General features: G+C 39.1%; 2 protein-coding genes and 1 long non-coding RNA gene across 4 annotated transcripts; 1 reads left to right on the top strand and 2 right to left on the bottom strand.

Annotated features, from left to right (window-relative positions):
* Positions 1-15,236: 15,236 nt before the first annotated feature.
* LOC120435749 lies at positions 15,237-17,984 on the bottom strand. Its single transcript, XR_005609882.1, has 3 exons — positions 17,971-17,984; positions 16,641-16,672; positions 15,237-15,441 (listed from the first exon to the last, which is right to left on the bottom strand). It is a non-coding gene; the product is annotated as an uncharacterized LOC120435749 (long non-coding RNA).
* A 36,264-nt stretch (positions 17,985-54,248) lies between these two features.
* LOC120433978 (kielin/chordin-like protein) lies at positions 54,249-59,611 on the top strand. Its single transcript, XM_039601268.1, has 10 exons — positions 54,249-54,345; positions 56,669-56,798; positions 57,258-57,495; positions 57,717-57,873; positions 58,001-58,088; positions 58,197-58,259; positions 58,385-58,584; positions 58,705-58,836; positions 58,930-59,117; positions 59,522-59,611. Exons 2-10 carry the CDS (start codon positions 56,674-56,676, stop codon positions 59,609-59,611), a joined length of 1,281 nt encoding a protein of 426 aa, XP_039457202.1. The 5' UTR covers positions 54,249-54,345; positions 56,669-56,673.
* Positions 59,612-60,995: 1,384 nt separating this feature from the next.
* On the bottom strand, positions 60,996-71,828 carry LOC120435712 (pancreatic secretory granule membrane major glycoprotein GP2-like). Of its 2 annotated transcripts, XM_039605681.1 has the most exons (15): positions 71,734-71,828; positions 70,355-70,431; positions 68,819-69,205; positions 67,164-67,423; positions 66,786-66,942; positions 66,571-66,658; positions 66,400-66,462; positions 65,001-65,200; positions 64,738-64,869; positions 64,457-64,644; positions 63,702-63,853; positions 63,355-63,600; positions 63,113-63,272; positions 62,555-62,641; positions 60,996-62,051 (listed from the first exon to the last, which is right to left on the bottom strand). In XM_039605681.1, the coding sequence occupies exons 2-14, from the start codon at positions 70,401-70,403 to the stop codon at positions 62,555-62,557; spliced, it is 2,169 nt and encodes a 722-aa protein (XP_039461615.1). In that variant the 5' UTR covers positions 70,404-70,431; positions 71,734-71,828; the 3' UTR covers positions 60,996-62,051. The 2 variants fall into 2 exon arrangements, with proteins under 2 accessions (XP_039461615.1, XP_039461620.1); XM_039605686.1 differs by lacking the exon at positions 71,734-71,828 and having other exon boundaries at positions 70,355-70,446.
* Between the last annotated feature and the right edge of the window lie 261 nt (positions 71,829-72,089).

Genomic DNA, 72,089 nt, shown 5'->3' with positions numbered 1-72,089 from the left:
GGTTAACCTGACAGTCACTGGTAAGCTGAGTGTGTGGAGTTAGTGTTGATGAAGCTGTGTGTAAATGGATGAAATGCTGTAGTTTGTCTCTGTGTTGAGGTGGATCAGTGATCCTGCAGAGTCCTGTCCTCCCTGTGATGGAGGGAGATGACGTCACTCTGCTCTGTAAAACAAAGACCACTCCCTCCAACCTCCCAGCTGCTTTCTATAAAGATGGCTCCCTCATCAGGAAGCAGCCTACAGGTCACATGACCATCCAGCATGTTTCCAGGTCTGATGAAGGCCTCTACAAGTGTGACATCAGCGGTCATGGAGAGTCTCCATCCAGCTGGATCACTGTCACAGGTGAGGAGCTTCACTCTAATTTCACATTTTATTTCATCCACATATTCACCTGAACAGGTGGGATTCTCTCTGCAGGTAATCCAGTAACCACAGTCCTGCCTACATCTACAGCCCCACCACCCACTTTTACGTCCTTTACCCCTGGATCAGCTCCACACCCTGATGCCCCCTCCCTCCAGCTTGAGTTCAGACTGCCTTTCCACCTGCTTGTGTTCTGTCCGTACTTCATTGCCACTGTCCTCATGGTGTCTTTATGTCGACGCAGAGCCAAAGGTAACACTTTGATTCCCCTCAAATATTTTTAAAGCTCGATGTTGGATTACCTTATTTAACAGGCGCTCCTCGTTTCTTTGGTAACAGCACCACCTACCTGCACTGGACAGAAGTTGCCTGACGACTTGTTTGACTTTGAAGCAGTGACCACTGAGCGTCAAGTGTGAGATGCAGCTTAGAAAAGTCAACATAGACTCTATGTACAAAGATATGTCTGCTTCCTGATCTTCCCCTGTAAGGTCTTAACGTCAGGCTTTTTCCACACTGATCCATAAACCCTTAAACATTAATAACAGTTGTTTTTGTTGCTTTTCACTCGTAAAATTTCTTGAATGCATTCTTAGGATCAATATGTGTGTCACCGAAGAGAGAGAGATTTGTTTTCTTCTTTTTATGTCCATGAGTGTTTAATCGATGAATATTGTGCTCACTTCTGTTGTGCTCAAGGTTCAGTCTTCGGCCCTCTTCTCTTCATAGTTTATATCTTCCCTCTTGCAACCATTTTCTGCAAATTTGATCTTCACTTTCACTGTTTTGCTGATGACACCCAGTTATATCTCTCCTGCAGGCCTGTTTCCTCCCTCCCACCTTCTTCTCTTGCAGAATGCCTATTTAAACTAGAAAAATTTGCATTTCCTGCGAAAATGCAGTGTGGATGCTTTAAAGCTGAAGCTGTCTGCTGAAAATAGTTGAAAATAGCTGAAGAAGCTGAAGAAATCAAAGTCAGTGTTTAAAAAGTTGTTGAAATTTAATAACGTTGCAGAACAACATCAAGTAAACAAAAATGTAATAACTTAGAAGAAATGCAATAACTTAGAAGAAACATCACAATTCAGCAGAAATGTTGTAGTTTACCAGAAGCTACAACTTAGCAGAAATGTAATAATTTAGAATAACATAACATAACATAACATAACAAACAAAAGTAGTGTAACCTAGCAAAAATAATATAATTTAGTAGAAAATTAAAAACTTAGCAGAAATATTACAAGTTATCAGAACTGCTATAATTTTGCAGAAATGTAATAATTAGGCAAAACTGTCAACAGATAACAGCTGAAAAGGCTGAAGTAACCTCAAAGTTACTTTTTAACTGTTAAAATTACCAGAAACACTAGAAAAGGAAGAAAATCAGCCAGCAGATAAACTGATGTGGAACAAAACCAAGGTAAAATTGCAGAGTTTACACAGCTGGTGAAATCTAAAAATGGCAAAAAAAAACCAAAAAACCAAAAAAAGAAAACCCACACAAACAACATTTAGGTAATAAATGCACAAGATGCTGCGGTCAGAGATAAAAACACCCAAAAATAATGTTATTGAAATGCCAAAGAGTGGAAGAAAGTTTAGAAAGTAGAAAACCAGTAGTAGAAAAGTAGAACATTCAAATACTTTTAGAAACATATGATACAAAATATTTATTCAGTTGTTTCCAATGATTACAATAATGGCAAACAGAAATAAAAATCCCATTTGGGATAAACAGAAAAATATTAATAGAAAATGCAAATCAAATGAATCTAACATCTATACAAACAATTGAAGCATCTGTTGGAATTGTGAACATATCCTTGTTTGCCATGTTTATGTTTATGGCCCTAAGATGCGCAGACACATGATAGGCTATTAACTGCAAAAATATACACATATGCGCATATACGCAAGTGAGAGACAAAAATATATCCTCTGATTTGCTGGAGTTTTGTGTAAATACCATTTGGCAAGGATAAACAACATGTTCCAATGCCACATTAAAAATTTTCATAAGCTTCATTTTTTCAATTAGTTTACAGTTTCCTGATTTTATGATAAATGTGGTACCAATCTACAAAATACTGTCGAAATGAAGTCCACATTGTGATATATTTGAGGTGTAGAGAGTCACACAGCTGAACAATCGATGTGCATATTTAAAGAAACAGGGATCAAATAAAGAACATTATTGTGGAATAAATTACAGTGAAAATAATCACTGCTTTGCGTTATAGAGTGACTTATGATGAGGTATTAATTGGGTTAACTTTACCTTTAACAGCTTTTCTCATAGTGCTGTGACCAGGATGAAATCCATCATAAAGTAACTGTAAACAGTAGAACCATTAGCATGAATGTTATGGTTCTACTCTGATCAAAACTCAAGTCAGCTGTGTGACCTGATATAAAATGATAAAGAGGAACACATATAAATGGATGTGACCTTTATGAACTTTTCAAAATGACTTTATATGTCTGACCCATTATCTATATATATTAGAGCAGATGTGGAAAACCACTGTTAGACCTACTCTATACTAATGTAGTTACTGACACCCCATACTGAGGCAGGATTCATACAAACACACATTATTTATTCTCTTAAACATTTTCTTTTTCACATTTTGAGATTGTGTAATTTCTATAAAGAATATGTGTAATGGTTCAATAGATATAGTTATTTAAATGTCCATAATAATCACATGATCATTTTTGTACATCCTACAATTCAAGATTTAGAGCTGTGTGTTTGTATGAATTCAGCTTGCTATACTTATAGACTTAGATATATTTATCCACTATTTACCCAAACAATGTAACTTGTTTGGGTAAATAAATTGGGTTTGTCCTACAAAATAATTATTCAACAATAAAAAAAAAAACACACAAAAACATCTAGACATTAATCCAGAGTTCAGTTTCATATGTCTGATATTGTTTGTTAAATCTGGTGACACAAACACAGTCAAAAATTCATTGCTAGCGTGACATGTGGTCCTTTTTGTCTTTGACCAATGATATGCTGGTTACTTGGACCAGTTTAGTATTTCCTGTCACAGAGGAATGTTAAATCCAAAAGACAAAACTGAAAAAATATGTTAATTGCAAACATGTTTTTGCTTAGTCAAATGATTGAAATCACTTGAAACTGTCACCTTAAAACCTCATTGTAAATATCATCACAAACAGATGTTTTCCACACAGTTAACAAAGCTCCACCACATCTGATAACTGCATATAAATGTAAAAGAAAAATAAAAATAAAAAATAAAACAATTAACACAAGGGAAGACTTTTGATTTAATAACTAAGCTTAAAATAAGTGTTACCTTTGAATATTTGTGGGAAAAATCTGATGCTACCCCAAGAATACAAAGCCACACTGGAAGCGATAACAGGCTTGCAGCCCTCTGTCTTCCTGGAGTGAGGTGCCTGATCAGTAGCAGTGAGTTGACAGAAGTCGGTGTCTGTAAGGGTGGCCAAGCACTGATACTCTGTCCACTTGCGTAGAGTCTAAGAAGCTGGAATGCAGGCACACTGTACGAGCTTGTTCTAAAAAATACAGAAAAAGGAACATTTTATTTGTGTTAACTAGAAATAAGTTATAAAATGAACAATGTTGAAATACCTTATAGGTGCTGCAGGCCACATAACCAGAATCCAGAGCAATCTCACACTCACATGATGGTGAGGAAAGACATGAGCTCTGCAATGAGGTTTGAATGTTTCAGTTGGGACAGTGAAGAACTCAGAAGACAGCAATACCTGCACAGAGAGACAGAGTAGAAAAAGCATAGATTTGTAATCCATAATGTGAATTAAAACTCAAAAAGTGTTAACAAGTATAATCATTTGAGTGTGTAATTCTTTATGCAATAAACAGGATTTAAATTAATTAAATGAATTAAAAGCACTGACATTTTTTAATCAAAGATAAAGAATCATACCTCTCTCTGCTCTGAGGATCACTGAGCATCTCTGACAGGAAATACAGTTTCCTCAGTATGAGTCATCATTGATGGTCTCAGAGGTGTGTAGTGTGGCAGCATGGTGATGGTCTCCAGATCAGGCAGGAGGTCAGGTGATGGGTGTGTCATCTTCTCCACTGAAGACACACTGGTATGGCAGTTCATAACACAGCAGTCTCCTTGTGGCATGTAGTTATCTGTGCAGTCCAGCACTGATGGATCAGGTTTGGCTCAGCAGTTCATGAAGATGGTGTTAAGATGTTGTTGTTTCAGCTGAGGATGGTGAAGTTCGAAGGTTTTCCCACAAAGGAGACAGGACTGTGTGTGCCCTGTCTGAAAAAATACATCTACAAAACATAAAGTGCTTTTAACACCACCAACCCACCCTCCCCACCCACCCATCTCAGCCCCAAGTGTCTATGTAATGCTGGTATGGGGTGTCAGTTACTAAATCTAATTAGTGCGTCAGAAAGCGGGGCTACACCTAAAGCCCCGCTTTCTGATGTCTTTGTTAATTAGCAGCTTTTTCCAGCTGCTCAGAGAATTCTGACTTGGCCTTTATCCACCCAAACCCAAACCCACCCGGATAAAGGCCAAGTCAGAAAAATGGATGCAGAAACTTTCCATGTACTTCTAAATCAGTTTTATACATATTCTGTAAGCTATAAAAATGTTTTCTCTACATAATGAATCATTATAGACATCTCTGGTAGCCTAAAGATAGTTTAAAACTTTTAACATTTTTACCTGTAAAACATGATAAGCAAAACCTCATTCATCCCAAAAACATTTGATTCTACAAAATTTACTATAATCAAGAAAATATAATTGTCTGTTATTATTCATGTGACCCATAATAAATACCTGCATTTATCTGGGATTTATTTACTATTTCCTATTTGAAAGCCCTTTGAGGGAAGCTCTCGTTTGTTGAGCTACATACGTCACAGTAAAAAAGTATCAAAAAGGAGATGACAATTAACATCCATGAAAAAAATGCATTAGTAGATTTAGTCATTTAAAACATGAGAATAAAAATAAATTATGTCCGTTTAATACTTTTTGCAGCATATTTCAGATCTGAGCTGCATGATAACAGAAAGCAGATCTCCGGCTCTGCATGAAGTACAGCCATGATTTGGTGAAATGATTAATAACATTGCAATAAGAAAGGGTCTTCTTACAGACAGAGTAGGGAAGACAATATGAAGAAATATAATTATTCAATGAAAAATCTTTTTCATGCTCTACAAAAATAAACTCTGTAACAAACATGATCTGTAATTGTTTCAAAACTCACCAGACGACTTCATGATTGGCTGGAGGACAGGACACAAAACACAGGGTTGTGGTAACTGTAATATGTTCTCAGGACACCTGAATAGAGACTTTTCTGTGGCTGAGAAACAAAAATGAGGTCAAGCAGGGTGTTCTTGTCTGTAGTGGCAGAAGTGATCAGCTGTGAATACCCTCTCGACTGAAACTGCTCCAGAATCTGTTTCCTTCCACTCTGTAACTGGTTCTCATTAAAATCTCCACACACAATTATTGGGTGACAGTCCATTATTTCAAGTGAATCTAAAAGACTTACCAGGTTTTGCATGAATGGTGTCAAACTGTAGTCAGGAGGTCTGTACACAACCGCAATGGCGCAGGGAATGGAGCCTGAACCTTTAACACTAAGAACTCAAGATCAGTGACATTATGCAGATACTGTTTTACCTGAACCTGAAAATGATTCCTCAAATACACAACAACTCCACCACCACTTCTGCTGGCCATGTGAGGAAAGTTTGTGTAGGACACATGTCTGTTGCGTTTGAACATGGTGTAGCCGTCCAAATGAAGACAGTCTGCAACAAAGGAGCCTTGGAGGTGAGACTCTGTGAGACACAAAACATCTGCTAAACACATTTCATGATGACTCTTGATGTCACTGATGTGAGATGGCAAACCCTCCGTATTGTGATGGATCAGTGTAAGAGTGTCAGGTCTGCTGGCTGTTTCTCTGACCTGAAGAAGAGGCATCATTTCTTCAACATTGGCTTGTCTCATGGTTTGGAGCGCTGCAGTTACCTCGGGATTGGCATAAATCTTGTTCTCATCCAAGTCCTGCAAATAGAGTCCACTGAGAGGCGTCACCCTGCTGAGAGCAACATAAGCCATACCTGGTTCAAAAATGTTCCTCATTGAAACTACAGCTGTCTGTGTTGTAAGACCCTGAGTTTTGTGAATTGTGCAGGCGAATGCTAGCTTTACAGGAAACTGTCTGCGTACCGCTCCTTTAAACTTCAGACTCTCCTCTGCTCTCTCAATGTAAACCAGATCATCAGATGCTGCATTAGCACTGCGGTTGTGTCTCATAGGCTGCCGGTTGTCCATTCTGAGCCCCAGTTTAATTATTTGTCCATCATTTTCAGATCTCACCACCTTTATCAGTATACCAAAAGCACCATTGACTAAACCGTTTAGTGTGTCCAAGTTTCTGGTCAGCATCACTCGGGCTCCTTCAGCAACATTCAGGGTGTCGGGTAAATCATTTTGCCCACCTGTAAATGGTTTGTCTCTTCGTGCCATTCTGCCTGTACGTTTATCCTTCTGGAAATCGTCTGCATTGATGATTATAATGTTTGAATGAAGCTTCTTGAGCGTATCTGTGTTGTGGGATTCAACATTCTTGTTGGTGGCATAAATGTGTAAGACCTCAGTTGGACATTCTTCTGGTGCAGTCACAGCCTGTGACAACAAATCTCTGTCGCACTGAGAAAGCTCATCTGTCTTTTCTTTGATTCTAATCCTGTTCAGCATCTCTGCAAAGGCCACATCATCTTTCTGACGCATGATCTCTGTTAGAGTGATCATCTGAAAATGTTCCTGCCATAGGTCAATCTGTTCTGGATCATAAACACAGAGAGGCTTAGACTGTCGCACTGGTGGCAGCTGGTAAAAATCTCCAACAGCTAAAACTGACATTCCACCAAAAGGTCTCTGAGTGCCTTTGATTTGTTTCAGTCTTGCATCCACATAAGCAAAAGGGTTTTGAAACCATTGAAATCTCATCAATAACAATAATTTCAGCATTCATAAGCTCAGATCTGACTTCATCCAGTTGGTTACCAAGTCCTTGAATGGGTGGTTTCAGACTCCTGGGTAGTTTGAGTAGGGAATGTAATGTAGAGCCATTGATAGAAAAAGCTGCTGTCCCGGTAAAATGACGTCAGTAAAACAGTTGGATTTGATATGTCAGCTTCTTCTGCATTAGCAGGAGTCTGCTCAGGATCTTTGATGCTTCAGAGTGAATACAGTTAATCAGATGTGACTTTCCAGTTCCTGCACCACCGTTGATATAGAAGAAAAATGGATCTGGGTTTAAACCACAAACTCGCTGAATACACCAGTCTCTTATAGCATAGAACACGCAGGCCTGCTTCTGGTTCAGATTCTGATACATTACACGTACCACGGCTGGATCGACTGCAGGTTGTTCTCTGATGGCTTTGATCTCTGTTACAGCATCAGACTGACGACTGTAGTCGGGGACATTCTCCTGTTCGTTCTCATCATCAGAATGTCTCTCAGGAAGATTCTCATCACATTGCAACCTCACAACTTCAGATTCAGGAGCAAGATTACACCATTCATCAATCACAACATCCCTATTCTGTTCAAACTCTTCCAGTGCACTCTCAATATCCTCAGAGTTCTTCTCATACTTGTCTTTATTTCTCTTCACAACCCTTTTCACAGACTCACTGTGGTCTGAACATGGAAGTCGTACAAAACCCGAGTTGTAGAAGGACTGATAGGTTTGGAACCCTCGTGGTTTCAGTTCCTGCTCTGATCTGTGTGGAAGGTAAAGTCTCAACAGTCGTCCATAATATTGCTCAGGATCGTTTTCCTGTGAACAGTGGTAATACCTGATTATAGCTGGTTTATCATTCTTTCGCCTTAGTACAAATCCAAGCTGGTTAAGAAGAGGAAGCACATCTTTTCCTTCATTTGGACCACTCACCAACCGGCACAAGGCAGCAAAATCAGCCAGTGACATTTCCTCATATTCTGGTGTCTCAGGTCTTGATTTGTATTTATCACTCAAACTTGTCATCCAAATATTACAACTGTCATGTGTTGTGGATTCCAGGTAGCTCATCGGGCGACTCATTTTACTGGGTTATCATCTGTTGGTACAAATACAACACTGCGGGAACATTTTTTCATTTTTAGGCCACAGACTCGAGTCACACACTCCTGTGCGCTGATTTCTCTCTTTTTGAGTAAGCCTGCATCACAGCTCTCATTTCATCACATTCATTGACCGTGTTCTTATCAGAGTTGTCAATAACTGTCTTCAGGTATTCAGAGAGGCCAGATTCTTTCTTCGTTATATATTTACAGAGGTATTCTATACATGAATAGGCATTCAATATTAACGAGACATCTAAATTAGAGTTCCAGGCTTCAAGCAGGTGTGGGTTGTAATTGTTGATCCAACAGTCCTTTGGGTCACGTTTCAGAATAAGAGCTGTTTTCTTGTTTATGTCTTGGAGGCATTGCTCATACTCATTCATTGTCAAGTTGCATCGTGACAGAATCTGCTCTATGGTGAGAGAAGCAGCTTCAGGTTCCTTCAGCAGGGTCAACAAAGGTCTGAGTTTGGCTTTTGCAGCTTCAGTGTCTGAATCCTCATCCTGTCTCACAATCATTGTTCTTGTGGCTGGTGGTTTTGGAAACCCAAATCTACAACCAGAGTTTACACTCTTAAAGCATGTTTTTGTGTGGTTTTGCTGTGCTTTTTGTAGTTCAGCGACTTTTTGTGCAGTTCAGGTTGTTTTTCTGGATCAGGGAGTTGAGCTGAGATGTATCTGTCCACAAAGTCACAGACAGTTTGGTCATCATCCACATCTACTACTACCTTTTCTCGAATCCACAGCAACATGTGTATGCGGACTACCTCTGTGCTGGAACTCAACTCTGTAAAAGTAATCAATGATTTCACCAAGGGGCTGTGCAGGAGAAAAAAGCAAATCTCTGAACAAAGCCTCAACACGCTTATCAAACATTCGCATGGTGGTTACTGGATTTGATCTTAGAATTTCACACTTTTCTGACCAGTCCAGGGCTTCAAAATCAACCTCTTCACCTTGTTGTCTCTTTATAGCTTGAATCACTTCAGGCCATCTCATCTCAGCAGCAGAGAAAGTGACAAAGAACTGAGGTGTTCCTATTTGACGGACCATACTGAATAGATCTTTGGTGGTTTTCTGCCAGTAAGCTGGAGTTCCTCTGAGTGGCTGCATAAATCTGATTGCATCTTTATTTCTTACCAGCTTCTCTACTTCTGTCTTACTTTGTAACATTCCTGATGTGATTTTGCGTCCATCTTTGGTCATAGTTTTACCTTTCCTTAGCTGTATTGTCATGCTGGAATTAGCCAGGTGTATTTCAGTGACAAACTGTGAGAAAAACAGGTAATTTGTGTCTTTAGCAAATCTTGCATCAATGTTGAAAAGCCTTGACTTGAAGTAAGCACTTGGTGTGAGTTTAAGACATCTCTTTTCATCCAGTGTATTCTGACCAGTAGGAAACTGCACAGGAAATGCCATGGCTTCCAAATGAGGAGTTCTGAAGAAGCTAACAGGATTGTTTCTTTCTGCAGGCGCCACACAATATGTGTTATCACTGAAACAGAGAATCTCTTCTGAAATGTCTACAGGCTGCAGACAACTTTCTAGAGCAAAACCTCCATTGTTCAAATCACTTTCTGGTTCCTCTGGATTGATTTCCTCTGGTTGTTCATCACAGGATTGCATATTAATATCTTGTTCACTTTCAGACTCACTTTCGCACAAAAGGGCATCTTTTTCATAGTTGTCAATTTCCATTAAATCTGCTTCATTATAATCATCACTTGCCATGCTGGCTTCATCACTGCTGTCATCATCAGGTAACGTTGGATCACAAAGCAATGCATCATCTCTGATAACAATATCTGTGTACTGTGGATGAATCTGTTTCAGTTTACGCAGGGCTTGGATCAGTTTAGACCAGGTGACAGTCTGGAACAGCTGATGGCCTTTGTAGCACAGTCGTCGTCTTTTCAGCTTGATCCTCATTATCTGCGATTGGTTTCTGGGCCTCGGTAAACAGTCAACTGTTTGTTGGACTTCAGATGGTACACACACCACATTACCACGTATGAGTCTTTGTCTGCCCTTTGGAAGTGGAATAATCTTTGCAAATGGGATGCATTTGGCAATCAGATGTCTCTCCAGAATGTTGAGATCACACAATTCAGCTGGAATATCCTGCAGTTCTAAACCATTGACAGCAGCAAGCCTTGGCATGCGTCCACTTTTGAGGAACTGTGACACGTGTGACAGATATACTCCTTTTTTCTCTCAACAGGGAAGCTGCAGTGATCATTACATGCTTCATCACACATATGAACAAATTTACCAGTTAGACACTGCTGAGCTACAGTTTGGTGTTTTGAGTAATTTTCTCTTTTGCAGATTTTCACCTGATTAGGAAAAGAAGCTTTTAGACAAACAGTACAAACATAAGATGGTGCTGACTTAATGTTTGATCTGAAACGAGATATGGCCTCATTCATTAAACTGTTATCTGGATGACACTGTAAACTTTCAGCTGGTCGATGCATCTGACGATATTTTCTTTTTATGTTCACTGCACATCTGATATTATGCATCTGTCTAAAAAGAAAAACCGTTCCAATATTTTACTCTCATTCGTTCTCTCATATTGTCCTTGTGTTTCTGCTGAAATTGTCTCTCTTCTCCATAACGTTTAGTGATGTACGATCGTTTTTCTGTTTAAATTCTTCACTTTCTTTATATAGATTATATACATATGACCTCATGTAAGCTTTATGTTTCTCTCTGAATCCAGCACAAGTTCTGTAATTTCTTCTTATACGTTCCTTCTGCTGTTCTTTGAACATAGGAGATTGTCTATAAGATTCTTTATATGTTTTTCTCATACGTTCCTTCTGCTTTTCTCGGAAAATGGGAGATTCTCTATATGTTCTTGTTATCGTTCCTTCTGCTTTTCTCGGAAAATGGGAGATTCTCTATATGTTCTTGTTATACGCTCCTTCTGCTTTTCTCGGAATAAAGAATCTTCTTTATACATCCTTATAACACGTTCTCTTTTCTCTCTCTAATTTTAGCACTATCTCTATAGATTTTTCTCAAATGTTCTCTCTGTTTCTCTCTATATGTAGCATTGAGTTTATACAGATTATTTTTGTACACTCTTTTTCTTACTGTGATCAGAATCACGAGACTTTCTACTACAATCTTTTTCTTTGCCTTAAAGCTTTCATCAAAAGTGTATGTCTGTCTTTCTTTCTTTTCTCATTTTCCTTTCTCTGTGGTAGTTTTTCTTGGACCAATAATCGTCTCCTAATCTTTCTCCTTTGCTGTTTATTATGCTTTAACAGTTTATGTAAAAGTTCCTCTGTTGTCTCAGTTAAACAGGAGGCAATGTTTAAATCATTCTGAGGAACAGATTCTTTTGTTACCTGAGTGTCTCTTACAGAAGATGCAGAGGTTTCTATTTCTAAATAATCAGAAGGACGATTGTTCATCTCAGCAGCTGGCTCATTTGAATAATCCACTCTGGATGACATCACTTCAGTGGCTAAAGTGTCGGTCACAGTTTTCTGTGTCTGCTCAGTGGATTTTGGGTTTTCAAATTCAGGTTCATTTAAAGCTGGTGCTGGAACAGTTGTAGCTGTTTGTCTGTTTTCATCAGCATCTCTTTGGTCAGCTGCGTTTTCACTGTGGAACTCGACAGGCTGTAGCTCATAAGTGCAGGTTGGCGCGATGCTAAACATTCGGTACAAGCGTTTGATCCTGTCAATCATGTCGTTAAGACGTGTGAATTTTAACATAACTGCAGTTCCACCACTTACAGCTAGCGACAATGGCATTCCTGTAGACTTACGTGGGTGAGGGTCAAAGTATGCGTATTCACCTGAAGTCAGCCTGCAAACTGCAATGACTGTTCCTCCCATGACTAGCAAAGCATAGCGAACCGCTGAAGCCAAACACTGTAGTCCCTGTTCAAGCTCGGAAGGTGAGCTGTACCATCAAATGTGCCATAATGAGCAAACTGAGACATGTCCACTTGATACTCGTGTCTGCGGCTGGTGACCACTGTGGGAAGCTCATCACAGGCTAGAAACACGCTGTTCACAAACCTCTTTCTGGCATCTGAATACACGGCATGGCCTTTGTCCAACACACGGTTAAGATCGGCTCTGGTAATGAATTCATCCTCGTGTAAGAATGAGAGGAAAACCAAACTGTTCGCCATGCATTGCTGATTCCTGTACTTTCCATACTTAGCAGAAGCCTGGCCGGGATGCACAGATGCTACTCACTCGTGGATGAGTTTCACTGTTTGTAATCTGTACATGAGACGGTCCTGGAGTTTCTCCATCACACTGCGTTTGCATAGTTACCTGGGGTTCAGTCTGGATTACCTGCTGTACTTTAGCATTTGGCACAGATGATGAGCAAACACCTCTCTTTACCACATCTGCATAAGACACTGCAGCTGTCTGAGCACTGCTCTGCACTTCTGGACTGGGAATACTTGCAACAGACACCTTTACCTCCTCACCACTCTGAGAAACATTTACCTGTTCCTTCTCCTTTTGCCGTCTAAGCTTCTGGGACAGCGACCTTTGACCTTTCCTTGGCATTTTGTGCAAGTACAAACTGGACCTTATATTTATACACAAATGTAAACAAAATTCAACCCGTATACACTGAAAAACTAATCTATTAAATGGAGAAATGTAAAACTATACAAATGGTAAAGTGTTCTTATAACTATGTAATTGATGTAAAAGGCTGACTTAAATACAAACTCTATATAAAACTTATTGAAAGTTCTTTAAAACAGTTTTATTGTAGCTTTTTCAAAAACTGTATATTGTTACTTCTATTTTTTTTAACCAGACTGGATAACAAATAGGTCTATACTTCTGTAAAGCAATATACAGAATAAATCTCAACAATCAACAGTCTATAATAAAACTCTTAACTTTTAAGTAGACTTTGTGTAAATCTTTAAGATATCTAATATTTTAAGCAAATATGAGTGATGGTGTGGTGATCAGATGACAGGCGATGAAGATTCTTCAGCTGGATGTTCTGCAGCAGTCAGGAAACAGGAAGTCTGGGTTCTCAGGGCAGCCTCTAGATGACAATTGTAACTGAATACTTACAGAGTGACAAAAAGGGTTTGTCCTTAAATAATAATAGTATAAACTTGCAGTCAAATGTTATAGCCAATGAAACAGACTTGAAAAATATATTTGAATCCAATTTATTATCTATGTGAATATAACAGTCTGAATGTATGTATTACAAAATAACCAGATTATCTTATTACAAATAAACCTTGAAAAAGGTGTGTATTTTATATAATTTATCAAAGTAACTGCACACGTAAGCCAAGCTATCAGTGTTTATTCCAAAGTGTAATGTAAAAATTAAAATGACAAATGTAGGACTGTGTAAGTAGTTTCTACTGTGAGTTCTACTGTAGTGTAATTCTACTACTGTAATTTCAAGTTTCTACTTGTGATTTCCAGCAAAATGACTGGATGTGAGAGAGTTTAACGACAGGAAAGATGGAGCAGTGAGAGCAGAGATCTCTCAGAATTCTGAAAACAGATCGACGAAGTTCTGGTAACTTCAATTCCAAAAACTTAGATTCTGGTAAAACTTGATTTCAAGTCACAGGATTGCGTTTCAACTCAGGTTCAAGCTTGTCAACTTAGATAGAGCTCATGGCGGAGAAATGATAGAAGATAGAATGGCTTGTCGAAAAAGATGGAGCAGGAGAGGGAGAGTGATAGGACAGACTGAATTGCTTGTTAATGATAGAGGGAGAGGGTATTCTGCAGCAGGTCACCTGTAAGACAGAAAGAGACTGGAATTAGGCATATTTTCAATAAACATGGCTTCCAAGTATTTTTCTGACTATAAGGCACATTTAAAAGCCTTTAATTTTCTCAAAAATCAACAGTTTACCGTATGTATTAATTCTGGCTGTGCTTGCTGACCTCAAACCAATTTTATGTGTTACACGGCGCTCAAACATCTGTCAAAATGTTTTAGTACGACTTTGAAAGCTACAAAGCTGCAGCGCTTGATGGATTGTTGGAGCATTACAGCTACAGTAGTCAGGTGCCTCGCGGAGTAATTCCTATTGTCCTTAAACATAATATTATGGTGTGTGTATGAGAATCTGGCACCTGTTTAGAGACATGCGTCTGAAGCAGATTTCAAACCGATCAATCCATGAAGAATTTGATAGATTTGTGGAAGAGGACTGAACAGAAAAAGTTAGTGTATTGTTATGTGTTACCACTGAAAAATGTTGAGAGTTACTGTGAATGAGTTGAATAGTTTGAGTTATCTGAATATTTGGTTAGCTGCATCGCCTTATAACCCGAAAAATACAGTACATTACCGTTAACATAAAAGTAAACAATACTGTTTCTACATATTTCAGTCACATTTGGGGTATGTTTAATACACAGCCATAAGCACTCCACTAAATCTAGGACATACTTATAATGACCGATTTAAAGGCCTAATTAAAAATATATATGACCATAATTTCTTTGTAGATCATTTAACCATAAAATACAGAAATGAATGCTGTATCTGTGCTTTTGATTGTTTCCAGTCATCAACAAAATCTTTAATTATAAAAGACTAATTCAAAGAGCAGTTTTCAGACAGTGACTTAATTATTGAAGGAAAGAAGCTTTTGAAATCCACAAGGCCCTATTTGAAGACTTAATTGTACCTAAACTGCTGTTCATGAGCTGCTCTAATGTGAAAAAAAAATATGTGCTGCTACAATAACCTACGGACCTCTGTAGGTCTGGAAATGTTTACACAGACTTTACTAGGATTTGATGACTTTTGATGATCACCAATAGCTGTGCTCACTCACACCACTACACTGAATCTCCTATCATGAGAAACATTTCCCAGCACTGCACCTCAGAAAAACCTTTACTTACCAGACTTGAGACGATCAGATCAGCAGTCTAGAGAAAGGAAACAATTCATCAGATCACTGTTAGATGATTCAGACTGTTGAGCCTCTTCACACACAATCCAATTTACTGTGACACAAATTAACTAGTAAAATCCTAAATTACTTTAAGCTTTTTAAGTTTACTGTAGTCTGAAGAGGAGATAATTGAACTGCAGGGTCTCACATGGCTTTAGCATGTGTAATAAAAGCATTATTACTACAGAAATGCAAAGAACAGGCACCAATATTTGTTGGCACAAGTGCAGGATACACCAAATATTTCCTACACAGAAGCCTTGTGGCTCAAACATTTTCTACAACAGGTCAGTGCTAATAAAGTGTGAAAAATCAAAACTTTTAATGTCCTTTCAGGTTAAAAACATTAAATACAAAGTAATTCTTGTAATCAGAAGCAACAGAAAACCTCATCATGTTTTACATGATGAGGTTTTATGTAAATATTGACATGTTACAATAACAGAGGTGCAGAATGTTTGTGATTAAATTAAATGTCCTAAAATATTACACTAAAAAGTCCTTTCATTGTACCCGTTGCTAGGAATATTTATGTATTTTGCAATGTCCCTTTTGGCAACATTTCTATTTAATTGTAAAATCATTATATTCACTAAATAAGTAATAAACTAATTAGACACACTGGCTGTAATTTACCTAACAATGTCCACTCACACCTCTGGTTCTCTTCGTTTTTATTATTGCTTAACTGTTAAAGCTATTACTTATACCGAGTGAGGCAAAGTACTTCTACAGTGTTCTGACTTTAATATAATACATCAGCAGAATTTGAGAGACAATATGAATCAATACCTGTGCAGCTCTTAAGTGTTTGAGCCACCACTTATACGGACTCTCCTAAAACACTTTCATTGTTTTGTCTGCTACTTAAATCCACAAACATAAGGACAAAATGAACACCTGGATAAAGACATCTGACATTTAACTGTTTGAATTCAATAAGCCATATGAAATTTAAATCATACATAAATGGGCTACTAAACTTCAGGGACATTTTCAGGGACAGTCAGAGGCCCTGTGTGGGGCTTTGCTGCTACAGGTCACAAATCTTGTGTTTTGCCAATCAGTAAATGGAAACGTATCACAAAAAGTCAAACTACTGTATGTAAGTCGTCAAATGTGCTACACAATGCCAGGTTCATACTGCTTCAGTTACAATCACTGTTAACTTACCAGCAAAGGCAAAACCAAAGATCTCGTTCACTCTGTGTAACAAAAGACAAAGCACAAAAATACAGAATGAGACAACTCAAATCAGCATCAGAGTCAATACTGCATCACTCTGTGTAGTCCAAAAGATTCAGTACACTTCTTTGTTTACCACAGCAACAAACAACTCACCTCTTTTTTCTACACCTTATTAAATATTACTGTCTTCATTAAGGTAAAATGTGGTTTCATCCATTTGTAATAAGCCACACAAGTTTCTCAGTTATGTGATAGCTCTATTAGTTTGGTGCTATTAGATAACACAGTAGATTTCATAAGCAGTGATTTGCTACACCTAGCACTGCACACTTTATCAAATTCTGACATCACAATTTCAAAGCATGAACAATCATAAATGAAAGCTTGGATGATATTTTGTAGGCTTCAACATTTGAGTTGGTCTGCATTCAAATTCTGCTTCCTAAAAATATTACCTGCACACAGTATCATTTAATATGCTGTTGTTTTAAATATCTACATATCATATTTATAATATTAATGGTGCACTGCTGCATTTTATTTATTTGAAGGTGGCCTTTTTAGATTTCATTAATTTTTCACAAAGTGAGAAGTTAAACAGAGCTGCAGGTGTAGGTTTTATTTTAAAAAAAAAAACAACCTGTACAAACAAGTGTTTGTTAAACAGTTCTTAAAAATTTAACTAAAAAACTAAAATTGATTAATTAAAAAACTTCTTCTTGTTAAGAAATGTCATTATTCTTATATTATGTGTTTTATCCTCACTCTATTGCTCCCTTCTGTTAATTAACCCACAACACAGACACACCGGCACAGGCACGTGACTCTTTTTCTCCCGGCTTTCAGTCAGAGGCGGTAAAATGGCTCCTTTGAAGTTGCCGACCCTGCTGCTCCAGCAGCTAATCAGTGGTTCTAAAATGGCGGCTCATTACCTTACAACCTATAGAATGAGGCCGTTTTAACTGACTGATTTGTGAAGAGGAGAACTAACTTCAGCTTCCCTAAGAGACTCAGAAACACTAACACACTGAATGAACCAAATACAACACAATAACTGTATTAAACAATCAAATGAACCATATTAATTTCACACTAGGCCTATAGGAGCTAGGCTAGGCGTTAGCGCTTAGGGGCATACCAAACACTCCTTTTAAATACTAAAATTACAACGTTTCACTAAAAAGCAGCCATTGTGTTACTTTAACATGACTTATACTTGACTGGCTTCATAACTCACTAACAACAACTCGGTAAATCACTCAAACAGCTTATAGACATTTTATTTCAGAGAAGAGAGACAGAGAAGCAGGCTTACCGGCAGGGATGGAGCAGAGACTGGGCGGAGATTAAGGAGTCAGCCAGAGACATAAAAAGAGGCATTCACGGGTAGTGGGAAACTTTGCCATTACACAAAATTGGCATTGAAAACGTGAAAAATATATGTAAATTTAAATATTATTATACTAGATTTTTTTGCAACAAAAAACAACATGCAGAAATTTAATTCTATAAGTTCATTAAATGTTTCAAACAGGATTCTGTGAATTTGAAATAATGGTTAAAAGACATAAATAAACATAAGGTCAGTATGTTAAAATGTACTGTATTATACATAGATAGATAGATTTATGTAACTGACTGCAGTAATAAGAACAGTCTTCAGGACAGTAGGAGCTGCAGAGGCTCATCTCACTGCTCTGCAGGACTCAAGAGGTTCAGGAGGTCCTTTAACCCCACTGCCATGAGACTTTTTAACAGTGACCCTGAGTGTTCAATGCACATTTATTTCTTTTTTCTAAAACATAATGGTTGTAATCATATAAATTCCCCTTGTGGGACTAATAAAGGTATATCAAATATCAAATTGATGAATATGAATTAGTGGTCTGTGATAGTGTATTAATTTGTAGGAAAAAAAAACATGTTGCCCAAGGTGTAATTGAACCCACGACCTTTGGGTTGCAGACCTGTGTCATTACCAACTGCGCCACTGGGAAAGAGAGCGGCGCCTGGAAAACAGGGTGATGAGCAGTCAGAATTAGATTGCGGTGAGAGGCGAAAAACGCTGTTTTTGGAGTTACAAAACGTCGTGTAACTCAAAAACTAGGTGGACTAGAAGCATAATTCTTGTACTGGGTGAATCAGCGGACTTTCGTGTACTTTGGCTGTGATTTGCATTGCTCTTTGTACATCTGTCGCTGAGATATGACGAGAGAAGAAAAGGCAGACCTCAGATATGATTGGCTGGCTGGGAAGCCGTGCAGGCCCTGATATGTAAATTTTATATGTATCAGTCCTCACAGAGGATTGGCTGCCTGGGGACCTGGCAGAAATATATACAAATAGTATGATTAAGCATAAATACTACATTTAGTAGAAATACTATGTTTTAGCACAAATACGATAAAATGGCAGAAATACTATAATTAAGCAGAAATACTATATTTGGCAGAAACACTATATTTAGTACAAATCTTATGAAATAGCAGAAATAGTATGATTTAGCAGAAATGCTGTATTTGGCACAAATCTCATAAAATAGCAGAAATAGTATGATTTAGCAGAAATACTGTATTTAGCACAAATACTGAAAAGCAGCAGAAATGCTATGATTTAGCACAACAGTAATAACTTATAGAAAAATTGGAAAAGCAAAATGGACAGCTGGAAAAATCCTGAACATGCTAAGGGTCCCTCAAATCTAATTGTTAATTGAAAAAAAAAATCAGCAAAAAAAGTATAACAGTCACACAATCACAAATATGGGCACATATGGAAACACACATGCACAGAGAGACACACACAGGACCAAATTCAGTCAACCAGTTTAAATATATTGAATTTAAATGATATAATAAGATGCTCCCATCAAAAGGCTCTCTCTCGCTCTCTCTCTCTCTCTCTCACACACACACACACAGCCTAAAGGGAACAGTATTTGTGCCATGGAGTGTTAACAAGAATCTGAGGTCCATATTACAAAAGCTGCTAAAATCATAAAAGTTTGCAGAATTGTAATAAATGATGAACATGAATTAGTGGTCTGTGATAGTGTATTAATTTGTAGGGAAAAAAAACATGTTGCCCAAGGTGTAATTGAACCCACAACCTTTGGGTTGCAGACCTGTGTCATTACCAACTGCGCCACTGGGAAAGAGAGCGAAGGCCTGGAAAACAGGGTGATGAGCAGTCAGAATCAGATTGCGGTGAGAGGCGAAAAACCCCGTTTTTTGCAGTTACAAAACGTCATGTAACTCAAAAACTAGGTGGACTAGAAGCATAATTCTTGTACTGGGTGAATCAGCGGACTTTGGTGTACTTTGACTGTGATTTGCATTGCTCTTTGTACATCTGTCGCTGAGATATGACGAGAGAAGAAAGGGCAGGCGCCAGATATGATTGGCTGGCTGGGAAGCCGTGCAGGCCCTGATATGTATTTGTATGTATCAGTCCTCACAGAGGATTAGCTGCCTGGGGACCTGGCAGAAATATATAGAAATAGTATGATTAAGCATAAATACTACATTTTTTAGAAAAACTATATTAAGCACAAATCCTATAAAAAGCAGAAATACTATATTAAGCAATATAAATATCCTCTAAAAATCCTATAAAAAGCAGTAAAACTGTACTATGATTTGGTAGAAAAACCCTAATTAAATCAAAAATACTAAATTTAGCAGAAATAGCAGAAACACTATATTTAGCACAAATCTTATGAAATAGCAGAAAGAGTATGATTTTGCAGAAATGCTGTATTTAGCACAAATACTGAAAAGCAGCAGAAATGCTATGACTCAACACAATAGTAATAACTTAAATAGAAAAATTGGAAAAGCAAAATGGACAGCTGAAAGAATCCTGAACATGCTAAGGGTCCCTCAAATGTAATTGTTAAATGAAAAAATCAGCAAAAAAAAAGTATAACAGTGACACAATCACAAATATGGACACATATGGAAACATGCATGCAGAGAGACACACACAGGATCAAATTCAGTCAACCAGTCTAAATATATTGAATTTAAATCATACAATAAGATGCTCCATAAAAACTCTCTCGCTCTCTCTCTCTCTCTGTCACACACACACACACACACACACACACACACACACACACACACACACACACACACACACACACACACACACAGGAGAGAAGTAAGTTTCTAGCTCAGTCAAGCAGCCTGGGAGCTGCTGAATTTGAATCCACCAATCAGAGAGCCTGTGCACTTTTTCCCGCCAAAACAGGTGCATGCAGCACAGAGAGACACAGGATTTCTGCAGTCTATTTCTCATAATGATGACTCCCCTCAAACAAATGACCATAATTTCCCAACTATAGGGGCTAGAACGGTCATTCTTACACCGTTTTGTTCAGAAGAGATGGGGAATCTTAAAGTGTTGACAATGTATCATTAAAATATGAATTATTAAAGATATTTGACTTCTAATGCACCATAACTGAGTAGAGCAAAGCAAAACTGCCTTGACTTGCCCTCAAACAACGCTTTCTAACTCTAAATCTATTTGGAGTATCAATATCATTTTTTCACCGTAAGAGACAGCAGGCTTTGGTGAACAATCATGGAAATTTTCACGTCTCTGTGGAAATCCAACAAAAAGTTATGACGAGAGAAAAAAGTGGTTCATTTCCAGAGTTTGAAATCTGAAGAAATCTGAGCGAAGGACTAATTTCCTACGCTCAAACAAGTGTAACTCATCTCAGAATGGTAATAGGTGAGAAAAAATTCTTGAATTGTGAGCGTCAGGAGTGTCTGAAGATATACTGGGACAAGCCTCATGTTTTAACTTCGCTTCGTTAGGAGATATGACGATTCGAATATGCCTCTCATTACAGAAATCAAGCGGTGATTTTGAACAAACTCTCCATTGACTTTCTATGGAGAGTTTTCAGACTTTGTGTTGCTCTGAGGAGATTTGCCAAAATTCTATAAGTCTCACAACAATGATGGTGACATTTTCGGAAAGCCAGCAAAAATACCTACGTTTTGATGTATAATTTGTGGAAGTTGAGTGAAAATTGAGCAAGTAGCAAGAAGTTGTTCGGACATGAAGAGAAGACTGCGAAACCTACAGTGGCACACTGGAAGCCAAGTGCATAGCAACCATAACAACGCATGTATTTTGTGAAAATCACAATTTTCCAACTCAAAACTTTAAGAGGCATAAAAATAAAACGGTAAAAGATTTGAAAAATCTGATTTATTCCTGAATAGCCCAATAATTTGAGAACATTTTAAAGTTTGAATGGTTGTTCTACGTGAAAGTAGGAAAAAAGTAGTTAAGTTTCAAAAACAAGCAAAATTTAGCAGAATTGCAGAAGTTTCCCATTCATTTCAATGGGACAAATTAAAGGAAAAAAGTGTAATATTTTAAAAAGTATAACAGTAATAAACACCAAAAGATATAGCGATCATTAGCAGAAATAGCAGAATAGTTTAAAATTTGAGCGGTGAAAATCATTTGAAAATTGTGGAAGTAGTTAAGTGCCAAAAAAAAGTGAAAAAGTGGCAACTAGAATAACTAGAAAATTTGCATTTCCTGCGAAAATGCAGTGTGGATGCTGTAATGCTGAAGCTGTCTGCTGAAACTAGCAGAAAAAGCTGAAAAGTTGCAGAATTTGTAAAAACTTTGCAGAAGCAAAGGAACTTTGCTAAAATGTAGTAACTTAGCAGAACTGTAATATCTTAGAGGAAACATAATACTTGGCAGAAATACAATAGCATAGCAGAACTTTGCAGAAATATTGTAACTTAGCAGAAACACGATAACTTCTCAAAAATACAAGAATTTAGGAGAAATAGTATTAGATAACAGAAAGAATATATTTAGCCAAACATTCTTAAACATTACAGAAATACTATGATTTAGAAAAACAGTACAACATAGCAGAAATGCTGCGATTTACTAGAGACACTGTAATTTACTACTAATATTGAAATTTAAAAAAAAAAAGTAATATGTTTTAGCACAAATACTGTAATTTGACAGAAATACTATCATTTGGCAGAAATACTATGTTTCAGCAGAAATACTCTGGTTTAGCACAAATATTATAACATAGCAGTAATACAATTATATAGCAGAAATGCTATATTTAGAAAGAAAAATATAATATAGTAGAAATACTATGATTTAGCAGAAATACTGTAATCAGCACATATACTGTAACATGACAGAAATTCCTCCACTTAGTAGTAATACTATAACATAACACAAAAGTTATGATTTGGCACAAAAACCATAATTTGGCAAAATACTATGATTTAGCAGAAATACTATGATTGAGCAGAAGTACTAAGATGTAGTAAAAGTACTTTGATTTAACAGAAATACAATTATGGAGGAGTAATACTTTAAAATGGGAGAAATATTGATACACACACACATACACAGAGCCTAAAGGGAACAGTATTTGTGCCATGGAGTGTTAACAAGAATCTGAGGTCCATATTAGAAAAGCTGCTAAAATCATAAAAGGTTGCAGAATTGTAATAAATGATGAATATGAATTAGTGGTCTGTGATAGTGTATTAATTTGTAGAAAAAAAACATGTTGCCCAAGGTGTAATTGAACCCACGACCTTTGGGTTGCAGACCTGTGTCATTACCAACTGCGCCACTGGGAAAGAGAGCGAGCGCCTGGAAAACAGGGTGATGAGCAGTCAGAATTAGATTACGGTGAGAGGCGAAAAACGCTGTTTTTTGCAGTTACAAAACGTCGTGTAACTCAAAAACTAGGTGGACTAGAAGCATAATTCTTGTACTGGGTGAATCAGCGGACTTTCGTGTACGTTGACTGTGATTTGCATTGCTCTTTGTACATCTGTCGCTGAGATATGACGAGAGAAGAAAGGGCAGACCTCAGATATGATTGGCTGGCTGGGAAGCCGTGCAGGCCCTGATATGTAAATTTTATATGTATCAGTCCTCACAGAGGATTAGCTGCCTGGGGACCTGGCAGAAATATATAGAAATAGTATGATTAAGCATAAATACTACATTTAGTAGAAATACTATGTTTTAGCACAAATACTATAAAAGGGCAGAAATACTATAATTAAGCAGAAATACTATATTTGGCAGAAACACTATATTTAGTACAAATCTTATGAAATAGCAGAAATAGTATGATTTAGCAGAAATGCTGTATTTGGCACAAATCTCATAAAATAGCAGAAATAGTATGATTTAGCAGAAATGCTGTATTTAGCACAAATACTGAAAAGCAGCAGAAATGCTATGACTTAGCACAACAGTAATAACTTATAGAAAAATTGGAAAAGCAAAATGGACAGCTGGAAAAGTCCTGAGCATGCTAAGGGTCCCTCAAATCTAATAGTTAATTGAAAAAAGAAATCAGCAAAAAAAGTATAACAGTCACACAATCACAAATATGGGCACATATGGAAACACACATGCACATAGAGACACACACAGGATCAAATTCAGTCAACCAGTCTAAATATATTGAATTTAAGTGATATAATAAGATGCTCCCATCAAAAGGCTCTCTCGCTCTCTCTCTCTCTCTCTCTCACACACACACACACACACACACACACACACACACACACACACACACACACACACACACACAGAGCCTAAAGGGAATAGTATTTGTGCCATGGAGTGTTAACAAGAATCTGAGGTCCATATTACAAAAGCTGCTAAAATCATAAAAGGTTGCAGAATTGTAATAAATGATGAATATGAATTAGTGGTCTGTGATAGTGTATTAATTTGTAGGGAAAAAACACATGTTGCCCAAGGTGTAATTGAACCCATGACCTTTGGGTTGCAGACCTGTGTCATTACCAACTGCGCCACTGGGAAAGAGAGCGGCGCCTGGAAAACAGGGTGATGAGCAGTCAGAATTAGATTGCGGTGAGAGGCGAAAAACGCTGTTTTTGAGTTACAAAACGTCGTGTAACTCAAAAACTAGGTGGACTAGAAGCATAATTCTTGTACTGGGTGAATCAGTGGACTTTGGTGTACTTTGACTGCGATTTTCATTGGTCTTTGTACATCTGTCGCTGAGATATGACGAGAGAAGAAAGGGCAGACCTCAGATATGATTGGCTGGCTGGGAAGCCGTGCAGGCCCTGATATGTATTTGTATGTATCAGTCCTCACAGAGGATTAGCTGCCTGGGGACCTGGCAGAAATATATAGAAATAGTATGATTAAGCATAAATACTACATTTAGTAGAAATACTATGTTTTAGCACAAATACTATAAAAGGGCAGAAATACTATAATTAAGCAGAAATACTATATTTGGCAGAAACACTATATTTAGTACAAATCTTATGAAATAGCAGAAATAGTATGATTTAGCAGAAATGCTGTATTTGGCACAAATCTCATAAAATAGCAGAAATAGTATGATTTAGCAGAAATGCTGTATTTAGCACAAATACTGAAAAGCAGCAGAAATGCTATGACTTAGCACAACAGTAATAACTTATAGAAAAATTGGAAAAGCAAAATGGACAGCTGGAAAAATCCTGAGCATGCTAAGGGTCCCTCAAATCTAATTGTTAATTGAAAAAAAAAATCAGCAAAAAAAGTATAACAGTCACACAATCACAAATATGGGCACATATGGAAACACACATGCACAGAGAGACACACACAGGACCAAATTCAGTCAACCAGTCTAAATATATTGAATTTAAATCATATAATAAGATGCTCCCATCAAAAGGCTCTCTCTCTCTCTCTCTCTCTCTCTCTCTCTCACTCACACACACACACACACACACACACACACACACACACACACAGAGCTTAAAGAGAACAGTATTTGTGCCATGGAGTGTTAACAAGAATCTGAGATCCATATTAGAAAAGCTGCTAAAATCATAAAATTTTTCAGAATTGTAATAAATGATGAATATGAATTAGTGGTCTGTGATAGTGTATTAATTTGTAGGGAAAAAACACATGTTGCCCAAGGTGTAATTGAACCCACGACCTTTGGGTTGCAGACCTGTGTCATTACCAACTGCGCCACTGGGAAAGAGAGCGAGCGCCTGGAAAACAGGGTGATGAGCAGTCAGAATCAGATTGCGGTGAGAGGCGAAAAACGCCGTTTTTTGCAGTTACAAAACGTCGTGTAACTCAAAAACTAGGTGGACTAGAAGCATAATTCTTGTACTGGGTGAATCAGTGGACTTTGGTGTACTTTGACTGCGATTTTCATTGGTCTTTGTACATCTGTCGCTGAGATATGACGAGAGAAGAAAGGGCAGACCTCAGATATGATTGGCTGGCTGGGAAGCCGTGCAGGCCCTGATATGTATTTGTATGTATCAGTCCTCACAGAGGATTAGCTGCCTGGGGACCTGGCAGAAATATATAGAAATAGTATGATTAAGCATAAATACTACATTTTTTAGAAAAACTATATTAAGCACAAATCCTATAAAAAGCAGAAATACTATATTAAGCAATATAAATATCCTCTAAAAATCCTATAAAAAGCAGTAAAACTGTACTATGATTTGGTAGAAAAACCCTAATTAATCAAAAATACTATATTTGGCAGAAATAGCAGAAACACTATATTTAGCACAAATCTTATGAAATAGAAAGAGTATGATTTAGCAGAAATGCTGTATTTAGCACAAATCTCATAAAATAGCAGACATAGTATGATTTTGCAGAAATGCTGTATTTAGCACAAATACTGAAAAGCAGCAGAAATGCTATGACTCAACACAATAGTAATAACTTAAATAGAAAAATTGGAAAAGCAAAATGGACAGCTGAAAGAATCCTGAACATGCTAAGGGTCCCTCAAATGTAATTGTTAAATGAAAAAAATCAGCAAAAAAAAGTATAACAGTGACACAGTCACAAATATGGACACATATGGAAACACACAAGCACAGAGAGACACACAGGATCAAATTCAGTCAACCAGTCTAAATATATTGAATTTAAATCATATAATAAGATGCTCCCATAAAAACTCTCTCTCGCCCTCCCTTTCTCTCTCTCTCTGTCACACACACACACACACACACACACATAGGGAGAGACAAGCAAGTTTCTAGGTCAGTCAAGCAGCCTGGGAGCTGCTAAATTTGAATCCACCAATCAGAGAGGCTGTGTACTTTTTCCCGCCAAAACAGGTGCAGCCGTTTTTACAGACACAGAGCACAGAGACAGGATTTCTGCAGTGTATTTCTCATAGTGAGGATTCCCCTCAAACAAATGGCCATAATTTCCTAACCGTAGGGGCTAGAACGGTCATTCTTACACCGTTTTGTTCAGAAGAGATGGGGGAATCTTCAAGTGTTAACAATTTATCATTAAAATATGAATTATTAAGGATATTTGACTTGTAATGCACCATAACTGAGTAGAGGCAAAGCAAAAACTGCCTTGACCTGCCCTCAAACAACGCTTTCTAACTCTAAATCTATTTGGAGTATCGATATAATTCTTTCACCGTAAGAGACAGCAGGCTTTGGTGAACAGTCATGGAAATTTTCAGGTCTTTGTGGAAATCTATCAAAAAGATATGACGAGAGAAAAAAGTGGTTCATTTCCAGAGTTTGAAAGCTGAAGAAATCTGAGTGAAGGATGAATTTCCTACCCTCAAACAAGTCTAACTCATTTCAGAACGGTAATAGGTGAGAAAAAAATTCTTGAATTGTGAGCGTCAGGAGTGTCTGAAGATATACGGGGACAAGCCTCATGTTTCAACTTCGCTTCGTTAAGGAGATATGACGATTCGAATATGCCTCTCATTAGAGAAATCAAGCGATGATTTTGAACAAGCTCTCCATTGACTTTCTATGGAGAGTTTTGCGACTTTGTGTTGGTCTGAGGAGATTTGCCAAAATTCTATAAATCTCACAACAATGATGGTGACATTTTCTGAAAGCCAGCAAAAATACCTACGTTTTGATGTATAATTTGTGGAAGTTGAGTGAAAATTGAGCGAGTAGCAAGAAGTTGTTCGGACATGAAGAGAAAATTGCCAAAGGTACAGTGGCTCACTTAGAACCAACTGCATAGCAACCATAACAACGCATGTATTTTGTGAAAAATCACAAAGATGAAACTCAAAACTTAAAGAGGGATAAGATGAAAACGGTAACAGATATGAAAAAGCTGAAACATTCATGAATAGCCCAATAATTTGTGAACATTTTAAAATTTGAATGGTTGTTCTAGGCGAAAGTAGGCCAAAGTAGTTAAGTTTCAAAAACAAGCAAGTTTTAGCAGAATTGTGGAAGTTTTCCATTCATTTCAATGGGACAAAAAAAAGCATAAAAAGCTTAATATTTTAAAAAGTATAAGAGCAGAAAATACCAAAAGTCATAGCAGGAATTAGCAAAAATAGCAGAATAGTTTAAAATTTGAACGGTGAAAATCGGCTGAAGATCGTGGAAGTAGTTAAGTGCCAAAAAAGTACAAAAAGTGGCAACTAGAATAATAATAATAAAGTAGGATAATAAAGAATAAAGAGAAACAGGAACTCAATAGTGTGGATGCCTAAAGCATCCACACAATAATAATAAAGTATAAAGAATAAAGAGAAACAGGAACTCAATAGTGTGGATGCTTAAAGCATCCACACAATTAAAATCCTGGTTCAGCTCTAATTTTCTAAAGCTCAATGAGGATAAAACTGAAATCCTCCTTACTGGCACAAATTCAACCTACTGAAGGTTAATCATTTCTCACTCACCATTGATAACTCCACAGTTTTCCCTTCTCCTCAGGTTAACAGCCTTGGTGTCATCCTAGACAGTTCACTATCCTAGAAATATCACATCAATAATCTCATCCTTTCTGCTTATTTCCATCTACACAACATTAACAGATTACGTCCTTCTCTTTCCACCCAGTCTACGTCCATTTTAGTCCATAGTCTCGTTCCCTTCCTACCTCTTTCATTTACTATAGTAATTCTCTCTTACATGGTCTCCTCCAAAAATCCCTCCAGAAGCTTCAACTAGTTCAAAATTCCAGAACCCCCTCCTACCAGCACATCACCCCTATTCTCCAGGAATTTCACTGGCTCCCAGTGAAACTCCGGATGGTGTATAAACTTCTTCTGCTCACCTTCAAGGCCATTCATAACCTTGCTCCTCCTTATCTTTCTGACCTGTTAAGCACCTGACCTGCCTTTTTTCCGCCTCACCACCATAGGAAGCAGAGCTTTTAGCTGCTCTGCTCCCAGGCTGTGGAACTCTTGCTTCTTATATTAAATCATCCATTAGGAACCTTGGTGTTACATTTGATCCAGCTCTGACGCTGGACACACACGTTAAATCTTTGGTTCGCTCTTGTTTTTACCATTTAAGAAATATCGCTAAGCTGAGTCCCATTGTGTCACGTTCCGAATGGGAAATGATTATTCATGCTTTTGTTTCATCCCGCTTAGACTATTGTAATTCCTTGTTTACTTGCTTAAGTATGCCTCCCTGGAACGACTGCAGGGTGTTCAGAATGCTGCTGCTAGGCTTCTGACAAAGCATCACAAACACTCCCATGCCATTCCCCTCCTGATTCAGCTGCATTGGCTCCCTGTCAAGTTCAGGGTCCAATTTAAGATCCTAATCATGACTTATAGGGCCCTGCACAGTGTAGCTCCAACTTACTTAAGTGATCTTCTTCTTTCTTATCACAGCAGGTCCCTGAGGTCCTGTGACCAGGGGTTGCTGGTTGTCCCGCATACAAGGTTAAAAACAAAAGGTGACAGAGCGTTTGTATCAGTGACTCCCAGACTCTGGAACTCGCTCCCTTTGAGTTTGAGATCTGTGGACTCAGTCATGTCTTTTAAAAAGCAGTTAAAAACCTTTCTGTTTAAACTCGCTTTTGGTTAATTTTGATTTGTTTTGGATTTTAATGTCTGTTTTCTGCCTCTGTAAAGCACTTTGTGATTTTTATCTTGAAAGGTGCTATATAAATAAAATTTTACTTACTTACTTACTTTACCCCCGGATATAAGAAACATTGGTTTTCTCCCCCAGTTTAAATCTCAACTCAAACCCATCTGTTCAAATCTGCATATTCACTGTGAACCCACTGTTTGTTAATTTTATCTTGTGCTTTTATTTGATTGTTCTTCATTGTGTCATTGTTCTATTATGTGTTTTATCCTATTTTTAAGTGTCCTTTGGTGTCTTGAAAGGGGCGTTTTGAATAAAATTTATTATTGTTATTATTATTATTATTATGAATACTTAACTGTTGGAACCTCTCTTTTCTTTAGGATTTATATTCAGTGCTCTTTATTGGCATAAAAACAATTCCGTTTTCAATTCAGTTTTATTAATGCAGCACCAAATCACAACAAAGGTTGCCTTTAGGTGCTTTATATTGTAAGTACAATGAATGTTCTCTGTACAATAATACAGAGAAAAGAGAGAAAACCACAACAATCAGATAACCTCCAATGAGCGAGCACTTTGGCGACAGTGTTGCTGAGGTTAGTTCATAGACTGCAGACTGTTAGATAGCAACAAGAACCTGCTAGCTGCTAATAATCATGTGCAGTTCTGAAAGCAGTCTATGAACTAACCTCAGCAAATGGCAGCTATGTTAGTGCGATGGCGAGTAGCCTTCAGTAATAGATCACACAGCAATAGTACATTCATGTGGTTGTAAAAAGCAGGATAATATATTAATGCACGTATTCTGTAATCTGTAGTGGAATACATTTTAAAAGTAACCTACCCAACACTATATATATATATATATACTATATTTATGCTTATGTTCATATTCTCATTTCCCCTTTATATTTTACTCCAATTTTTATTACTATGCAAATTTCTTTTCTAAATTCTACCTAATCTAATCTAATCTAATAAATAAAGTTTTGTTTTTTCAATAAAGAGGCACTCACAGTGTTTTTCCACTCATCAGTTAGATGGAAAGCCCGTGTGTTTATTGTGGTCTGGCTGTGGTTGACAGAGCAACACATCCTCTTTGAGTTTAGTTTTTTTGTTCTTTTTCTTACTTTTACTGAACACTGCAGACTCAACACACTGAGCCTGTGAAGCTGAAGTCTGGCTTTATGCTTCAGATCTCCTTGAAATGATGCCTCTGTCCTCCTAAATGGCAAAAACAAGACTATGTGTGTGGTCGTTCATGCTTGTAGAGAGTTTCAGGCTTTCAAAGTGCGGACATTGTGACTCCTCCTCAGAACATCTGGTGTGGTTTCTGTGGTTTCTGCTCCTCGACAGGCTTTTCAGAAAAATGCTTTCTAATCTTGGCTGCAGGTTTAAAACTGCCCCCCTGCTGGGCTGGGAGTCCTGCTGCTAAGTTGCTTTAAATAAGCACAATCATCCTCTGTACAAACTCTTTGGAAGAAGAGCCTGTGACTCTCCAGTGTGCTCGAAAAATAAGCTGCCATATTTTTTTTAATTCCTTGGCTCTACTGGAGTAACTTTGCATGACTCAGAACTGAAAATAATCCTTCTTTATTTTGTACTGGGTGTCCCTGCAGAACCTCAGTTCTGGAGTTCAACCTTGTCAACTCTCAGCCAGGAAGAAACAGTCACATTATTCACTTATGAGTGTTAAAGCACTGCAAAATGCTCCAGTATCATCCACTCATCCCCAACCCATTGAGTCAGACAGCCGCCCCTCCCTGAGCCTGTTTCTGCTGGAGGTTTCTTCCTGTTAAAAGGGAGTTTTTTAATAGGGTTTTTCCTCCCCATTGTTGCCAAAGCGCTTGCTCACACACTGTAAAAAAGAAAATGTTGAGAAAACGTAAAATTTCAAGGCAACATGATGCAAGAGATTTTTGAGTTTTCTCAACTTTTGCCAACTGTTGTTGACTCAACTAAGATTTACAAGTTCTGCCAACTTGGATCTTCTTGTTCACCTAATTAGGATAATCCTGGAAGTCTAACGAAGAAATTCTGGTTTCAATGCCATGTATTTCTGCCTTCACCAAACACAGATATTCTTGTTGAGTAATCATACAATTCTTACTCCAGTGAGTTGAAAATTTACCTATATAAACAAAGGAAAATGTATGTTTTATTATACTTGAAAAACACTTAATAAATAGATATAGAATAAAACAAAGCACAATTCAATGTTATCTAAAAGCTTATTTATTTTGTTCAACAGTCTTTTCAGTACATTTCAGAATGTCATGGGTAGTAGGGTGAATTTCTGTTAAAAAAAAAAAAAGAAAGAAAGAAAAGAAATAACAAACAAACAAAAAACGTGTTGCCAGTTTCTTTTTGGGTGCTTTGAGCACCCCAGCAGAAACGTTAAAATTCCAGAGTCCAGAACCAAAAAGAAAAGTGTCCAGCAACTTAATAATTCACGCACACACACCCTGACCGTCTTGTAAAAGCTGAACATAACTATTGCACATTAAATAGGGTAGTGCTACAAACGATTGCCTATGCACCCAGACATTGACATTTTACACAGGCTTACTATGATGAACTATGGAAGTTAAAAGTTCTTAGAAATGTTACCATCAATGAAGAGGAAACTAACACTATAACAAATCTTTTAAAATACTACAAGACAAATTTTCACCATATATTCTCAACAATACAGATTCATCTGACTAAAATTTACATTCGAATAATGATTTATCCACTTCACCTTCATATTGTCCGACCAGGCCAAAATAAGATGGCCTGAATTGCTTCAAAGGTAAAACTCATCTGCTTTGGATAATCAATGTTGAGGGCATACAGAAGGCCAAAGAGGTATGCCAGGGCAGTAGAGAGATCTGGAATGTTATGTAGCACAATGTCCCCTTCAACACAACTGCATGTTCTCGCACAGGGCGTATCAGCATCGTCATCTTGTAGGATGGTGAGGATGGCAACTGATGCACCGTTCAACACTGGTTCCAAAATGTCAGTGTCCTGAAGAAAAGTAAAATATGAATTATTGAAAGCTAAGAAAAACTAAAGACAAAACAAATTTCTAAAGATTTTAACTTTAACCTCTATACCATGCTGGTCGTTTGACCCATGGAGGTTTTAAGAAGAAAAAGCTTATTTTCTTTTAATTAATGCCACCTTGTGAGTTTTGTACAAAAATATTTTCTGCTATGGAACAACCACTAACAATGCCCAGCTGCTGCTCAGCAGAAAAAAAGGAGTGAGAGTTATGACAACTGCAATCCCCACTATAAAATTATCTGGACTGCACTGAGAAAGTGTACATTTCCATTTTGGATAAACTCATCCTTTAAAAACATCTCATAGCAATTAGTTTTACTTGCATTACTTTTTTGTACTTACTAATCACTTCAGGAAAACCTCTGTTGCATCTTCTCTTGAGGAAAATGGGCAGGCCTCTCAGTGCCCGTTGGACACAGTGTTGGATGTCTAAAGAGTATTCAGTGGAAAACAAGAATTTCAATTAGTGAAGTAACATGGTGTACTATACACAATGCAAAATCAGAACTCTCATAGTAATGAAAGTAAAGCACAGGTCAGACCCAGCAACATGCAAAACGTACAACCCCCCCCCCAAAAAACAACAACACCATGTTAACAATTTTACTTTCGTTTCATTGTACTGTATTTATTCTTATTTTATTCTAATTTTTGCTTCATAACTTTTGCACTGTCCACTTCCTGCTGTGACAAAACAAATTTCCCACATGTGGGACTAATAAAGGTTATCTTATCTTATCTGTTTTACAAATTAAATAAAATACTGCCAAATAAGAACAAAGCAATGACTCATGACATTCATTTTTACTGACATATCCACTGATGTGTTTTATTTGAAGCCAACATCTTTTTCAGTTTCTGTTAAGAGAAGTATACTCTCTTCTGAAAATGTCAGATAAAGGAGCACTTCACTCACCTGTTCATCAAGTTTATCCAGGAGGTCTTCCATCTCCTCACCAAGAGCTCCCTTCTTAGACCAGTACAGTTTCAGCAGGCCAGGCACAACTTTGTCAAGGGATGCATTGAAGGTCCCCAGGAGGTCTTTGCTTGTGATCCGATGAAATTTTCAGATATCTAAACAATACATTCACCAAAATATTGTCATTTATTCAGCACAGAAAATTCCTGGGTAGCTGTCTTGGACAGTCTGCACCATGTTATATGCCTGACTGTGTCATCAACAGCAAAACCTACCTACTTCAAAAAAATCTCTCATGAATACGTCTTTTGCACAGGAATAGAAACACCCCCACAAAACCCAGTATCAATATGAAAATACATATTATGTTCTAAGTTGCACCAAAATCTGTGACCAATCAGATTCTGTGACCTGCCTTAGTATTCTTTCCCTAACAATCTCAGACTATAGAAGTCCTATTTCTAGCACAAAAAAAAAAAAAATACATGCTAAGTCAAAATTATGAGATTGCCTTTCTGTTTCACAATTTCGATTTAGCATGGGGACTCTTGTACTGGCAGAAATGTTCAGGGTAAGGATTTCAATATAACACTGGCAAGGGCCTTGACTGGAGTGGTAGCACAAGATAATAAAGTTGGCCAATGCATTACCCCAGCAAATACCGTACTGCTTCAATATAAGTATAAATCATGCCCAATTTGAATAATAATTAAATTATAAATAAATTAGGACAATCTTACCTCCTCAGAGGAAAACAGCGCAGGTCATCTCTCCTGGACCTCAGATACCATAGGCTGACACTCCACGACCTCTCTCCGCCTGAGAGAAAATGTTTGCAATAATGAAACATTTCAATATAATGTAGAAAAAAAACGAGCGAAAAAAAAAAAGGTTACGGATCGGACTCCCGATCCTTACTGCGCATGTGCAAAGTCGGACCGTACAGATCGCGTCTACCCGTGGAATTGTACATAAAATCAATACTCCACCAACAAAAGGCTCTCAAAACAATACAATACTTTCCACAGCTTTGAAGGATGGGTCAGGTGTATCCTTCGTGGCCCACCCTATGCCAGAATTCATAGCGTGCCCAGCCGAATCTAGTTTCAAACAATGGCGGCAGCCACTTAGTTTTAATATTACTCTTATTACTCTTTCTGGGTCACAAAGTAAACTTTTAAGGTATTTTCAGGCGAGAATGTAGCTGTGTAAATTTCAAATATCTGCTCAGTTTATTAAGACAACACATTTTGCAAAAATGCTTCTACGTTTTCGGAGGCGTCTGTTACCACCAGCTTCGATAGCTAGCTGGGGATTGAAGGCTCGCTAGAGCAGCGAGAACAGCGAACTCCTGGCATATCATTTTCAACCCCAGCGGTCCTTCGCTAGCTTAAACATGATATATAAGTCCCTTAGATGACTTAAATATGTTATTGTTTGGCTTTTTTTCAGTGCTTTACTCGTTCCACCCTCCTGGGTCCTCAGGAGGATGCAGCCTAGCGCTTGTAGAAAATCCTAATAACAGATGTCGTTAGCTTACCTGCTAGGGCAAATGGCGGCAGCTCCGCACCTGTCCAAAAATGGTCAAATAATACACTCCAACTTCAGACCAGGTAAAATCCGTAATGGTTGAAAAATTGTAATTTTCATCCAACTTTGGCCACGTTTGTTCAAAGTTTCTTAGCAGGTTTTCAGTTCAGAACACATCGACAAACCACTATCACACAGTCTGCTCAGGCTCGTTTGGTCTAGTTCAAACTTATTCAGACCACGACGTGTGCCAGTCACTCCACGGGTTTCCCACGGTTCCCAACTCGACTCAAAAAATCTACTCAAAAGTTGATAATCTTTGTTATGCTCGCTAGAAAATCTTAGTTAGGACAACAATGGAAGAAATTTGTTGGGCAGACAAGCTATTTTAGGTTGTAAATGGAAAGTTTTATTTCTAAGTCAGTTTAATTTGAAAACTTTACTCAAATCAACAATTACTAGTTATCGTTTTTACAGTGCAGGGGGTCATATGATTGTTGGAATTTTTCACCTTTTCTTAGGTTTTTGTTTTCACATTTGGCAGGTTAGGTTCTATTTATATTTTCAAGTAATGATTTCTCCCTATTCTTTAGTCTCCATCTCGGTTTTCTCTTTGTGTCATTTACTTTTGTGTTTGCATTTAGCTATTGTTTCTCATTTGTCCACTGTGTTTGAGATCTAGTTTTACTTCCTCATTTTCATGTGGATTGTGTGCACCTGCGTCTTGTTCCTCCAATCTGTCTGTCTGACTTAAAGTCACCAACAATCTTCTAATTGGAGCTGACTCTGGTCTTCTCATTATTCTTGTCCTTTTGGATCTAAGTTCAGCCTTTGACACCATCTCTTACTCCATCCTTCTAAACAGACTTTCGTCTCTTTAGGTCTCCGACACACCCCTAGCCTGGTTCCAATCACATCTCCTATTTCCATCTACACAACATTAACAGATTCCGTCCTATTTTTTTTTTACCACCCAGTCTGCGTCCATTCTTGTTCATACTCTCATTACCTATTTCATTTACTATAGTAATTCTCTCTTACATGGTCTCCTCCAAAAATCCCTCCATGAGCTTCAACTAGTTCATAATTCAGCCCCCCACATTATTACAGAACCCCCTCCTACCAGCACATCACCCTTATCCTTCAGGAACTTCACTGGCTCCCAGTGAAATTCCGGATATTGTACAGCCTTTCTCTGCTCACCTTCAAGGCCCTTCATATCCTCGCTCCTCCTTTCTGACCTGTTAAGCACTTTTCTGCCCGCTCATATTGAACTTCTTCTATCCAGCTTTCTGTGCCTTCTTTCCCCCTCACCACCATGGGAAGCAGAGATTTTAGCTGCTCTGCTCCCAGGCTGTTGAACTCTCTGCCCCCAGATATAGGAAACATTGGTTCTCTCCCCCAGTTTGAATCTCAGCTCAAAACCCATCTGTTCAAATCTGCATATTCACTGTGAACTTAATGTTTGTTTATTTGATCTTGTTTTATATTGTTCTTCATTTTGTCATTGTTCTACTATGTGTTTTACTCTATTGTTAAGTGTCCTTGTGTGTCTTGAAAGGCACTTTTAAATAAAATGTATTATTGTTAGGGTCACATTAGAGTTACATATGATTAAATTGTCAATAATGACTTTTGTTGTTGCTATTAATCAAGTTGCAATTAGTAAATGTCTTAATATTAAAAAATATATATATATTATTTTTTCTTAATCACATTTGTGTTTATTGTGGTTTAAAACAGAAAAGAGAATAAATGGAGGGGAGAAACAACCCTCCTAACTACTCCGAATTACTTTTAAGAAAGATTAAAAGAAAAAGCATGAAATCATTGCAGATAAGAAGTGGAGAACTGCAACATTTCTGTATGTAAAAATAACCAAAGTCAAACACGCTGCTTATAAGTATAATCAGCTGATGATATTAGCTCTACTTATTTTTTAAACCAGCATTTCATTTTTTCATGTGTAAAAAGTTGATTCTGTGAAGTAAGTTGGCTTCTGATTTTAAAAAGTTTAGTGTAAAGTAAAAGTACTTATAGTTACATTACAACTCTGACTTTACATGGTGGAGTATGGAGGGATTTACTGTCACATGGCTTAAAAATAAAAGTTGTAGGACAGCACTATCAGCTTCAACATACCCCATTTAAGAAAAAAACAAGAATCAAAACTGGAAATTTAATTTTGACATGTGAGAAACAATAATTAGAAACTAGAAAGGGAAAATTTCAGAAGAAATTTTATGTGTGCCTATGCCGCTGGTAATCAGTGTAGTTTGCCATTCATACAGCTACAGAGAGCAAAATTCAGCAGAGCAGCCATTCTCCACCATGAACTATGGTAAAAACAAACACCGCTCGCGCCTCACAGATGACAGCTTACAGTTTTGGGTAAAGATGAAGTGACTTCGTACAGCACCGATTTGCAGACGCTGTGCACACAGGTTCATGAGCAGAAGTCCCATTGTACCACGGCAGATCCGACAATGTTTGCATGAACACGCTTTGAAGCATTACGTTATGGACCACTTTTCACACATGGTTGGTGTACCCAAACAGCCGGCTGTAGCTTTTCAACTCACAGCCCGACACACACCCAAAAACAGCCGAGAGAGCACAGACTACGCCGAGAGGCGTGATTGCAGGTGCCGCTCAGGTGGGTCCACCTCCCTGCAGCGGCACTGCAGACCACGCCCGCCACACACATGAAACACGTAAAATAAATATTTATGCACTTTTGCATTCACTTTTTGTTTTTGTTATTTTTACACAGTGTTCTGAATGATGAACAATGGTCTACAGCCAATCTTGTGTATTATTATACAAACTTTGGTTGTAAGATTCAGATAACTATTTAATAAAAGCTAAATATTTTATATGAGAGTAAGAAAGAAAAGTATATCTTTGTGTCCACCTTTCTCTGTTAATGCCCTACCTGGCCCCCCTGGCAAAAGCTTTGCTAGATCCGCCCCTGCACAGTTACCAGCTGTCAGCTACACAAAAAAGGAGCTTGGTGTATATTTGTCTCTCAGAAACAGTTCATAACTTCCTTCAACTCATTCATGTCACCTAAGGGTAAACCTGTTTCTCCATCACCTGTTCAGCTCTGATGATTCAGTAAGGACATCTGGTTTGGAACAGCCGTTTTACAGCTGTGGCTGCAGCAAACATCAGCTGATACTAGAAATTAAAAGCAAATGAATTCTAACAACAGCTGATCAAGCTTAAACATGCTGCTGTTGTTTAGCGCGATAAACAAACAAGAGAGAAAAGCCGATCATTGATCAGTTTCATGACTGAAGTTTCAACAGGCGAGAGAATGACAGGGGAGGCTGTCATAAAGTTCAACATCGGTAACATCGGTAACTTAGCGCGCACACAGCTGTATACAAACTCCCTCGTGCTAGCTAGCACGCAGTACAAGTTATTGTAAGTGATTGAAAAAGTCAGCACAACGAAAATAAACTACACCTAAACTCGGTTTATATCTGACCCAAATAGAGTGCAGGTCATAACTTCTTACCTGAAATTCAGTTCACCTCACGCTCCTGCCTTCGCTTTCCCTGATCCACGATTGACCTCCGCGTTAGCAAGCAAACACGGTCGATCGGCGGTAGCCTCACCGCCTTTTATGTCTCGTTCGCGGCATGTCCTTTCTGTCACACACCGGTGGATAGCTGCCCTCTGTTGTAGCTCCACCACCAAACAACTCAGTTATTTTTTCCACATCGACATCAGCTGATACTAGAAATTAGAAGCAAATGAATTCTAACAACAGCTGATCAAGCTTAAACGTGCAGCTGTTGTTTAGGCGATAAACAAACAAGAGCGAAAAGCCGATCATTGATCAGTTTCATGATTGAAGTTGCAACAGGCAGAGAATGACGGGGGAGGCTTCGTAACAACAGAATAAATCGTAATATTTTCTCTGAATGTGGCACGATTCCGTTTGTACGGCAACTCTCTACGAACGAACCCTTATGAATAAAATAAAGTCCAACGTCAGTAACTTAGCGCGACACAGCTGTATACAAACTCCCGTCGTGCTAGCTAGCACGCAGTACGATTGTAAAAAGTCAGCACAATGAAAACAAACTACACCTAAACTCGGTTTATATCTGACCCAAATAGAGTGCAGGTCATAACTTCTTACCTGAAATTCAGTTCACCTCACGCTCCTGCCTTCGCTTTCCCTGATCCACGATTGACCTCTGCGTTAGCAAACACCGGTCGCGGCATGTCCTTTCTGTCATACACCGGTGGATAGCTGCCCACTGTTGTAGCTCCGCATTATAGCACCACCAAACAACTCAGTTATTTTTTCCACATCCAGCTGTAACTCCGATTCTGTGCGAGCATTTGCGAGAGACCGGGAGGTGAAAGAGAGAGAGAGTCCCTCGCTGTCCATTTGCAGCCAAGGCGCGGCAGCTAGCTAGGTAGCCGGCTAGCTGTCAGGCAGGACGGTCGTCAGAGCATTGTCGCTAATATGGGATGTCTTGATAAAACAAGCAGATATTTGAAGTTTACACACCTACATTCTCGCCTGAAAATATCTTAAAAGTTTATTTTGTGACCTAGAAACACTAATAAAAGACATATAAAACGAAGTGGTGGCCGCCATTGTTTAACTCGGCAGAGGTGTGCTATGAATTGTGGGATATGGAGTTTTCCACCAAGCATAGACGCCATTGTGTTTACCGTAACTATTCAATGGTTCGCGCAACCTTAAAACCTCCAATGGTTCCTGAAAGCAGCGAGGCTGTGCGCGCCATTGATATTGTCGTCATTACGGTATCCAAATAAGGGTAGACAGGCTGTACCACTCCCGGCATACCACTAGAGAGAGCCAACACACCACAAATGAAGATTGAAATTTGTTTCAATGGGACCAAAATAATAATAAGAATAATAAATCCGACGAATAGTAATATGTGTGCCTCTTGGCATAGGCACACATAATTATTATATAATAAAAACAGGTTCCTTGTGACTGTGCAGTTTCCAGGTACTCTGAAGCCCACAGACATGCATGTTGGGCTAACTGTTTGGCAGCAGAAGCTCTTGTTACCACTCATCCATGTCTTAAAGAGCCTGGAAGTACACTGAAAAAAAGGCCATGTTGGATTTACTTGATTCAATAGTGGACATTGGTTGCACACAAATGTTTTGCTTTGGCAGAAACTTAAACAATTGAGTTCAAACAACACAACTTTTTCATATTCAATAAACGTGCATTTTGAGTTTATAAAACGTGATTGAAACATGTTTAGATGAAGTAAGTTGAGCTCTTGGAATATTTTAATCCTTCACAATGTTTTCATTTTATTTCAACACTATTCAATAACTTTTACCCCAATACTACTTGGTCACTTAAATACTACATGTTGTCTTCATATTACATAATTGTAATGGGGAAGGCTTTAGGACCCAGGGGACCCAATGGAGGATATAAAAGAGGAAGTAGCAGCAGGTGCTCTTCATTCCTACTGACGAGCGGCTGTGAACAATGGTTGTGTGAGTAGGTGAAGAGCCTGAGAAGTTTTAATTGTCTGCTACACAAACAGTTGTTTTAAACCTCTACAGAAGAGGTTCGAGGTACAGGCTGTTTTTCTTTTAGTTCTTTTTTTACATTTGTTGAAATGTATTTGATGTTTATTGTATTTTATGTTTTTAGTAGTGATTTTTAGAAGACAAGCCAAGATAAGCCAGGTGTGCAGCAAACACAGTTGTCTGCTGGAGGTATGTTAACTTAATATATTTGACATTAAAAAAAGTATATTTATGCACTATAATCTAATTTATATTGTATTGCCTCCTGCAGGACAGGCTGCACATGTGAATTTGTCACTGTTTTTTTCCTCCTCCTCTTTTTGTTGCGTTTTTGGTTTTAGTAGGGTCACCTTTTAAAACTGTTTGTTTTTTATGCTGGGTTTGTTTTTATTTCTACTGGGCTGGTGCAATATTAGTCGGGCAACGTGCAGTCCCTGAGCTGGGCTCTTACCTTAGGGGAATTAGGTCTTTTAGAGGTGCTCCGTGTGGATTTGCTGTGAACAAGTTTTATTAAGAGTGATTTTAGTGCCACCGATTATTGCCTGGACTAAAACACTTAGTGCATGCGATAAGTGCTCTGTTGGGCTCGTATTTATTTGGGGTGGATTTCTTTCTTTTAAAGTAACAAGCATCTGGGACCACCGGGGTAGAGCAAGCCCTCAGGTGATAGCTGCATTGCTGGCAGGTTGCACCAATAAAACTATACTGCAGTCGTTAGTGACTTTTTCTCTATTTTGATGTTTTAGGCCTTTTACAAACCCCTTGTGTTTTCTTTTAAAATAATAAATTTTGACATATTTGACTGATATTGACCCTCTTGTCCCGTTTATTCTGGGCTCGTTCCTGTAAGAGCTTTGGGCCTGAAAGTTTGCACAAGTCGTATAGAGGCCCTTAGCGAACACTCGGTGGCTTTTACCCGCTACATAATGTTCAACAAAGTCTAGAGTCTGGTTACCATAAAAATTGAATGGATCTACAACAACTACCATCCTCCTATCTTTATCCTGGTTGTAGGGGGGCTGGGAAATAACCCTGAAGTGATAGGTTACAAGGCAGGGTACACCCTGGACAACTCATAAGTCTATCACAAACAACCATTTGCACTTACATTGACAGGTAATTTAGAATCACCAATTAACCTAACTCTAACAACTGCATGACTTTTAACTGTGGGAAGAAACCAGAATACCCAGAGAGAAACCAGTGCAAACTAGCCAGATTGTGGATTTGAACCCAGGATCTTCTTACTGTGAAGCAACAGCACTAACCACCATGCCACCAATCCAGACTTAACAAAGGTAGGAAAGCTATGATTTCAAGGCTTGATGCAGAATTTTTTTGTACGTTTTTGTCCTTGACAGGTTAATCCACAATAAATAGCAATAGCATACACGTGGTGTGTGTGTAGTTGTCTGCCTCTTATCACTCCAGTGATTTTCCTGCAGTTTGACATCTCGTGCGATCTTGTGAATTTCATGAGATCAGCAACTAACCACTCTTACTAGATTGTACCATGTCATCTCAACAAGGACAAATTAAGTTGCTGAATTTCGTACAGATCCTTCATGATTTAATTACGTTCATAGAAACATGAAATTATTGTGTTTAAATTACAAGGTAGACTTTTTTAATGTAACAACCACCCAATTTACTTTTTTCGGTATACCAAAAAAGTAGAGGCGGCTGTTCAACTTGACTGAGATGGATGCCTTTGTCAAACCACGATCCAAAGCGTACGAGACTGAAAGTTATTAACTTACTTCACTCGAACATGATATGAACAATTTAATCTAGCATCTCTGCATATCATGTAGTTTCTACACTATATAGTTACACTTAACGTTAAAGCATGAGGCACTTATGTTAAATACACGCAAGATGCTTACGTAAATCCAAGAGTTGGCCAATCACTTTTTTTCAGTGTAGGAATGGAAGTTATGGTTGGAAGACCAGTTTAAAATTCAAGATGGGAAATTATCGCACCAAGCTACCCAGATCTGGATGTGTGGAGGTGTCTGTCAACGCTGGCAGGAGGAGTGTTAACAACCCTGAAGGAGAGCATCCCAACTCAAACATAAAAAGAGCCAGAAGAGCTGAGGTGAACTACCTCCCAAACTTTCCAAGAGGAGAAGATCAGGTCAGTCTGGAGGATATGGGAGTCCAGATAAAAATGAGGTTGAGAAGACTGAGCCCAACAAAGTAATGATTGAAAAACTGATGCAGACTACCTCCGCACTTCGTCGCCATGAAATTGTTCAAGACAACCCAGTGCTGAAGAACTTAGAGAAATGTATAGAGCCACGACTTATGGCTCTATACACACAGAAGGCCGCACGGACTGGCAAGATATTGGAGGCTCTGTGAACCATCCTGAATCATTATGATCTTCAGGTGAATATTGATAATGATAAAATTAACACAAATTAAAAGTTTCACTGATTTAAAAACTCAATTTTTCCTTGCTTTGAACATCTGTGTTCTATACAGATTACAGCTCTGATCTGGAGAAGACTATTTTAAAATACTGTGTAGGATTTTTGTCAAATGAGTAAGAAACAGACTCTTTGTCATAAGAGACAGAAAGGTTGTGTCTTAAAAGAAATGTCTCCAAAATTATGTAGAGTCTAATGCCATGCGGTTTCATAAACGTGTATTCTCCCCAAAGAATGACACCTGAAAACTTTGTGTTAAATGAACTTTTCTTTTCCCTTTTTAGGAGACGCTGATATCAACGTGAAACGCACTGCAGTACTTTGTGCCCTTCCTGTATACCTGCGGGAGGAGGACCCAGAATTCTTTAAGACATGTAATGTAAGTGTATTTTTGCATTACTTAAATTCTGCCAGTGAGATAAAACACCATTTTCAAAAAAATACAATTTAATACCCTAGCAGCTACCAAATTGTACAAGCAAAATACCCTCTCTTTAGAAAACCCACACAGACAGACAGACAGACAGACAGACAGACAGACAGACAGACAGTCAGTCAGTCAGTCAGTCAGTCAGTCAGTCAGTCAGGGTCAGGAGCAGGGCACAGGCGTATCACAGCACTTCGGCTACGCTGCAGGTGGCCCAAAAACAAGGCTGAAGTCAAGATTTAGTTTCTTTTTGAGATAAAGTCATAAAAAAAATAACAAACATACAAATTATGTAATGCAAGAAGCTAACGCGTTAATGTACATTTTTCAAAAAAGCAGAGTACCCTAACTCGTTACAAAGTAACCCACTACACTGCTGAATGTTTTGCTAGATTACAGGTCTTGCTTGTCACATTCTCTCAAACCAGCCTTACTTATTGATACTGTGTCTATTCCAGGCGGACACATTGGATGAGTCGACCCTCATTGACACTCCAGTTGCCCTTCTCACAGTGGTTACCGACAGCGCTTCCCAGACCAGTCCTGTCCATTTTGCTTCCTCAAGCATGGCCGTTGTAGTGTTTATTTGTAACCATTTAAAAAAATTGTTTTTCATTTCTTTTTCAAACAAAAGTGATTAGTATTTGACTTTTTGTTTTGAATTTTTGTGTATTTTGAGAAAGATGCAATAAGGACTGATGTTGTCCTTTGTGATTTTATAAAAAGATAAATGTTCTACACTGAATTTATAAGGCTCACTTTATGGTGCCCATGTCCATGTTAGTGGTTTTATAAAAGTATTTGTGATGTTTTTACCTTTCCATAAAAAAATGTTAAATAAACAAAATGTAAAGTAAATGAATTTCTGTAATTTTTTTAGTAGTCTAAACTCAAACATTTAAAAATAAATATCTTTTAATTAATAATCATATAATTTGCGTTTAGGTTGTAATATAATTGCATTGTGTTGGATCTAAATAGTAAACTACAAAAAAAACCAAATATTAAAATTAAAGTATATAGTTTTTAAGTAAAGCTCAATTAATAAAATACAAAATATAATTTAAAATTTTTAAGTTAACAATAAATACAATTATTGAGTACCCCCATACTTAGAAGAGATGAGTTTGTGTACTTAAATCTTTTGAGGTAATCAGTTTCCACAAAAGTTTTAAGTTCAGTCAACTTATTCGGGTTTACAGTGTAGTATCTAAAATGAGTATAAGCATGCAAAGATATGAATACTCTGGGCCAACTTAGAGCGCTGGTATTTTTGCTACTATTAATGATCCTCGGTTGTTCCTAAATTCCAAACAGTAACTAAGATTTATAAGCTGTTTGAAATAGTGATACTGAAAATCATTCCTTTATGTTTAGTCCTAAGTCTTTGATAAATAATTCATATTTCAGGTTTTCAAAGTGACAACATAAAAATACTCCGTTCTTGTAGCAAACGAGTTCCCAGTAGTTCAGTTCTTTGGAATTTTTAGCCTATCTACCTGCCTATCGATCATGCTCCCTTTTTCACTTGCCCTATAATCAGCTGATTTCACTTCTCTGTTGGAGGAAAATAGTGGTGCAGACTAAAGTGTGGATATGGACATTACAAAAGGATGAAGTTAAGTCATCCTGCTCACACAACTTTGGCTCTTTACTAGTTCTTGCACAGATTGCATGTTAACACTAAGCTAGCCAAGAACCCAGAGTGACACTAAAGTCAGATGTTCGATGTTAAAACTCATGATTCTAAATTGAGTATCTGTGTTAACCTCCACCTTTACTCCTATGCCTGTTAGGCTGTCAGAATTCCTCTCTCCTGACCAACACACCAAAACTCCCTGAGTCAGGAATGTCAGGCTATGGTGGAACCAATCAGGACATTTCACTGGCTCAAATTAAATTAAATTAAATTAATCACATAAAGAAAGTTAAAAACAGACTCATTGGATGGTAGGCAGTTTTTTTTAATATACATTTTCTCAGCCCTTCTCAGTTTGAGTGAAACAAACTGGTAACGCTTCAGCATACCAAGACATTTTGGACAATTTCATAATGATAAAAATAATAACAATGGATTGCATTTATATAGCGCTTTTCGAGACCCTCAAAGCAGTTAACAATTCCACTATTCATTCACACACTGGTGGAGGCAAGCTACAGTTGTAGCCACAGCAGCCCTGGGGCAGACTGACAGAAGCGAGGCTGCCATATTGCGCCATCGGGCTCTCTGGCCATCACCAGTAGGCGGTAGGTGAAGTGTCTTGCTCAAGGACACAACGACCAAGACAGACAGAGCAGGGGGTCGAACCGGCAACCTTCCAGTTATAAGATGAGCTTCCCAACCCGCTTAACCACGGTCGCCCTCATACTGCAAACCAGACCTTCTTGTCCACACAAATTGGCTTCTGGAAGAATAATCTGATTCCCGCAATTACACTCCTAAACCTTGCAGAATGCAATCCCAGAGTAGTTTAAGCTGTTCTATCTGCAAAGAATGAGATGTCACTGAAGTTCATATCCGTGTGAAGGCAGGCCAGTGGATATTTTTGGATGTATGGTATGCAACAGCAAAGATGGTGGCAGAAGTTTAACTTCCAGGGGGGAAAAAAAGCCTACTACAGAGCACGCCAACATCATGAATCAAATTTAACACATTTTCACTCGGTGCTTTAGACTTTTCTCTTACTAACACAAATTTATTATGCACCTATGTCCCATAGAGATGATTAAGAGTTATCCCACAGTTGCTACCAGTTAGTGTGAGGAGTGCTGTGGAGAGATGATTGGAGTCAGGAGCATCAGAAAGGAGAACAATTAGTTGTATTGATTATTTCTCTGCCCTTCTGTTTCACCCATGCACTGGAGCTGCTGAGGGACCACTCCTGTCATCTTCTGTTAAAAAAAATGTGTTTTGCATTCTGTCAGTAGTAAACTTTAACTTTTTTCCGCTGTGGGTTTGTGTCCAGGTTTTATCAGAGTGCATGACAGCCACTAATGTGACTTAAGCCTTGGATATGAGAGGCACTGTCATATGTTTGTATGACCCCCATTGCTTGTATACATGCCTGAAAATGTCAGGGCATGCTCCTAATGAGGTCACAGATGATGTGATGGGGGATCTCTTCCCAGATATAGACCAGGGCATTGCTAAGCTTGGACAGCCTGAGGTGCTACCATGACAGAAACATAATGTCCCAGAGATGTTATGTTGGATCTATGTCAGGTGAGACTCTGAGCTGGCACCACACCAACACCAACGCAGACGCCCCATGAGTGGAAAAGATGCAAACATGAGGGCGTAGTCTCTGTCAGGAGCCCATGCTCTGTATAAAAGATGGACGGAGCTACCATGACACCATGGCGTGATTTCTGATGCTGACCCTGATATAAAACCTTAACATTATCCAAATGGAAGCATTAAAAAAATATTCAATTTATCCTAAATGGCAAAAATCACCCACAGAGGTCCAAATAATTATATTTTTTCACCAACCTACAAACATGTATATTTCTGCTGTGCATTTGGACATTTTAATTGTCATGAATAACTGATGAGATCACCTAATTGGATAATGAGTTAGATCTGAGTCTGTGTACTGAGATGAAAAACGTATGAGTAATAATGAGAAACTGTACGAGTACACGATGACCATGTGTAGTACATCCATTCCTAGAAACCAGCACTGCACCCCGTGACTTACTTTAATACATCTTCAGCATTGATGAAACCTCAAACATGTAATCATGTTAAAGCTGTCAAAGTATCTGCACGACATTTAACCCTCTGGTCTTGATCAAAATCACCACCCTTTCAGCTTGTTCGTGGCCAAAAGTGGCCGCCTACAGATTAGGTCTGTAATTTTTATTATTTTTGGTTTTTTGCCATTTTTTTCTGCATAAAGCTTTTAAGTAACTTCAGGTCTTTCCATAAATATAAAATAATTATTACTTTTTTATTTTTTAACCCTTTAAACACCAGTTTGTTTGTCCACTGCACCAGCTGGACGACAACCTCAAATCTCGCAATTTTATATAATTGCATTGCTACTGAAATTTCTTGTATTATTAATAGTAGAGTCTGGGGCATATAATTGATTCACATCAACATTGATTATAATGCATTGTTATTTTAGTGCATAGAGAGCAAAAACATAAAAACTCCCTCTCAGCTTGTTCGTGGCCAAAAATGGCCACCCCTTGTTTACATTTACAAAATGCTATAAAATTCATATATATTAAGAAAAATGTCCAGTTTTTTTTACATGATTTTTTAGATTAGCATCAGGGCTGTTCATGAAAATCAAAATTTCATTAAAATTCTGAAATTTAACCCTTTAAATACCAGTTAGAGCACATAATCATAACAACTCATAAATAGACAAAATCATAAAATCCCAGTTTTTTTTCTAAATAATACATGCCATCTGATTTATTTGCTAACCATGATGAAGGTTAGATGCATAGCAATAATTAACAGCATCAATGACATTTATGCATCTTTGGTTTTTTGTGCAGTGACAGAAAAACAAAAAAACTCCCTCTCAGCTTGTTCGTGGCCAAAAATGGCCACCCCCTGTTTACATTTACAAAATGCTATAAAATTCATATATATTAAAACATTTTTCTACTTTCATTGACTTGATTTTTTAAATTAGCACCGCTTCTAGTCATAAAAACCAAAATATAATTCAAATTCTGATAATATACCCTTTGAATACCAGTCAGATTATGTATTATTATAGTAAAAATAGTAATAAAGTTCACATTTTTTAGCATATACATGGTGAAACCTAATATGGTTTTTATCATCATTGCAGGTCAGTAACAGTAACTGTTACAATGATTTATTTTTACTTTATTTATTTATCTATTTATTTATTTATTTATTTATTTATTTATTTATTTTATTTTTTTTGCGGGGGAGGGGGGGGTGAATGGCCAAAAGCAATGTCACACATGGTGTGTTAGTGGCCAGAAAGGCAATTTAATGACCAAATAATCCCTGCAATCACCAATAAAATGATCAAAATTTATATTCCAGTATCTGTGTGCTTCTGTGTGCATCCTCATTAGCAGCCACACTAGAGTGGTTTTTGTAGGCACACTTTCTACACCTGGTTCATGGGGCTGCTCTTCTGTTCCTTTCACGCATCCTTTATTCCCCATCACCGACTGCTGGTTCCTTGTGTGTTGCTGTCAAAAGAAGCATGTTCCTCCGTTGCTTTGGCATGTGGGATATTGCTGTGGTAGTTTTGGTGAAGCCAAAGACAGACAACAAAATCTTCCTCTGTTGCAACTGGAGGAGCTGAGGAGGAAGCTCTGGGTTGTTTCCCCTGTGCCGGTTTTCATCTGAGGAGTTCCTCTGCCAATGTGACCGAAGGAAAGACGTTGTCCTCGGAGCTCCTCCGTCAGTTGGAGTCTGAACCCCATGCTATTTTTTACTTCCTGAGAACTTCCAGTGTTTTCATCCAACATGCTATGTATTGCTTTATTCTGGTGTAGGTTTTATCTCCACTTCATCTATAATCCTCCAATCCTCACACCTTCGCCTCCCGTGCAGGTTTGTAAGGGTGCACAGCAGCTAAAAGATCTCCTTTGTTATAAAAAAGTCAAAAGTAGATCTCAGGCTGCTAATGCAGGACTAGGGTACTGGATTGTGGTGCAGTCTCTCTTCAGTAGTGGGAGCCACATGGTTTTCCTTTCATGGCGGATCCACTGGGTCGCCGGCTCCTCAGTCTCAGAAAATGCTCCTATGTTCTTTTGGGGGGGGGGGGGCCTCCACCTCCATGCCCCCCAACCCCAATCCTCCCCCAAAGAAGAGGATTCGGGCACTGGCTAGAACTCAACATCAGTGGTGATGCAGTCAGCCTCTTTGAAGATTGTCCCCTCATCTTCTGGAGAGGAGGTTTCTTCATCTTCGGCAGATGTCTTTTCTTCAAGGGCAGAGGACTGCTTGCTGTCCTTGTTCTCTGACCAGATCATATAGGCAGTGCTTGAAGCAGTGATGATCTAATTGCCATATTGCCAGAATAAATGATCTGGAAGCTGTTAGGCTTACTTACAGCAGTAGCTCTGTCTGCACCTGCATAAACTCCAGGACACGTTTACAAATAGTGTTTGTTGTTGTTTGCGCTGCAGCTGCAGCTGCAGGTTTGAACTCTGCAAAATGTCCTGTGATTGGGGGTTTTTTTGTTTTTGTTTTTGTTTCTAGAATTGATATTTTGGGTATGGTATCTTTTGATGAAAAATATAAGAGTAAAAGTGCTTTTAACATGTGCTTCAAAGCTAAGTTTGACTGGGAACCTCAAAGCTCAATATCCTGCATCCACAGAAATTCACTGCAGCCTATGTAATGTTTGAATTTATTCCAGTCTATCTTGCAAATACATGTTTGTACTGCAATGTCATGCACAAACACACTATTAGATCCTTAAGATCAAACCTATGTCAAAATTGTTTCATTATTTTGGCATAGGAGTGTGGTAAGCCATCAAAGGCCGCTACTAGAAACTCAGAATATTACATGAAATTGCTTGCTTGGCCAAAAATGGGTAAATGATGTAATTTGGTAAAAAACACTAAAAACTACAATTTTCATGTGTTGAGTTTAGAATGAAAGCAATTTTACCTAAATCGCATGATATAGTACTGTCAGTAACAAGGAATCAAAAAAGGTGGTTATAATGGGTTTCAATTGGCCACAAATGGCCACGATAGAGCCAAGAGGAGCAATTTAGTGTATAGTGAATATTATTGACATTATTAAGGAGCTGATGTTGAAAATTAAAAAATCTGAAAGAAATACACACCTTTGGGAAGTTTCATTCCATTTGCATTAACAGAACAAAAATGGTTGAAAAGCGAAAAGCGAAGTGGCCACAAATGGCCAGGATAGAGACCGGAGGGTTTTAAAAGAGCGTGAAGGTTCTTGGCATGAAGTCTGCATTCTTTGTGTGGGAACAAACTTTGTTTTTTTTAATTAACAACACTGTCATGAGGACTGTAAGATGATGTGAGAACTATTACTGAAGACCACTTAAAAAAAATCTACAAGAACGCCTGGCTGCTTGGGAAAAATAATAAGACATAAAAGTTGGCTCAAGACTTTGGAAACACAACTTTTGCAGGAGCAAAAGGACGTCAAACAAAAGTCCCAGGAATGAGCTGTGTCCCTGCTGACATATCTGTGAGGCATCTTCAGAGTGACAGAATGCTGCCACTCAGGTCGTCATAAAGGTGAAAATGTGGCCAAATCAAAGTGTCAGACTATTAAAGTGCACAGGCTTGGCATGAAATCGAGTTCACAATGTACTTTGTTTTGGTACATCGCACAGAGGTCAAATGTTTCACACAGGAAGAATGTACAGCAAAGATATGCAAAGTGCTGAGTACAATCCTTGAGCCACCCCTCAATTCTTCGTCTTTTCCTTCCAAGCAAGCAGATGTTTTTGTAAGTTTCTCGAGTGGTCTTGATCAGTAGCTCAACATGGTTTCTGGAGGTCTTTCAAAGTTTCTCTTTGGATATCGACAGATTTACTTCATTCATTTTCTGTCCCATCCTTGTACCTGATAATTTTCTAAATTCCTTTTTCTTCATTTTCTGCTTAAGATTATATAATATACCCTCCTGAGACCCAGCCTATACATTTATTTGTTATTATTATTAAGCCTGATACTTCTTTTGTTCTCCACTTGTCCAGTTTTTAAGGAAACCCTGCACACCATGCCACGATATGCTAAGTCTTTAGCTAATAGCTTTTTGGGAATCGCCTCGTTGGTGCAAACATGCTATTTCATGTTTCCCAAACTGAAATATTCTTCTGAAAGTAGCCGGACACAGGGATGGGACTAGAAATAGTTGAAATATCTGAAAGACCTTTAGAAAACTTGGAGAACTATTGCTCAAGACCACTTTGGAAATTACACAAATGCTGTTTAGAAGAAGCAAATTAAGAAATGAGATGTGGCTCAAGATTATTGCAACTTGAATTGCAATAGTGACCAGTGTTGGGTAAGTTACTTTAAATTAGTAACTTAGTTACATTACTAGTTACTTCGATCAAAAGTAACTCAGTTACTTCAAGTTACTTGTTACTTTAAAAGTAACTAGTTACTAGGGAAAGTAACTTTGGTTTTACTCAGAATTCTCTTGTTAATGTGTTGCTTCCATAACTGGATACCCAGCAAGATTGCCAGTCTTCTAGCTTGCTTACTTGCCACAAGTGCACTGTGCCACCTACCAATAGAAAGGAAAAAATAATGTGCACATTTCCACGAGAGAAATCCCACGCCTGGACCATCGTCGACTGCCGCCATGATTCTAGCCTACGTCACAGCATCATGTGCGCTTTTTACATCCAACACAAAAACTGCAGTCGTGGTGCTTTTGATTGTACTCAGAACTCAGAAATTCTGCCTTCTGAATAGGAAGATGTAGGTAACTCCAGACTGCAGATGAGCTGCATACAGAGCTGGACTGGGACAAAAAAATCAACCCGGGCATTTTGACTAGAGACCGGCCCACCATTATAGGAAAAATCATAAAGCCTTTGAATGAAAACAAACACTGTTGTGACAGTGATGTACACTGTTCTGATGGTATATATGTATCAATCTATCAATTGTTTGTTGTAAGATTCAGATAATTATTTATTAAAAGCGAGACATTTTAAATGAGAATAAGAAAGAAAAGTATTTCTTTGTGCCCCCCTTTCCCTGTTAATGCCCTACCTGGCCCCCTGGCATCACTTTGCTAGATCCGCCCCTGCACAGTTACCAGCTGTCAGCTACATAGAAAAGGATCCTGCTGTTATTTGTCTCTCAGAAACAGTTCATAACTTCAACTCATTTATGTCACCTAACAGGTAAACCTGTTTCTCCATCACCTGTTCAGCTCTGATTCAGTAAGGACATCTCCTGGTTTCATCTTCATGTTTCCCTCTCACCAGATAACCAAACCGATATCATGACCAGCAGCTTTACAGCTGTGGCTCCAGCAAACATCAGCTGATACTAGAAATTAATATTAAATAAATTCTAACAACAGCTGATCAAGATTAAACGTGCTGCTCTTGTTTAACGCGACATCCGCTGGTTTCCTCTTTCTGGCGTAAAGTGGGCGATAAACAAACAAGGGAGAAAAGCCGATCAGCTGATCATTGATCAGTTTCATGATTGAAGTAGGAACAGGAGAGAATGAGAGAAGAAGAGGCAGCTGTGCAGCTTCAGCTTTGTGTCTTTTTCATTGTAGCTGAAGTCCGGGACAAACTGTGTTCCTTTTCACCTCAGTACGAAACGCGTAATATTTTCTCTGAATACGAGACGATTCTGTTTTTTAGGGCACGGTTGTCAACTCTACTAACTAACCGTATGAACAAAATAAAGTTCAACATCAGTAACATAGCACCCACCCAGCTGTATAGAAACTCCGTCATGCTAGCTAGCACGCAGTACGAAAAAGTCAGCATACCGAAAATAAACTCCACCTAAACTTGGTTTATATCTGACTCAGATAGACTGCAGGTCATAACTTCTTACCTGAAGTTCAGTTCACCTGACACGCGGACCGGCGGCCGCTTCGGGTCTCTCCTCTTGCCTCCCTTTTCCTTCATCCACCTGCTGGCCTCCACCACTTGCTAATGTTATTGAATCTGTGGAAGCTCTGCGAGAGCCACCACACGAAGTAACGAATAACGAGCCTATCTAAATCCCAGTAACGAGTAACGCGTTCCTGATTTTGGCATAATAACTAGTTACCGTGCTCGTTACCACAATAATAACGTAGTTACTGTAACGCGTTACTTAATAACGCGTTAGTCCCAACACTGATAGTGACACATAATCTGCAGTCTTACATTAATACAGAGGTTCCCAAAGTGTGGGGCCCGCCCCCTAGGGGGGGGCGCAGAGCCATTGCAGGGGGGGCGCGGTATGAAAAGAAAAAAAAAAAGAAAGAGCGCTTGGACACTGTGGACAGGTTTTTGACGGGGCTCCCACACAAACGCAAAGCAGGAGATGAAGCATCGCCAAATATGTTTCCAAACCAACTTCCTTCCAAGCCAAAGACTAGAAAATATGGTGAAGCATATCTTCCCTTTGGCTTCACCTGCACAAGTGCCGAGGTAGGTCTCCCCTGCAAAATTAGTTTCCCTGTGTCGGGAGCAGCGCTGGGCTCTCCAAATCACAGACAAACAGTATCCCACATTCTTGATTTTTAGTTCACAAACACTTCTTGTAATAACTAACTACTCCTGACATTTTGGACATGTTAGCTCTTTATGCAGTAAAGTTACAGCGGGATACAAATAATATCAGGCTGATCCTGCCGTAATTTGTTTCCCCGGTTCAAATCACGGACAAACAGTATCCCACAGCTGGTTTTTTTTTCCATCCTTTTCCCCATGTCCAGTGTGAGTGTTGTTGTATATCACACAGTTAAATGTGACTGGTGTCACTTTTCACTGTTTTACCTCTAATTAATTGTATAAACACGGCAAACCAAAAATGATCACATCAAACACTTTTGTAAAAGCTTTTAGAGCAAACTTCCCGGCAGTGCCTGAAACTTTTCTCTTTGCTCGTTACAGATTGGTTTGTATCTGAATAACTATGGGACACAAGCAGCTCTGGTGGTTTTCACATAAAGCCCTGATCCTGTGGTAAGTCTGAGTGTTTATAAACAACTACACACATTTGTTAATGTTTAAATACTTTCTAACACAAACGTTGTTTTCATCTTAACGAGTCTGACGTTGTCTCTGCTTTGTGGTCGTAACATTGATTGTGTTTGTTTCTGTCCAGGTGTGTGATGTTCAGGTTGGTGGAACCACAGTCAAAAGGATTAATACTACTTCTTCAACTCAACCTTTCGTAGACCTCAGTGGATGCAGACACTCAGGTAAATATATCAAAGCTCCAAACTCGACTTTGGCATTCTGCAAAATTGAACTATTTAAATGTTGCTGTCAGGGGTGGTGTGGGAATGAGCAGATTCGAATGCAGAGCTCCTTTAAAGAAAACGGTGGATTTATTTACAGTGAGGTGAAAAAACAACAGTTCAATGCCTAGTGAAAGTGCACAGCTGCGGTCTCCTCCTTCTCCTCCTGACAGTGCTTGTGGCCGTGAAGTGATAACACACATGCAGTGACATCCCCCAAACAATTATCCTCAGTGGGTCCCGTGACTTCTCTCCGTTCCCGACTCCTAGTGACAAAACACACATACAAAACGCTGACTAGACAGTCCTTGGCTTAAAGTAAGCTTTCACACAGAAAACACATCCGAGCAGTGCTACCGAGTTCCACACAATAATCCAGCACCGACTGAAGCCCCATCACACCGTTAAGTAGACTGCCCAAAGATGGCGTATAATGAGCCACAGTGCGGGAACACTCTTGGGAGCACTCGTCATCACATTAACTATTTATTTTCTATTATTTATAACTTTATTTGTAGTGTTCTTCCTACAGGGAGTGCAGAATTATTAGGCAAGTTGTATTTTTGAGGAATAATTTTATTATTGAACAACAACCATGTTCTCAATGAACCCAAAAAACTCATTAATATCAAAGCTGAATGTTTTTGGAAGTAGTTTTAGTTTGTTTTTAGTTTGAGCTATTTTAGGGGATATCTGTGTGTGCAGGTGACTATTACTGTGCATAATTATTAGGCAACTTAACAAAAACAAATATATACCCATTTCAATTATTTATTTTTACCAGTGAAACCAATATAACATCTCCACATTCACAAATATACATTTCTGACATTCAAAACAAAAACAAAAACAAATCAGCGACCAATATAGCCACCTTTCTTTGCAAGGACACTCAAAAGCCTGCCATCCATGGATTCTGTCAGTGTTTTGATCTGTTCACCATCAACATTGCGTGCAGCAGCAACCACAGCCTCCCAGACACTGTTCAGAGAGGTGTACTGTTTTCCCTCCTTGTAAATCTCACATTTGATGATGGACCACAGGTTCTCAATGGGGTTCAGATCAGGTGAACAAGGAGGCCATGTCATTCGTTTTTCTTCTTTTATACCCTTTCTTGCCAGCCACGCTGTGGAGTACTTGGACGCGTGTGATGGAGCATTGTCCTGCATGAAAATCATGTTTTTCTTGAAGGATGCAGACTTCTTCCTGTACCACTGCTTGAAGAAGGTGTCTTCCAGAAACTGGCAGTAGGACTGGGAGTTGAGCTTGACTACATCCTCAACCCGAAAAGGCCCCACAAGCTCATCTTTGATGATACCAGCCCAAACCAGTACTCCACCTCCACCTTGCTGGCGTCTGAGTCGGACTGGAGCTCTCTGCCCTTTACCAATCCAGCCACGGGCCCATCCATCTGGCCCATCAAGACTCACTCTCATTTCATCAGTCCATAAAACCTTAGAAAAATCAGTCTTGAGATATTTCTTGGCCCAGTCTTGACGTTTCAGCTTGTGTGTCTTGTTCAGTGGTGGTCGTCTTTCAGCCTTTCTTACCTTGGCCATGTCTCTGAGTATTGCACACCTTGTGCTTTTGGGCACTCCAGTGATGTTGCAGCTCTGAAATATGGCCAAACTGGTGGCAAGTGGCATCTTGGCAGCTGCACGCTTGACTTTTCTCAGTTCATGGGCAGTTATTTTGCGCCTTGGTTTTTCCACACGCTTCTTGCGACCCTGTTGACTATTTTGAATGAAACGCTTGATTGTTCAATGATCACGCTTCAGAAGCTTTGCAATTTTAAGACTGCTGCATCCCTCTGCAAGATATCTCACTATTTTTGACTTTTCTGAGCCTGTCAAGTCCTTCTTTTGACCCATTTTGCCAAAGGAAAGGAAGTTGCCTAATAATTATGCACACCTGATATAGGGTGTTGATGTCATTAGACCACACCCCTTCTCATTACAGAGATGCACATCACCTAATATGCTTAATTTGTAGTAGGCTTTCGAGCCTATACAGCTTGGAGTAAGACAACATGCATGAAGAGGATGATGTGGACAAAATACTCATTTGCCTAATAATTCTGCACTCCCTGTAGATTATGCATTGCATTCTTGAACATGAGAGAGAGAGGGAGGGAGAGAGAAAAACAAAACACCGACACAACAGGCAGCAGCCCTGCGGGGGCTGTCAGACCATGACAGTTGCAGTGATGTTTGTGCTCACAGTTGTTAGACGAGTCTGTGAGTGTCTGTGAGTGAACTCAAATAAACTCTCCTTCAATCCTCAGGTGAGATGTATCCACCTGGTACAATGATCAGCTCTGATCCAGAAACCTGCTTCAGTCTCACCTGTGATGAGACCGCAGTCCTCCACACCTCCAGCTGTGGTCCCCTGGAGCGTTGTCAAGGCAACAACATGTAAATATGTAATCTTTAATATTTCAAAGAAAAGCTGTGATCACACAGAGACTCATTGTCTATTGTGAAGGAGCAGCAGCAGGAGGTGTTAGTATTACATCAGCAGTGACTGAAATTCATTTTGAACAGCAGCTCTAATCAGAGCAAAGAGCTCAATGAACAGTGAGTTTGATAAAAGGCTCACACTTCATACACAGCTGCTGATTCATAACTGGATTATTTGATGACTCAGGAATCAATAAAACACCGACTGCTTCCTCCTGATGCTTAAATGTAGCTGCAGATGGTCCCACATCATGCAGCCTGCTCACTTTGTCATGCTGGCATTTTCTGTAGCACCACCATCAGGTTTTTCTCTGAGATGTCTTGAACATGAGAACTCGCCCTGGTGGCTGCAGCACTCAAAACCAGTTCATGATGATGATTGTGGTTGCTCACTTTTTTCTTTACTTTTGTCAGCTGTGTGTTGGACGCCACCTGCACTGTGACCGGCCCCACTATCATCGACGTCCACGGCCAGATTAACTCCATCCAGGATCGGTGTGCGTACTCTCTGTTCTCGACTCCGTCACTCCCAGACTTCCAGGTTCTGGGGAACTTTGAGGACCGGCGTCGTACAGATGTGAGCTTTTTGGACAGTGTGACGCTGCGTGTGGACGGGCATTACATTCACCTGGAACAAGGTGGGAGAGTTCAGGTAAGCGACCTACAGCCACAGTTCATGTGTCAGAGTGGAGTCTGATCCAAAGTCCTCCCTCATCCTCTGCTGTGTCTCCTCTCATCTTTCTTCTCAGGGCTGTTAGAAGCAGTTCTTTCAGAGCTGCTGAACTCAGTGGTTGTTGCTGTGAAATCAGCCTGTTTGTGTGTTTGACATGTTTCACTCAGTGTTTCCTCCACTTTGTCTCTGCTGTGATGCAGCTGGACGACTCCACGCTGACCCTCAGCAGCTCACCTCAGCTGGTTCACGGTGTGCAGCTCTCTAAGGACCAAACTGGAGTCACTGCCAAGCTGTCGCTCTCCAACCTCACCATCTCTGTCTTCTTTGACGGCGACACCGCACAGATCCGCTTAGAAGGTACAGAAGATAAAGTTTAATTCATGTAACATGAACTGTAAACTGTGCTGTTATTTATTGAGCTGCTGTGTTTGTCCAGTTTGAATATTGATGCTGATCTGACTCATTCTGTCCTGATCCTGTGCAGGACCTGCTGGTTCATCTGTGGAGGGTCTGTGTGGAAACTCCAGCAGGTCTCTGAGTGACCTGAGGCTCCCTGAGTACAGCTCCACCAGGTAAGACCTCATCACAAGCTCACAGTCCCTCTGACTGCTGCTGCTGATGTTGCAGATATTCTGTGTTTGTATGAATGAGCCTGAACTTTCTTGTTTGTCGCCCCCTAGCTGTGAGATGCAGTACAGTGAGCCTGCTGACAGCACGATCAACTGCAACAGTGTAACTGAAAGGTGAGCAAACTGATCCACACAGCAGGAAGCATCGGATTGTGTTAAACTTTGATCATGTGACTTCAGCACAGATGAAAGATAAAAACACCTGAATTTTATTTTACGTTTTTCCATCTCTGGTACAGCTGTAATCTCCTGAAGGAGGCGCCCTTCTCCTCCTGTAACAGTGACATTGACCCAGAGCCCTACATAACCGCCTGCACCAACACTTTGTGTAAATATCCTGCAGTGGACGGACTCAACTGTCAGTTCCTGAAGGCCTACACCAGAGCCTGCAGTCTACACAACCACACTCTGGATGGCTGGACATCAAAGACCGGCTGCTGTAAGACCTTAATAAGACCTTAATAAGACCTTAATAAGCTCTCCTTTGTTAAAGACCTGAACTGTGGATTTTTAGAGCTCACATGTTTTCAGGATAACACATCAGTGTGTTCCTCTGTAGCCTCTGAGGTCTTCTGTCAGGACAGGACCTGCAGCGATCACGAGTTCTGTGGTGAGAAGACGGTCGGTGGTGACACTCGCTGCTTCTGTCGGGCCATTTTTGCCTCCAAGTACCAAGCAAACAACTCTTTGGGTACGACAGCTGTGACATCACCATGCCAAAAGGGCTGAATAATGGAGGAAAACTTCTAACTGTGATTTTTCTGACTGATATTGTGACGTTCAGGTGATCCAACGGTCTGCATGCAGGACTCTGCTTCACTCACTCTGGTCGGTTGTCTCCTGGAGGACAAAGGCATCGACTACTCTGCCTTACACCTCAACGACCCGACCTGCAGGGGTCAGGTGGACGAGCTCACCCACATGGTGACCTTCAGCTTCAACAGCAGCAACAGCTGTGGGGCGGTGGTAACGGTGGGTTTTATCTCCTCCTCTTTACCTTCTACAAGCAGCCAAACATCTTCCAGCATCTGCTGAGCTTCTCCTGCTCTGCTCCAGTTTGGGATCTTTCTGTGGGTTCAGCTTCACCTCTGACCTCTGTGACTTCTCGTCATGTTGCTGATCTGTGAAGTTATTTTCTACTCAGACAGTTCCAGTCACAAACTAGCTCAAGGAAAAACACAAATAGGAGTTCACACAAGAAGTAGTACGGCTTGGTGAACAAGATCAAACTTTTTGGGTTCAAGGCACAGACGCAGATATCTGACAAGTAAAAGACTAAAGAGAAAACGCGCAATCTGGATGACAGACTTCCTGGCCAGCTTGTTAGTAAAACCAAATAACCACAAATAATTGCTTTAAAAGTGTGACACCAACAGTACCACCAAGATCCCAAGATTGAGTTCATTGACTCCAACAAGCTAAAGGGAAGTTTTGCAGATGATCTAAAGCTAGAGCCTGAGTCATGACAGTTGTCATTAAAAGGCTGTATCATATGATCTATAAAAGTCTAAGAAATAAATTAGTGTAACAAATAGAAATACTTTATTAGAAAAAAGTAGTCCTGGAATTAGTATAATATAAATATAATATAATATAATTATATAATATAATATAAAGCTAAAGCTTTGTATTACACTCATGTTAAAGAAAAAGCTAAAGATCATAATATTTTACTTTGGAATCATTTAAATAATTTTGTTAATAGATCATCTAGGTGGTAAAAAATTAGGTAGGAAGAAAATTAAGGAACTGAATTTAAATGGTACAATTATTACACAGCGCTTCTATGGCACCTCTATTTATCAAATACTTTGTATAATCAGTAGAAGAATTGACAAAAAATTAAAGTTTTAATTTTTTTAATTCTTCAGTTCTAACCAATGATATAATAGCTCTTGTGTTATTTAACTCAGCACCAACACAGTGATAACACAGAAATCATGTGTGACCATTTTATCAAAATATAAGATTTTTAAAATGTGCACAATGCAGATACTCTTGACCAGTGTAGCAAAGTTTCTTCATATGCAGGTAACCCAAAAATACCCTCGATCCGGCTGTGCTTCTGTGGTGAGTGTAAGAAAGCAGGTACACGAGACAGAATGACTCTGGTGGGAAAACTGAATCAGGAGCCATGATGAGATGTACGTAATGTACATACACTGCTTTGCCATTTTTTAATGTTGTTGCAAGTAATCTGGTAGCACACACTCAAAAAAACTTTTTAGCCAAAATGTCAAATGAAATGTATTTGATTGGTATAATTCAGTTAATACCAGCAACATTGTCCTTATAGATTAAGAATTTGAATAAATAAATATTGATTTTGTGTATTTCAGTTTTCTATACGTTAAAATTACTGTCATGTCTGCTGAGAAAAATCTTTTTTTTCTACTTTTTTTTTAATGCACCTTTAAACGGATACATGTTATGTTGTAGAAGCTCAACTGCTGACTGGCTGTTCTGGATGAGGGACACTGTGAGCATATGATCCTTCTCTTATACCGTCTCTGACTCGACTAAAGTGAAGTCTTTCTCTAATGGAACATAATGTGAAATTAGCTGTAATAGTAAGACCTGGCTCAGTAGCACATAGATTTATGTACACTTCAAAGTCCTTCAGTAACTTTTAACGCTCTCATGCTGCATGCAGTGACTGACCAAAATAAATAATTCACACACAGTTTCTGAAATGCTATTCTGCTGGTATCCTTTTGAATTTTGGTGTCACGGTCCTCGTGACTCGAGTCCTTGTGTTTGTTTGCTTGTGTGTTCAGGAGGCTTGCCCCATCATGATCATCATTAAAACATCCATTTCAGAACAAAAAGTGATGAAACACTGGTTTTTACTCTCATCCGTTATGTATTTATTTTTGTCTATTGGAACAAACAATAAGGCAATGAGGGAGGCAGAGCAGCTCGTCAGCAAAACTGTAACTAGCGCAACACAAAAAAAAAAAACCCTTATAATATATGCAGGCATTTCAAAGTTGTGCTGTGGTCTCAGATTCAGGTGAGTGTTGATGTTGTTGGATACTACAGTGCCATTTTGTGATGTGTCCAGTGATATTACATCAGAATTTTAGAGACACTCACACCTTTATACCCTTTTGCATTCTCATATATTTAGATGAATTTAATGATTACTTAAAGGCAAAAATCAGAACTCGACCCACACACAATCAAATCAAAACAAAAAGGCAGCTAGGTTAACAAATTATACTACTCCCCTAACAATGATTCACCCTGCTGAAAACTGATTTTCAATTTCCTACGAAGCAATTATTGCCCACAAACTATATGTTTTCTCAAAATCTCCTCCAATCCTTTCATTTTCCTTTCCAATGCTGGATAATTTGACATCTTTATGCCCAACAAATCTTAAGTATACCAACTCAAAAAATAAAAGGTCCTTCTGTGGTTGAAGGCTTTACTGCTTGTGGATGTATGAGACCTGTGAACACAGATGTGGTTGTGTTTAGGATGTAACAAGTCAAACAAGTTGTTTGTGTTGACTAACCCAACATTCGACAGCCTACAAATCTCAAGGCCTCCTGGGACGTCGTAAGGTGCACCTTGCTTTACTTGCAATTGTTTAAGGATTGTTGATGTACTACATATATACATCTGGTTATATATCAAAAACAGACACTCTTCCCATCACCAGGATTCCAATAAATCTGAGTAAATATGAGATGTAGAGTCATCATCTTTCATAGACTACAGTTTGGTTCTTTCTCCATAAAGCTTTCACTACAACATCTGGGTATTCCATCTTGGGGCTTCACAGCAACACTGAGCTCAACCTGTCACACATTCAGGATCTGGATCAGGACCAATCAGAAGTCAAGGATCATCACTAAAGTCGTCAGCCTGTCAGTCAGTCCGAGTCACCATGGAAACCACCTGAAAAGATAAACCAGACCACAGCGTGACTGCTGAACAACACTCCATCCTCTCTGTCACATCCCTTTGGTTTCTTTTCAGCCAATCACCTCCCACGTCTTCCTCCTATCTGCTCATCATCTGTCTTTGTGATGGACCTTCACAATGATCCTGGACTGTCAGACTAAAGACTAACAACCAGGACTTTTCACTCACTCAGCAGTTCATTAAATGTATCACATGAAGAAAGTAGGAAACACAAACTCATTGGATGGTTGGCAGTTAGTTTACATACTTTTAAAGTGGAAAAAATGATTTGAAGAAGTATGATCATCAAGAATTCTCAAGAAATCACAATCTAATTTGAATCAGTAACATTTCTGCAGTGTCAGTGAGGTTTGACATGTTATTGTTAAATTTATTGGAGGTTTTTCCTCTATCTAAATCATTGTGCTAATAAACAGCACTAACTATCAGCACAGGTCTCAGAATGAGGTCATCTAAAACAGCAGACTGTGTCTTACCTAATGAGTCCAGGCCATGCTGATGAAGGCTTCACCTTCATATCTGGACCTGGCAGATCTGCGTCTGCGAGCAGCTCCAGGACAAGTCTAAAGACAAAGAGAGACAAAGTCCAGACTTTAGAAGATCAACACTGATCCTTTCATTCAGGACTGAATCTGCTGAGAGCAAACATTTTGTGTCAGGATCCTTTAATTTGATCATTTTCAGTGGTTCATTCTGCTTTTACAAAAAAATGAATAATAAATTGAAGTAATCTGTTTAATGAACATAACAGTAACTTCACAATTATATTTGTAACTAGTTGTAACTAGTGGAATAATAATTTGAAAGCTCAATGACTCGTGGATCCAGGGGCTAGATGTAATTGCTGCAGGTTGTGTGGGCCACAATCAGACTTGAGTCTGATCCACTACGCTGTTGACAGAGACGAGTTTAAAGCATCACAACTTCAAAATTTAAAAAAAGAAATGTTTAGCAACAATAAAACTTCTTAGCTTTTATCTTTTTATGAAAGAGAGAACTGAAAACATGCAGCATGTTAAATAAAGAAGCTGTACCGGGACACAGTTGTTCTGTTTGGGGCACAGGTGGAGTTTGCAGTGCAGGTAGACGTCACCAGAGCCCCCAGTGAACTGGAACATGTTGAAGGAGAAGTAGTTGGAGGTTCCCAGTCCGTTTTCCTCCACCTGCACAGTCTGGTCAGCAGGGTTGGCACAGCTGCTCACAGACAGGAAAACACACTTTGTTCAGGAGTCCATGAGAGAGATCAAAACCACATGACTCTCTGAGTCTGTCTCACCCGTTTATGATCAGGTCGTATCTCGGAGTGCTGTCGGGTGATGGCTGGTCTGTTGCCCAGCAGGAGTCGGTCACCACGACGACCATGTCTCCATCCAGCCCGTCAGTCTTCAGCTCCACCCAGATCTTCTGGTTCAGCTGCACTTCAGTGCTGGACTCCACAGCTTGTGTGCGGCCGGCGTCGGTGAAGCTCTGCATGGTCAGAGTGTAATCCCAAACTCCAGATGTGAGGTGCTGGATCACAGAGCTGCAGAACACAAACACACTTCAGCTTTCTCTGACCCACAAACCTCATGAGAAGCTTCACATCTTAAAGTAATTCAAAGGAAACCAGCAGCCACCACACACCTGTCTCTGATCCTGAAGGTCTCAGTCTTGATGTCCGGCTGAGTTTGGACGCAGGAGAAGTCGATGTAGATTTGGTCGTGACGAGTGATGATGTCAGAGGAGCTGTTCTGGGTCATGATGGTGTTTTTGTAGATCACTTGGCTGTTGTCGGTCTGCAGAGTCACACAATCAGATGTTGCTACTGAATATTTTTGTTCATGTTTCCATGTTTAAAATCTTAGAATTTTTAGGTGTTAAAAATGACTACATTGTTTACAACAATGTGCAAAACCACTGGTTTCACTCAAGAAAAGAAAAAAGCCATATTAGACTTTGCCAGACATAAAAAAAGAGCGTGCAGAGCTCTGACAATTTTTTGACACATGAACCCAAGATTAAACATATACCAGAAGGATGATTGAGTCACGTCTTTACTTTAACCACAGGTCCCTGTAAACTGAAAAAACCTGGAAATGTGTGGCTGGAAGAAGTTAACAGAAGTCTGTGCCCCAGCTTTAGTGAGTAGATATCCAGTACTAACTAGCAGGTACGAGGTTAGTACATGTGTAGAGTTTATGGTTCAGCAGCTTCCTAACTGAACTATTTTTTTTGTGAAATCCAAATTGTGTTTTTTTTGAGCAAACAAGCCACAGAGGTCAGAGGTGAAGCTGATCCCAGAGAAAGATCCCAAACTGGAGCAGAGCAGGAGAAGCTCAGCAGATGCTGGAAGATGTTTGGCTGCTTGTAGAAGGTAAAGAGGAGGAGATGAAACCCACCGTGACCTCCGTCCCACAGTTGTTGCTGCTGTTGAAGCTGAAGGTCACCATGTGGGTGAGCTCGTCCACCTGACCCCTGCAGGTCGGGTCGTTGAGGTGTAAGGCAGAGTAGTCGATGTCTTTGTCCTCCAGGAGACAACCGACCAGAGTGACTGAAGCAGAGTTCTGCATGCAGACCGTTGGATCACCTGAACGTCACAATATCAGTCAGAAAAATCACAGTTAGAAGTTTTCCTCCATTATTCAGCCCTGTTGTCATGATGATGTCACAGCTGTCGTACCCAAAGAGTTGTTTGCTTGGTACTTTGAGGCAAAAATGGCCCGACAGAAGCAGCGAGTGTCAGCACCGACCGTCTTCTCACCACAGAACTCGTGATCGCTGCAGATCCTGTCCTGACAGAAGGCCTCAGAGGCTACAGAAGAACACACTGATGTGTTATCCTGAAAACATGTGAGCGCTAAAAATCCACAGTTCAGGTCTTTAACAAAGGAGAGCTTATTAAGGTCTTATTAATGTCTTATTAAGGTCTTATTAAGGTCTTACAGCAGCCAGTCTTTAAAGTCCAGCCATCCAGAGTGTGGTTGTGTAGACTGCAGGCTCTGGCGTAGGCCTTCAGGAACTGACAGTTGAGTCCGTCCACTGCAGGATATTTACACAAAGTGTCGGTGCAGGCGGTTATGTAGGGCTCTGGGTCAATGTCACTGTTACAGGAGGAGAAGGGCGCCTCCTTCAGGAGATTACAGCTGTACCACAGATGGCAGAATAACAAAAGAAATATAATAAAACATGTTTGAAGCCCGATTATAAAGAAAACAAACAAATTAAAAAAGAAAAACAGCAAAACCTTAGGAGTGGCCAAAACAAAAATCTGGAACTCACAGTAACATCAATAGAACTGCAATTTGAGGCTTTGTTAAATGGTACTAAATCATCCTCAACTAAGATAAACAGCAAAATAGAGATGGATAACTTTCTCAGCAGCACCTTTACTCTTGGCACACTTAAACTCAACAACCTTCCTCCTCGGACTCCCCTGTGTGCCTTCACTGACTAATCAGAAATCAGGAAGTCTTAGACTCAGTTAAATGCGGGAACCAACTAGGTAGATTCAAAACATCATTATTACATTTTGAAAACTGTATAGGTAAACATTCAAACATGTTACTGTCAAAACATGTAATGATTAAATATAAATGGAAATGTGCATATAATTAGCAGTGTAAATATCACAAACACGTCTCTGTAAATCAAATGAAACATGAATTTACTTCTGCATTTCACAGAAATGAAATTAGTAAAATTATTTTAATGACAAAATTGACAACTTCATCAAAAATAAGACTGACTGGACAGAGCTTCACAGTGCAAGCATAATGAATGATAGGATACTGCAAAAGCAACACTAAGAGGCTCTTAAGGCAAACAAATGTGATAATGTTTTGCTCAGGTGCATCACCTGATTTCGCATTAACCGAGGCACTTAAGTGTTTAAATTGAAAACTGAAGGCAGAGACACCCACAAATAAGCAGCAACTAAAGGTGGTTGCAGTAAAGGCCTAGCAGAGCAAAACAAGGAAGGAAGCACGACATTTGGTGATGTAAATGGATTGTACACTTCCTGCAGTTATTGCAAGCAAAAACATTTTCTTACAAACATTAGAAGCAACCCCCACAGTTAAAATTATGTTACTTTGTCCCGTTATTTCTGAGCATCTGAAAACATGGAAGTGTGAATATAAAAGTTTCCAATTGTTGAAACTGAATAAAAGACTTTTGTTAAACCCTTTAATTACAACAAATCTGATGTTAAACTAAATCTAAAATCCCTGATTAAATCTAATGCAGTGGTGTACAGAGGAAAAGCTCCAAAACAAGAAAAAGTTACTGTAAAAAAGTTATGGATCTAACAATATAACACTGCTGTGTGGATCAGTCTGCTCACCGTTCAGTCACACTGGTGCAGTTGATCGTGCTGTCAGCAGGCTCACTGTACTGCATCTCACAGCTAGGGGGCGACAAACAAGAAAGTTCAGGCTCATTCATACAAACACAGAATATCTGCAACATCAGCAGCAGCAGTCAGAGGGACTGTGAGCTTGTGATGAGGTCTTACCTGGTGGAGCTGTACTCAGGGAGCCTCAGGTCACTCAGAGACCTGCTGGAGTTTCCACACAGACCCTCCACAGATGAACCAGCAGGTCCTGCACAGGATCAGGACAGAATGAGTCAGATCAGCATCAATATTCAAACTGGACAAACACAGCAGCTCAACAAATAACAGCACAGTTTACAGTTTAAATTACATGAATTAAACTTTATTTTCTGTACCTTCTAAGCGGATCTGTGCGGTGTCGCCATCAAAGAAGACAGAGATGATGAGGTTGGAGAGCGACAGCTTGGCAGTGACTCCAGTTTGGTCCTTAGAGAGCTGCACACCGTGAACCAGCTGAGGTGAGCTGCTGAGGGTCAGCGTGGAGTCGTCCAGCTGCAATACAGCAGAGACAAAGTGGAGGAAACACTGAGTGAAACATGTCAAACACACAAACAGGCTGATTTCACAGCAACAACCACTGAGTTCAGCAGCTCTGAAAGAACTGCTTCTAACAGCCCTGAGAAGAAAGATGAGAGGAGACACAGCAGAGGATGAGGGAGGACTTTGGATCAGACTCCACTCTGACACATGAACTGTGGCTGTAGGTCGCTTACCTGAACTCTCCCACCTTGTTCCAGGTGAATGTAATGCCCATCCAGACTCAGCGTCACACTGTCCAAAAAGCTCACATCTGTACGACGCCGGTCCTCAAAGTTCCCCAGAACATGGAAATCTGGGAGTGACGGAGTCGAGAACAGAGAGTACGCACACCGATCCTGGATGGAGTCTATCTGGCCGTGGACATCGATGATGGTTGGGCCGGTCACAGTGCAGATAGAGTCCACCACGTTGGGCACTACAGGTGTATAATTTTCTTAAAAATAAAGATGACAGCAAAGCATCAGCATGATGTGAGAAATTCAGTGAGACTTCATGTTTATTTAGGTCCCAAGTGACCTTTTTTTATATATATATATAAATACACCTTAGGAAATTACATCAAGAAATAGATTATCATGCAGATGAATGTAGCATCAGGAATGTTTAATTGAAATATCTAACTAGCGTTAGAGAACTATTTTGCCACACCCACAGGCAAGAGCAGCTAAACCTGAAAGTCTTTAAGGAGTTTTTAACCTTTCCAAACCTCTTGCCACCAACTTCCTGTTTCTTGTTAATCACTATGGTACAGTGGTGGAAATGAAAAGTCATAATTTTGATGAAGTGTCAGCAATGTGTGAACCTTATTCGGGGACTCTTAAACATGTAAAGTTTGGGGCAAAGTTTAAAATCTGGCTGTGAGTTACAGGAATTTCATTTTTCATATCAAAATTTGCCGTTTAGCCAGAGCCTCACTGTTGACTGAAAACTCTGTTGATGCATTGAGCCTTGGTTGACCAGATTGGATCAGCACATAAAAGTATGAAGCATACAATTTCCTGTTGCCACCATCTGGCACTGTGACAATTAAAAAAAAAACCCAAAACAATAAAACAAGAATGCGAATATGAAATACGTTTTATGATCAAATTATCTCTTTGAGAAAGCTGCATTTTTCATTGTTCTTTTTTTGCAAACTGCTGTTTCTCTTTGAGAGACAGAAAAAAGATCGAACTGCTTTTGAAGAACTAATGAAAATTAAATAAAATTATTCTGTGTATGAAAGCAGACGTTCTCGTCTTTGATCTGATCTACTCACTGTTGTCACATTCATAATACAACATATTTTAAAAAAGGCAGCATGGTGGCACAGTGGTTAGGACTGTTGCCACATAGCAAGAAGGTCCTGAGTTCAAGTCCACCATCAGGCTGGGTGTGCCCAGACTCTATATAAAAAGCCTTTAGGGCATAGTTTTGGTTGGCTCTGAGACACCAGGTTGGATTTTGGCTGCTTTAGGTTTGGTTTTTGGTTTTGACACTATTACATGCATCATCTTCCACTCATCCATTACTTCACACACTAATGGTACTGATTACACACACCACTGTTTGTTTTTGACAGTAGGGTTTCTTTTCTGTTTTATTTGTTTAAAAGAATAAAGTAGCTTGGAATACATTCCAATCCCCCCCATGTCTGGGGGGGATTGTCATGACCGTACGGCCCGGTTCGTGACAAGTGGGGGCTCATCCGGGATTTGAACTTGGGACCTCTCGCAACAACAACAACAAGAACAGCACGGATTTTTCTTAAAATAAACAGTTGAATTTATCAGCAAGATGAATAAGCTGAATTTGTTACAGTGCAAATAAATTCAAAGGGTAACAATACCTGTACAATATACAACGTTGCACGCAACAGTCGTACGCAATTTGTAGACATAGTAGCCTCCATAGCAGAGTTTGACTTGGATAGATTGTGGAGAAAAGTAGCAGCAGCGTCCAGACCAGCTATCACACACGTTGACAGTTACAGTTTCACCTGGCTGAGTGGGATGAGGTTCTGTTATCCACAGAGGGGCCTGGGTTCCACACCTGTATGGCTCTATACACCTCTCAGGAATACGAGCATTGGAATTCCCCAGAAACAGGCGATACCAGCCTTGCCAGTTAATATACGCATCACAGTGTTGGTCTAAAGCATTTGTGTTATTTACTGAACGCCACTCATCATTCAGAACAGTGTAGCTATAACAGGGGTCGACACTTTGGGAATCACCTGAAGGACAAAAAGAAAGACATTTTACTACAAGTGACATTCACTCATATTCATACAGGACTTTATTTCGAGACTTAAGCACTGGTCTGTCACACACACTCACACTCTAAAGGAAGCATTGGGAGCAATTTGGATTCAATATCTCTCCCTAGCATATGTCAAAGTGTGGGCTGCAGAGGCCAGAGATTCAAAGTGAGCCTTTAAAGGGTGCTTAAAATATAAAAAATAATGTTCCACCTCACAGAGATTTAATTAAAACATGTGTCTAGTTTGCAAACTGATATCTCAAATGCAATCAGTATTAAATCTGTATGCAGAGATGACAGGACCCTGACACCTCAGTGGACATTGAAGGGTTCAGTGATGGAGGCGTTTAATGGAGTCATGTGACTCTTTCAAGCCCAGGATACCATTTTATTGTTGCACAATTTCATTTTCCTCTTCCTGTGCACACCGAATGGTCTCAGGCAACAACCACCAACTAAATTTCATGCTGTTGTCTATCATCAGGTGATGTTTATCACTTAATGCTGATGTCCACAGCTTATGATTGTGGCCAAATATTGGCACACACATGTCTCCAGGTTCTGAAGTTTGGTAACATTTTCATTAATTATAATAACTGAAATATTCAACAGTTTGATTGGTTGTTGAATATTTGCAGAACTCATCAAGCAGGAGAAGTTTGGATCAGGTAGAACTGTGTATGTGAGAATTTAATGGTGAATGAACCGGACATTCAAGTCAATTTAAAAAGCTTTTTCATTTCATCTCTGGGAAGCGTAGTTTAGACTGACCACATAAGGAAGCTGGTCCAGGTAAATCCCTGCTCCCCTGTGATATCCATAAAATATGTACATTTTCACAAGATCTGAAGAAAATGCAAAACTGAATGACTTATGATATTCATCATCTGTTTTATCAAAAACATTATTGCATATTTTTTGGGGAACTCTACAGTTACCCACAGACTTGATTTGTCTCTCTGTTGTTTAGTTTACATGATAAACATTTAATGAAAATGTGCTACTGTTTAAAGGTTTTTCTTCATTCTCAGTCAGTGTCAGGTCAGTCTCCTCTTTGGTTTAGTTGCTTCTACTCAAGTACCCAAGGATACTTTCAAAATGGCTGCCAGCTGTGTGCGCTTACCTGCTGTCAGCAAGCTGAGAACTGTCAGGATGAGCAGGGGGCGGAGCATGTTGTAGGGAGCCAATCAGCTGACAAAGCTGAAAGACACATGTATCTGATTGGACAGAAAGTCAATCACACTTGGCTCACTCTGCTGACGTCATCAAATGCTGACATTCATGTTGAATATTGTACATGATCCAAAGAGAGAAAAATACCTCCACACACAATGTTTGAATTTAAAAAGAGAAACGTGTAACGACATTGTCTCCGTGATCTTCATTCATCTGTAAAATCAGAGTCGTCACACTGACATTTCACAGATTTGCTCTCTGAACTGGAATGGTGAATGGACTGGTTCTTATACAGCACTTTTCTACTCTGAACACTTGAAGCGCTTTACACAACTTGCCTCATTCATTTTGTTCAGTGTTTTCTGTCTAACATTCACACTCTGATGGACGCATCTGAGAGCAACTTGGGGTTGGTATCTTCCCCAAAGATATTTGGCATGCAGACAGGAGCAGACCTGCTCTACCACCTGAGCTACAGCCACCACAAACTGGAACAAAACACAATTTACTGGAAATGTTTGTTAGTAATCCAAAAGTTTGAAAACTCCAGAGAACTTTTGAAAAGTTAATTTATTTTTAAGTTGCTTGCATTTGCTTCACTTCATTTTTAATGTCTGGACTGAGAAATACCAAACATTATTTTCTTTTAGACATGTTCACTTTGCTATTTGCCTGAAGCATAAGAAGCTGTGTGTGTCTGTGTGACACGATCTTGCTGTGAGTGTCTGGAGTTACTTTTTGATTCTACTGAGAACAAAACTGCATAAAAATCAGTTTTAATGAGTATTTTAATGGACTCTTCTCACGCTTTAATTCATTTTTAAAGCAGAATTTATTTTTATTTTTTTTGTTTTTCCAAAACAATTTGATCCCTACATAAATGGAACTGTGTCTTAGTAAGACTCGCTCTGACAGAAGCTTCATATTATCTTCAGATGAACATTAAAATACATTCTTACTCTGAAGGACTGTGTTGTTTGTTCTGAGAACACATCAGGAAAGTATTTTGAAAATTCTGTATGAACAAGAGGAAAGATTGAGCCCAAAACACTGTATTAATCCTTTAAATAAAGATGCTGAATGTTAAAATTAAACAAAAAATAACAAGTCAAGTAGTGTGTGTTTTCCATCCTCATTTAACTTTTTCTGCTGTTATAGCCCGAGAGCTGCATAACTTCTGTGTTTTTATTCTTCTGCTTGTGCAGCTTGTTAAACTCCTAAAACTGGTGTGTTGTCCAGCAGGACTGTGATGGAGTCGTCCTCCTCAGCATTACAAGGGCCCGATGAAGAGTACAGGTGTGCAGAGGAGTGTGCAGCTCGTCTTACCTCCTGCACGTCTGGTGGAGGATGAAGGCTGTTGTTCAGGAGGCTCAATGATGGTCCTGCAGCTGGTGGACAGATTCGTCTTTTGGTGTCCCTGAGAGGCGGACGGTACGCTCTATGTCTCTATTTCAGAGTCAGTCTTTTTTTATATAATTCCTTGCTGCTGTGCATCCCTGGGAGGAGTGGTGGAGGTGGGTCCATGGTGATACTAACTGGTGTGGAATTCTCATGAATTCTGTGAACAATTCTCATGAATCACCACCTTGTTACAAAACCTGAAAAACTGCAGGTGAAAACTGAAAACACAATAGTCATATTATTACCTCTCATTAACTCTCTTCGAACTATTGTCCTGTTTA

Source organism: Oreochromis aureus, linkage group 3 (genome assembly GCF_013358895.1).
Source record: "Oreochromis aureus strain Israel breed Guangdong linkage group 3, ZZ_aureus, whole genome shotgun sequence".
In the NCBI taxonomy this organism is placed as follows: Eukaryota; Metazoa; Chordata; class Actinopteri; order Cichliformes; family Cichlidae; genus Oreochromis; species Oreochromis aureus.
The sequence above is the reverse complement of the archived record's forward strand: the minus strand, read 5'-3'. Positions and strand labels throughout refer to the sequence as shown.

Coding starts and splice junctions, on each gene's coding strand:
- LOC120433978 (XM_039601268.1), top strand. CDS start 56,674: ATGTATCCACCTGGTACAATGATCAGCTCTGATCCAGAAACCTGCTTC. Junction 56,799..57,257: donor CGTTGTCAAGGCAACAACAT/GTAAATATGTAA, acceptor TACTTTTGTCAG/CTGTGTGTTGGACGCCACCT. Junction 57,874..58,000: donor CGCACAGATCCGCTTAGAAG/GTACAGAAGATA, acceptor GATCCTGTGCAG/GACCTGCTGGTTCATCTGTG.
- LOC120435712 (XM_039605681.1), bottom strand. CDS start 70,403: ATGCTCCGCCCCCTGCTCATCCTGACAGTTCTCAGCTTGCTGACAGCA. Junction 66,943..67,163: donor AACAAGGTGGGAGAGTTCAG/GTAAGCGACCTA, acceptor GCTGTATTGCAG/CTGGACGACTCCACGCTGAC. Junction 63,273..63,354: donor TACGACCTGATCATAAACGG/GTGAGACAGACT, acceptor GTCTGTGAGCAG/CTGTGCCAACCCTGCTGACC.